We start from the raw sequence: 72,089 nt of genomic DNA, 5'->3' as shown, positions 1-72,089 counted from the left end.
AGCTACAATTAAGAAAGCTGAACTCTAGGTTATTAGTAGTATGTAATATGCATGTAACATTACATATGTGTGCAACATTACTATTTTGGAATATTTTTGTGTGTGTGTGTATATTTGTCCATGCAAATATCTGTACAGTAGAGTAACTGAATTGACTCATATAATGGTGATATTGCTCTTTCATCTTAATATGTTCTCTGGTTTATAAAATCATAGTACAATCTAAACATAACACATTATAATATAAATAAATATCTGAACTTCATTTCTCATTATGTGATAAAATACGAGATTTTATTTTTTTTCAGCTCACTGGTAGCTACTAGAAATTATATAGCTGTGAGTTTGCAAGAAGTGCTTACACTGCACGTTTTATGGTAAATATCTCTTTGTGAATTTATCCAAAGAAGAATGTCAAGGTCATGAAAGCTTTAGCAGTTTTGATATTCTAAATGGTGCTTGATTTATCATTCTGTTCCTGATTATAATACTTGTCATTCTTTTTGTCTTACTGAGATTTGTGATTTTTTCTCCTTTTGTCTGCCTTTAATGCTACTACTCTTCCATTGTGTGAAGTTTCACTGCAAATGTTGATTAGCTATAGCCTATAGTAAATAAGAACTAAATAAACCTTTGATAGAAGATTGGTAAAAAATTAAACTGTGTTGTCACATGAGGTACCCTAATAGAATTATCAAGTTAGAATCTAAGACTTCAATGATGTCCCCATATATTCCTTATTGAATCCTGTGTGGTATCCTTACATATTCAATTGTTCTGTGGGAGAACAGAACAAAACAATACAAAACAAAACAAAATCCAAGAAAACAATAACCAGACAAATAAACACACAGAGAAAAATAGAAGTAGCATGCTTTCCAGAAGATTGATCATATTTCCTTTATATACTCTACCAAAACAAATTCTGCTTCTGCTGTAACAATTTGAGTATCTAAAAACTTGTGTTAAAGATTTTTTTATTTTATTTTTATGCAGAATAATTATGTACCCTTACCCTTATACTATGGTTTGAATATATATATATATTCCTTCAAGTTTTTAGTAGATGGATCAATAGATGGATTAACTGTGTTCAAATTTATGTTCAGAGCACATACATGTGTAGAAATGAAAGAACTCACCAAGACATATTTCTTCAAGCTATTTAATGTTGTTATTGCTGCAAGATTACATATTAACTAGATCTAAATTAATAACAGCCGAATACAAGTTAAAAATAGATATAACTGTATCTGAAGAGTAGTTTTAATTGCACAATAGTCGACATATGAATTTGATCAGAGTGCCATAACAATTTTTAGTATATTATCAATTTTTTAAGTTTTAACTAACAACAATGAAAACTATTTTTTACAGTTATTCAAACTCTACTTTGAGAACACTGATTTTGAAATATCTCAGGGCAGTCATATATAGCACTTAACCTATGTTAAGAATGCTAACAGAAAAATTCATGGGCAAATAATCCAGAGGAAAATCCATATGATTTTTTTTTTAATTGAGGGGGATAATTGTATAGTTATATATTTTTGTATAAGAAAGCCTTTTCCTGGGACTGTATTAATTCTGTATAGTTAATCTACAGATTTTTAAAACTTTTTAGATCTAGAATAAAATAAGTCATGTTGCAGGTAAACCTGTTTCACTGAAGAATTACTTTCATGTTTGAGTATTACTAAGTTTTCTTTGAATTGTCTTTGACTATCATGCTATATTTTTGTTTCCCCTTTACATTAATATTAGGCTAATGTTAACTTCTATATACAAATTTGTTTGACAGTTACAATTTCTCATCAAGCCATGGGCTTTGTTTTGTCTTGAATATATTAACTACTGTATTAACTATATTAATATTTCGACTTCAATTGTATGGACAGTACAGAAAAAAAGTATGTATATTACAAGATGCTACTAATGAATTCTAAAATGCTATCTGGTGATTTAAGATGTGCAAAACTGATTAAAGAATCATCATGTGCATTGTTAGTCTCTGAATATACAGGGCTACTACCGAGACCAGGAGGCAGTCTGAAGCTGTTCTGTGAACAGAGAAATGCAGATCACTATTTTTATTATTTCTATTACTTTATTTTTATTTTTATAATTTTATTTTAAAAATCATTACTTCTTTTTTTTCAAAAATCCATTCTAGATGTATCTTTCTCTAAACAACATATGTGAAATATATATATTGCTATTTTGACAACTTATTTTCTGAATATAGTGGAACATGTTTAAATAATATTTTTTATTTTGTGAAACTGAACGACACTACTATGTTCGTTTTGAATAAAATATATATTACCAGCATACAGAGGGATGAAGAAAGATTCTTATGTCTGCCACTGTTTTGCAAGATAACATGAGAATCTATAATATGAACCAGTTCTAGGTCATAAGGAGCACCAAAGAACTAGGAATGGTCTACTCAGTACAGGAGACGTCCCACAGTGCAGTAAATTCCCAAACACATTTATGTTGACAGCACACACTTTCAAATCACTAAATAAGACTTTGTCATGGTAGTAGGATATTAAATGGCATTCTCTCTCCCTCCCCCTCTGTTTGCTAAAGGAAAATTTGAAAAGATTGTTTTCATCATACAAAGATGGGGGCATCTTCTCACCTAATCTATTTGTAATTTATATTGTCTATTCAAATCAGTGGAAGGTAAAAAGCTTCCAGAAGAAACTGCATCACATCTTTGGTGCTCTTGTTGGAATTTGGTATGGCATGACCCATAATGTCACCCACAAAAATGCCTTCACTCATGGTCCCCTAGTGGAACACACTAACAGGCTTATATTAACTCATACATTAAGTCTCTTTTTGATGAAAACTGGGATATATATGTTGATTAGAAGCATAAAGAAAGAACTTGGAAGTTAACCTGGGTGCTGGATCAACCAAGCACTCATGTAGCCCTGGTAATCTGAAAATATTTACATGTGCAATGTCACAAAAATATCTTCCAATACAGATGTTCCCCTATTCTTCACAGAAATGCAAAGTAACATTAAGCACAACCCAGTGATATCTTACTTTGTTTTTTTTTGCCAAAGCTCAGTGACATATAATGGAAATAACTGATATTCCCACAGGAAATTGTAGTTTAGAATGGGAAAAAGGAATAATCCATAAAACATTTTGATAAAATTCACTAGTTAAAAGTGAAATGATCTTTTGCTTCCTCCATCCAGTTGACACATGAACATGTGTCATACAATTGTCTCAGAATGATGGAAGTCACAAGGTTTCATAGAATCAAAGAACTATAGAATGGTTTGGATAGGGAGGGACCTTTATGTGGCAGACAGCAGCCGAGTAATCACATCTACTGATGCAGTTAATGGTGATCCACCTTTTATTTCTAATAGCAGCTTACATGTATACCATTCTAGATTACAGCATTCACTGAAAATAGGCGGTGCATAATCACAGCATCTGATTGGTTCACAGTCTTCTCAAAAATCCCCTAGACCTTTAAAATTGCCTAGTTATACACCTAGGTTGCTCAGAGCCCCATACAACCTGGCCTTAAATGCTTCCAGGGTGGGACCATCCATAACCTCTCTGGGCAACCTGTTCCAATGTCTCACTACCCTCACAGTAAAGAATTTCTTCTTAATATCTAGTCTAACGCTATCCTCTTCCAGTTTAAAGCCATTTCCCCTTGTTCTGTTCCTCCTCAGCTTCCCTGCAGGCTCCCTTCAGATACTGGAAGGCTGCTATTAGGTTCCCCCGAGAGCCTTTAATTTCTTTAGGCTGAAGATACCCAACTCTCAGCCTGTCCTCTCAGGGGAGGTGCTTCAGCCCTCTAATCATCTTTGTGGCTCTTTTCTGGACCCACTCCAACAGCTCAATGTCAGTCTTCAGTTCAGGACCCCATAACTGGATTCAGTACTTCAGATGGGGTCTTAAAAGAGCAGAGTTCAGATGGGGTCTCAAAAGAGCAGAGTAGAGTAAAATCACCTCCCTCAACCTGCTGATCACTCACCTCTTAATGCAGCTCAATATATGGTTGCCCTTCGAGGCTACAAGCGCACTTTGCTGCTCATGTTGACTTCTCAAATCCTCTTCAGAGATGCTTTCAAGCTATTCTCAGCCCAATCTGTATATCTGCTCGAGGTTTCCCCAACCCAGCTGCAGCACCCTGCATGTTCCCTTATTGAACTTCATGATGTTGGCATGGCCCCACATCTCAAACCTGCCCAGATCCCTCTGGATAGCATCCCTGCCCTCTAGCATGTCAACCATTCAGCTTCATGTCATCTGCAAACTTGCTGAGAGTATACTCAATCCCACTGTCCGTGTCACCTACAAGATGTATGATATCACTGGACCCTGCAACAATCCATTGGGAATGCCACTCTTCACTGGTGTCCACTTGAGCACCCAGCTGTTGACCACAATTCTCTAACTGTGACCATCCAGGCAATTCCTTATCTATGAAGTTATCTGTTTATCAAATCCATTTTTCTCCAATTTAGTGCCCAGGATGTCATAGATTCATAGATACATTAGGTTGGAAAGGACCTACAAGATCATCTAGTCCAACCATCCTCCTATCACTATCCCTACCCACTAAACTACTAAATCAAATCCCTTAGCACCTCATCTAAATGCTTCTTGAACAGCGCTAGGGACGGTGCCTCAACCACCTCCCTAGGCAGGCCATTCCAGTGCCTGACCACTCTTTCAGAGAAAAAATGTTTCCTCAGGTCTAATCTAAATCTTCCCCGGCGCAACTTGTGGCCATTCCCTCTCGTCCTGTCATTATTTATCAGGGAGAAGAGGCCCACCCCTTCCTCACCACAACCTTCCTTCAGGAAGTGGTAGAGTACAGTAAGGTCTCCTCTGAGCCTCCTCTTCTCCAGACTAAACAATCCCAGCTCTCTCAGCCACTCCTCATAAGACTTGTGCTCCAGACCCCTCACCAGTTTTGTTGCCCTTCTCTGAACACGCTCCAGGGCCTCAATGTCCTTCTTGTAGTGAGGGGCCCAAAACTGAACACAGTACTCGAGGTGCGGCCGTACCAGAGCTGAGTACAGGGGGATGATCACCTCCCTGCTCCTGCTGGCTACACTATTTCTAATACAGGCCAGGATGCTGTTGGCCTTCTTGGCCACCTGGGTACACTGCCGGCTCATGTTAAGCAGAGCATCAATCAACTCCCCCAGGTCCTTTTCCTCTCTACATTCTTCAATAGATTCCTAGATACATTAGGTTGGAAAGGACCTAAAAGATCACATGTCATGCGACAGTATGATATGCTTTTTACATATCCAGGTAGATTAAATCAGTTGCTCTTCTTGTATCCACTGATGCTGTAACTCCATCAAAAAAAGGCCACCAACGTTGTCAGACATGACTTGGTGAAGCCACACTGGATTCCATCAATGACCTTATCTTTACTTTCCATGTGTTTAGGGACTGTCATCTTGTTCCTTTACTTGTACAAGGTATGGTATTAGAACAGTCCAAAGTTGCCATATACAAATCAAAGAAGAAAAACTATCATTGCTAAGATGATTTATAGTCCTTTTGCAGCTTAATATTCCTCAGTGATGTGAAAAGGAGAGAGACCTTTGTTCCCTTAAATTGTATTTAGGAACCCCAAATGTGCAAGAAATTATAGTTCGGATATAAACACAGAAAGGGTTCTGCTGATCTTTCTGATTAGCTACAAATTGAACTTATACTATGTTCTCTTTGAAAAGTTTCACTGAAAAATGAGTATATATTAATTTTTCATTGTAAGGACTAAGGACAAATAAGAGCTATTGTTCATGATGCTTATTTTTATAGATTTTTTTTAAAGTTTTCCCCTCTTCTCTGACTTTTTTTTTCTTTTTCCCATTAAACTTGTGATATTATTAACACTTGAAACTAATTTTCCTGAAACTTATCTGTTAAATAATATATATAATTATAACTATTATGTATAATATAATTATATACAATATATTTAACTGGACTATTTTAATGTATCTAGAGACTTACTTGGTTGTCCAGGACACGCATTAAGTTTTTTCAGAGACAATCCATGTTTTCAACTTCTGCATCAGCTCACTGATCTTAAGTAATGCATGACACCAGTGAATTTCCAAATAATATGCTCTATTTCATTACTTTTGATATATATTTTTCCTTTTTTATGTGAGCTTTCAATTACATCATTGGTTATTTTACAGATAGCTAGCAGAAATAGACTATTGTCTCATCTTATTGTGCAGAAAGAGACAATATTTTATAAAAGTCATTGAGTCCCCTTACTAGAAAAGAAGGTATATTCATGTACTTGATAAGTAATGAAATGATAATTAATTTTTCAGGTCACCATCTGATACTCAGCAATTGTTGAACAACATATTTGTTATTCAAGACGTGTCATTGGAAGTGTCAGATTGCCCATAGCTTGTCATGTTTCAGCCTTAACCATAGAGATATCTAAACAACTTTGGAGCTGTTTTCTTTCCACTAATTTGCACATTATAAAAGAAAATCATGTTTGACACAATAGGAGAAAACTGCTAGCCTGGAACTTGAAGAAAATGGTTGCCCAATTTCTTTTTCCCACTCTCTACTTGTGCAGCCTTCTGTAAGAGCCTGGGAACACCAACAGTAACCCTTCTATATAATAATCTAGTTTCAGTCTAAACTTATTAGTATGGCAGCAGTGTGACTTTGAATATAATAACTTTAAATGTTACTGGAAAAAATGATAAATATTTCAGAAATCACAGAGGATTCTTTTTGTTTCTAAGTCTGCAAGTTTAAGTATAGAAGCAGACTCCAGATATTAAAATATAATGGGTTAGTAACATTTTGTAAACCTCTTACTAATTCAAAAATATTCTTGCAACAATTTTATTGTTATTAAGATAATATTTTTCCATTTGTTTTCGTTGTTAACTGCATTTCTGGTGTGTCTGCAAAAGCACAAAGTGTTAGAGTGAGAAGGAAACTACATTTTAATTTTATATCAATTCTGAGAATTTCTGATGTAAATGCAGTTCTTGACACTGATTTGAACAGTGGTGAGATACTCTTAAGTTTGAACAGCATCTATCAGTAATTGAAGTAAAACTAAGTACATAATCTTATTGGTTTTGGAAAGCTATCTTTGTGATGGCTTGTTTACTGTTTGTAAGGTGACCATGCTCATCAATGAACGAATCAATGATCCTGATCCTCTTTGTTTCTCTTTTTCATTTTAAAGAAGACTTTTTAATGTCTCCCACAGCTTCAACTCTGACTGAGCTTTTGCTGCACAATTTTTCTCCCTACAAAAGCAAATATCATCTGTGCAGTCTTTCCATGTTGCCTAACCTTGTTTCCAGTGACCATACACATTCTGCCTAAACTCTAGAAGAAGATATCTGTTCAGCCAAGCCTGCCTTCTACCCTTCTTGTCATTGATATTTTGGAGTTGTTAACTGGAATTTTCCTGTGCTCTCAGGAGGTGATACTTAAATTGTGACCAGCATTGATGGACACCAGTGTCTTCAAAAGCAGTTTCTCATGGGACCTTACTAACTAGTTCCACTGAGCAGCATGAAATCTGCTCTCCCCATATCCAGAGTTAAGATTTTGGTGGCGGTTTTCCTTGTATCAATGAAGACTAGGAACACACCTTTCCTCATGAGCCTCATTTGTACCAGTACCAGGAAGTTGTCATCAAGGTGTTTCAGGAATCTTCTGGATCTATTTTTATTAGTGTTCCCACTTACTATCTGGCAAATTGAAATCTCACATAAGGACAAGGGCAATTGATCTAGAGGTTTCTCTTAGTTTCTTAAAGAATAATTCATTCAATTATTCAGAACTAGGGTTCATGGATGGTCTGGGATGTTAGTCTCTAAAATGCACTTAGAATGTTTCTGGTCAATGCAATTTAAAATGGCTGTTAAACTATATGTAGTGCAGAAAATTGGATTCATAATGAAACCATGCAGAAATTCACTGCTATTTGGAATTGCTGGGCATAGTTATATGTAATGAAGTGCAGGTTATGTTAAAGTAATGGATTATTTAAGGTGAAAGGCAACAAACGTCTCAAAAAAGTAGACAAATAATGACTTCAGGGTTCTAAATTACTTCATATTATTGGATCCATTCTATATAAAAGATATAATCCACAGAACCTAATGTCTGATTTCACAGTGGAGATGAAAAGAGTATCATTTTCACAGTCTTTGTCTATACCTCATGCAACTACAGCTAGTTCTTATTACCTCAGTATATGTTTTCACTAGAATTCTTGACTATTATGAAACCATGACCAGTTCTGTACACAGACGCAGACTGGGCATAATCAACACATTCATACGGATGAGCTGTTTGGGACGCTTAAATTCATGGTGGGACAGCTGTGCTTGGTCATCTCTAAGGTGTCCTTCATGTCTCTGTCAACTGCTGAAATGCATCATCCACCACCTCATTGTGCTCACTTCCACTCTGCGGTTTACATAAATGTTCAGCAACTGTTGATGAATATCAATGGGTGTAATTTTTTGGGCATGGAGGAATTCAATGACACCCCTTTGCTTCATACTCACTTCCATGTCAGATGCCATTTTGTCAGACTACATTTCTGCTGCCATCTGTCTTAACGCAACAAAAACAGAGTATTGTCAGGAACACAACATCTACTGCAATACCTCCAACATCTACTGGTGACCATGTGGACTAAAATAAGATAGGAGCTCTGCTTTCAGAGCAGCCCTCATAATACAGAGTTATAGAAAATAGCTATTCAGACCTACACAAAGGACTAATTTGCCTAATGTCTGTGTCTCATAAGGTCACTGTTAAAAATTTAAAACAATTTAAGCAGAGAAGAAGGAGACAGGGAGAATTCCTAAACAGGCCTTTGCTGCTTCCAGAAATTCACAATTAGGATTTATTGAGAGAGAATCATATTCACCGCAGTTAACTACTAGGGCATTTATTCTTCCCTGTCGTCTTTCAATGTCAATGAATTCCATAACTTTATACATGGCATGAAAAAATTATATTATTTGGTCTGAATATAGAGTTTCAATGTTGTATTTAGTTTCCTTTTGTTCCTTTGTTATGCTAAGTTGTGATCAAATATTTTCTATTCACACTCTTGGATCTTTAATGATTCTATATTCCTATTTCATATTCCATCTTTGATCATCCTTGTCATGATTCTCTATTCCTTTTTTCTAGTTCTAAGTTAGAGAGAGGATGAGCAGGAGTGGAAATGGTATTAAAAAAAAATAAAAATCAAAACATAGTACATATAGTGACAGTTTGCTGATATTTTCCTTTTTTTTTCCCCCTAATCATTTGTATGATCTTTCTCCCATTTTTGACTGCTCTAAGCATGGAGCTGACATATTTGTGGACTCCACAGTAGCTCCAGAATCTCCTTTCTAAATGGTAAAACTTAATTTAGAACTCACTAACTGATTTTCTGATTTAGTCATGATTACAGTTAGTAAATTTAAGACTTTTTTCCTAGATTTTAATGAATAAACTAAAATGAATTATATACTGATTCTGAAGCTTACACAATATCTCAGGATGTCTACATGTATATATATACAGGTATGCCATAGATATGCAAAGTAAAAATAATTATTTTCTTATTATATAGTTAGCAGTTACATTTATATGGGGTTTTTTTTGTCAGTTAAGTAATCTGTAAGCAGATTAGAATGTGTAAAGGTAATGGGAAGCTAACTAAACTGTTAATGAACAGATAGAATTTACTTTAGTTGAAAATAGTCATTCAAATACCAACATTTCACTCAAATAAGACAACAACAAACTTTTCTTCTTTTATTTACTTATTTTTTAAAAGTGACTGAAATTTACCCTTACAAACATATCTTTTCGTTTGAGCAATATTCACAATAGTATTCATATGTTCCTTAAAATGAGCACTGGCAGAATTCTGACTTAGAACTTATTTGTGCACAGGTTCAGCAAATGGATCATACTTTTAAGTTATTAATGATCATAGAATCATAGAATCACTAAGATTGGAAAAGATCTCAAAAATCATCAAGTCCAACCATGGTCTAACCATACTACCCTAATAAGCCTCCTCTAAATCATGTTCCTGAATACCACATCCAAAGGGTATTTAAACATATCCAGGGATGGTGACTCAATAACCTCCCTGGGGAGCCTATTCCAGGGCCTAACAACCCCTTCTGTAAAGAAGTGTTTCCTGATATCCAACCTAAATTTACCCTAGCACAACTTAAGGACATTTCCCTTTGTCCTGTTACCTGTCACCAGTGAGAAGAGATCAACCCCGCTCTTGCTGTAAGCACTTTTCAGACAGTGGAAGAGAGCAATAAGGTCTCCCCTCAACCTCCTTTTCCCCAGACTAAACAGCCCCAGTTCCTTCAGTCTCTCCTCATAGGGCATATTCTCCAAGCCCTTCACAAGTCTTGTTGCCCTTCTTTGCACCTTCTCCAGCGCCTCAATGTCCTTTCTGTACTGAGGTACCTATTCCTTTCCCCATCCCTACCTACCAGTGAAGGGGTCTGTGTTCCCAGGGTCTTACTATTACAAGTCTTACTATTACAGACTGAGGCAAAGAAGGCACTAAGCACCTCAGCCTTATCCTGATCCTTGGTCACCAAGTTGCCCTTGTTGTCCAGCAAGGATGGAGATTCTCCCTAGCTCTCCTCTTGCTGTTGATACATTTATAGAAAGATTTATTGTTTTCCTTTACCCTAGTGGCTGAGTTCAGTTCTAGCTGAGCTTTGGCTCTTCTAATTTTCTCCCTGCACAGCTTCACTACATACCTGTAATCATCATAAGTAGTTTGCCCACTCTTCCAAGGGCCATAAGCTTCCCTTTTGTTCTTGAGTTCCAGCCAAAGGTCTCTGTTCAGCCAGTCAGCTCATCTTCCTTGACTTGGGGATGGTCAGCTCCTGCACATTTAGAATAACTTCCTTAAAGTATTCCCAACATTCCTGGGCTCCCATGCTCTCCAAAACTACATCCCAAGGGACCCCATCAAGCATGGTCCTAAAGACATTAAAGTCTGCACTCCAGAAGTCCAAGGTAGCAGTTCTGCTGACTCCCCTTCATGGTTCAACAAGGATTGAGAAATCTAGCATCTCATGATCACTATGCCCCAGACAGCCTCCAACCTTTACATCCCCAACAAGACCTCCTCTGTTAACAAACAGCATGTCCAGGATTTTGAGGGAAAAATCTTCCCCTCATTGGCTCCTTCATCATCTGTGTCAGGAAGTCATCTCCTACACATTCTAGGAGCCTACAGGACTGTTCCCTATCTGCTGTATTATAAATCCAGAAGATGTCTGGAAAGTTGAAGTCCTCCACAAGAACAAGGGGAAGAGACCTTGAGACCTCACCCAACTGTCTATGAAGTGTCTCGTCCCCTTCTCCATCCTGGTTGGGTGGCCTGTAGCAGACTCCCACAATAATATCAGCTTTATTGGCCTTCACTTTTATTCTGACCCATAAGCTCTCAACCTTATAATCTCCATCATTAATTTCCATATATTCACATTCTTTCTTAACATAGAGGGCTACACGACCACTTTTCCTGCCTTTCCTATCTTTTTTGAAAAGTTGTTAATCATCTATCACATCACTCTGTGTGAGTCATTCCACCATGTTTCTGTGATAGTGACTATATCATAGCTTTTCAACCACACAATGGCCTCCAGCTCCTCCTGTTTATTACCCATGTTGCATGCATTACTGTAAAGAGCTGTACATTACTGTACTACAAAAATAAGGTAATTCATATATTGTAGCTTTTGGAAAAGTCATTAAATATACAGAAGAAGATAAAATAGTTCAAAGCCTTTTTTTTTTTTCTTTTTTCTTTTTTTTTTTTTTTTTTTTTTTGTCCCAGAGCATAAATGTACTAGCATATATTGCACTTATGGTCAAAATCTTTCATCTTACTCCCCTTCAGAACAGTCTTTCTTGTACCCTCTGAACCATATCTGGGTATTACTGTGTGTCCATTTGAATAAGATGGATCCTATGGCACTGATCAGTTCAATTCACTGGTATAGAATAGGCTGCAATATCCTCATGAGGTGTCAGTATAACCATGATGAAGATGAAAATATTCAGCTGTCAAGGAAAATAAAAAAATGATGTCTCATTGCAAGTCCTGGAGAGGTTTGGTGAAGTCTCCACTTTAGACAGAATTTGCCTTAATCAGATACAAGAAATATTTTCTCTAGGGGAAAAGGGAGTGAATTCATAACCTCTTATCTAAAAGAAGTTGTGCACATTCATGTCCTTTCCTTCTTGGGTAACTGGGCATTCTGGGCACTTTATAAAATATAAATATTTAAAAAATATCTGATATCTAATGTCAAGGGAAGAGAAATGAGGCCCTACAAAAAGAAAAGGACACAGAACAGCACCTTGCATTTTGCTTCCACAAAATCTACATTTAAGTACGTAAATAAATAGTATCCATCATATAGATAACTCATTTAGGAAGGTGATTCTTATTTTAATTCAAGAACATTTGCTCTTACTTACTCAGACATTTAGCTTGAGTGTTTACTAAAGTTAATTAACATTAAGAATTCCATGATTCTGACTTTTGTTAGAATCTAATCTAATCTAATGTTGCTGGGTAAAAGAAATCAATTATAAATATTCTTCATGACTCTTCAATTTAAAAATTACTTAGTAAAAGAGAAATTGAGTTCAAGTAACTTGAAACAGGACTTCATTGTTATGATTAGTTTGAATTGCACATGGTAAGTCATGAGTTAGTTGAAATTTCCCTCTACCTGTCACCCATAATGGTAGGTAAGGAGGTTTTCGTTTAACCTGAGATCACCTTGCATCTCACACATAAGAGGCATTGTGTGGCTTCACAGCCAGACGACGCCAAAGCAACACACCCTGACATACTGATAACCACCTTTCAAACAGCCACACACACAGTAAGAGCTTAAAAGCTTTTCCCCCTCTTTGCTCAGACACGCAATTATTTCCTAAAAAGAATCCTGTAGCAACAGTAACTTTTGTCAATGTCTTTAATGTGAAAAAGGAAGAATGTAACACAAATTTTGACAGAGATACAACTTCCCCCCCCCCCCCCCCCCAAGTGTGCTGTTCAGGATTAACCACATATTGAACCTCTAAAAAAGGCATCAATTTTATTTAGCTTCACTATTAAAAATCATATATATTAATTGGTTTAGATTTTTTTCCCCTCTTTCCATTACTAATTTCCCATAGTGAAATGGAAGCTGGGTTGTGTTAAAATGAATTGCACTGCTTAATCTTTCCCATTATTGTAATGTTGTGACTCCAGCTTTTCTGATTCCTTTCACAAACCGATAACGATTGCTGCCTGAAGGGCTTGATGTATTTTGATTGTAACAAAAAGGTAGGTATAATGTTGCCAGAATCACTGTGACACATCACTTAGAAAGAATGCAGGAGTGAATTTCTTACAACAATGAAGTCCAAAGGAAGAAGATTGAGATAAAAGACAGGAAAGGATTTTGATGCAATGCTCTACTGAAAACATTTTATTTCTTTACGTATTACCTGAGAGGACAAAATACAGACTTTTGAAACTAAATCCACAGTACCAATCTATTAATATAGCTGCAGCATTAAACAGAGACCTTTCTTCAGCTACACAGAGAATCATACAACGCAATTTGTCACATTAACCATAAACTGTGCCTGGGAGTAAAAAACACAATGGAAAGGTAAGCATTCTGTGTCACATCTGATTCTGCCACTTCAATTTTGTTCTATGTCAGGGAGTTTTGCTGAGCCCTTTATCCACCCAAGACTCATTTATCAATGGTCAAGTATCACTGGGGATACAGGCCAAACCCCGAGCTTAGAGTCATATTACTTACTGGTGGCAACTCACCAGCTGTTCCTAACAGCCTGTCTACAGGAAGAGCAAAACATCTTTATTCTGGGGCTTTTGAGATTACTTTGACAGCTGTTTTACAAGTGTTCTGAGACAAATTGGGCATAACCATTCTATGGGTTGGATTCAGACAGTACATTGCCAGTTGGACCTGCTAAAATCCTACTTGTAAAAAGTAAAGGTAATATTAAATGAGTTACTGCTTCCAGTTTGAAAGTCTTCCATGTGCCACTGAAATCCACAAAGAATGCTAGGAAAAATTCACTATCTGGTTTGATATGAAAGCAATAAAATCTCATTTTTCAATCTTAATTGTAACATACCTGTGTATACTTGGAACTAAAGGTACCATGTAAAGCTAATGTTTAGATTACAAAGTCCATTTACATTATTAATAGTAATACAGACATTATCAGGGATAGCATAATCGTAACAATATTTAGTTGCTGTCTAGACATAAAGTAAATGTAGGTAAAGCAAATATATATATGCACGAGATATAAATATAAATGATTTATATTAAAAAGTTGTCATTCTTCTCTATAATTTTCTCTTCTCCTGTTCTATGGTGAGATCAAATTTCAGAAAACAAGAGAATGTTCCACGGGAAAAATAATTTCCTATATTACTTTTTCATCAACATTATATGAAAATTAATTAATTTTTGTAATTAGAAGTACTATTTTAGATTGTGAACGTTTCTATATCTCAGTCATCTGGAATGCTGGTCACTCTCATGGTTGATTTATAATACAATTTACAAATATACCTAAGATTTTACTTTTTCTGTTTTATAGGTTCATAGGTTCATGAGGTTGGAAAGGACCTATAAGATCATCTAGTCCAACCATCTTCCTATCATTATCCCTACCCAACTACTAAATCAAATCCCTTAGCACCTCATCTAAACGTTTCTTGAACAGCGCTAGGGATGGTGCCTCAACCACCTCCCTAGGCAGGCCATTCCAGTGCCTGACCACTCTTTCAGAAAAAAAATGTTTCCACAGGTCTAATCTAAATCTTTCCCGGCGCAACTTGTGGCCATTCCCTCTCGTCCTGTAATTATTTATCAGGGAGAAGAGGCCGACCCCTCCTCACCAAAACCTCCCTTCAGGAAGTGGTAGAGTGCAATAAGGTCTCCTCTGAGCCTCCTCTTCTCCAGACTAAACAATCCCAGCTCCCTCAGCCGCTCCTCATAAGACTTGTGCTCCAGACCCCTCACCAGTTTTGTTGCCCTTCTCTGAACACGCTCCAGGGCCTCAATGTCCTTCTTGTAGTGAGGGGCCCAAAACTGAACACAGTACTCGAGGTGCGGCCGTACCAGAGCTGAGTACAGGGGGAATTATTCTAAATATTTTAAATTATTATAATGAATTTTATTATAGAACAGGAGTTCTAAATGATTAGTATGATGTAGGTATGTTTTTCCACATCTTACTTTTTGGGTTTATGTCTTCATGTTTTCTTTCTCCTCTCTAGTCAAGTGCAATCTGTTAATAAGTCTTACTTTTCTTTAATTAGTGACTTAATACTGCTCTTTGAAGTAGCTATTATCTAAGCAGTGGAATATGGGAAGAGAGAATTTGATTCCTGTTGTGTATGCTTGCATTGAACAGTACAGTTTTGTGGCGATACCTGAGTTACTTTGACACAACTTGAGCAATGTACCAGTGTCAGTATGTTGTCGTGTCAAGGCTAATTATCTTCTCTATTTGTAAGAAGAGTACAACAGCTGTGTAGTGTTTGAAATGTTACAGCTCTTCATATTCTGAAGTGATTTTTAGAGATCAAACATTTTTGTCTCACTAAATACAGTGTTTATTTGTTTGGTTCTGCTCTTACAAGGTGAGAGAACAGGGGACAAATTTGGTCAATCCAAAGTAACATTCAGACTATCATTATGCAACCCTGAATTATTCAGTACACATGTAACCAGCAGTCAAGGACTAGCTGAATTATAATAGAATCATAGAACCTCGAAGATCATCTAGTTTCAAGGCCCCTGCCATGGGCAGGGTTGCAAGCTGCTAGACCAGGCAGCCCAAAGCCACATCCAGCCTTGCCTTGAATGCCTTCAGGGATGAGACATCCACAACTTCTCTGGGAAATCTGTTCCAGTGCATCACCACCTGCTAAATGGAAAACTTCCTCCCAAAATCTAACCTAAATCTCCCATCTTAGTTTAAAACCATTTGCCCTTGTTCTATCACTATCAACCCATGTACACATAGTCATTCCTTCTCCTTTTCATAAGTTCCCTTCAAGTACTGGAAGGCCACAATGTGGTCTCCCCATTGCCTTCTCTTCTCCAAGTTAAACAAGCCCTATTCCTTCAACATTCCTCACAGGAGAGGTTCTCCAGCCCTGTCCATTTTAGTGGCTCTTCTTTAGACCCATTCCAAGAGCTCAATATATTTCATGCGCTGGAGGCCCCAGGCCTGGACTCAGTGCCCCAGATGGGGCCTCACAGGATCTCCCTGCTGGCCACCCCTTTTTTTAATACAGTGAACCTCATTAGATTCACATGGGCTCATTTCTCCAATCTGTTCAGGTCCCTCTGGATGGCTTTCCTTCTCTCCAGTGTATCAACTGAATGGTTCCGTATGGTGTCATCTAGAAACTTGCTGTGGGTGCACTCAATTCCATCATCTATGTCACTGATGAAGATGCTGAAGAGCACCAGTCCCAAGACTGATCCTTGGGGACACCACTTGTGACCAGCCTCCACTCAGACATAGTACTGTTGATCACAACCCTTTGGCTGCAACCAGCCAACTACTCCTTAATCCATTGACTGAGCAGTCTATCCTTAAAATCCATACCTCTTCAATTTATAGAGAATGATGTAGTGAGGGACCATGTCAAAAGCTTTGCAGAAGTCCAGGTAGATGACATCTGTCACCCTTCCCTGGTCCACCTATGTCATCACTCCATCATACAAGGCCGCCAGATTAGTCAGGCAAGATTTGTCCTTGGTGAAGCCATGCTGGCTGTCTTGGATCACCTCTTTGTCTCATATATGACTTAGCAAGATAACCAGGAGGATCTGCTTCGTGAACTTCTCAGACACAGAGGTGAGGCTCACCAGCCTGTAGTTCCCCAGGTCCATCCCTAGCGCTGTTCAAGAAGCGTTTAGATGAGGTGCTAAGGGATTTGATTTAGTAGTTGGGTAGGGATAGTGATAGGAGGATGGTTGGACTAGATGATCTTATAGGACCTTTCCGACCTTATGAACTTATGAACTTATGAACTAGGTCATCCTTTCTCTCTTTCTTAAAAATGGGAGTCACATTTCTATTTTTCCAGTCAATGGGAATTTCACTCAACAGCCATGATTTTTCAGATATGATGGATAGCGGCTCAGCAGCCATATCAGCTATCTCTCTCAGAACCCTGGGACGTTGTCCCATGGACTTACATAAATTCAGTTTCATGAGGAGATCTCAGATTTGTTCCACTGTTACAGTGAGACAGAATCTGCTCCTCTCACGCGCACCTAGAGTCTCCTGAACTGATACTCAGATGGGAAGTACTAAATGGTTTTCAAAGACTTAGAACCATTATAAACATCCGTGGAAAAATAATATTATACTAATTTTAACTGGATGACTAAAGTATTCCTCTCTCCCTTATGATGTAAATTTCAGTCAGGTTAACACTCATTTTCATTAAAAAAATAAATTTTCATTCCTGGAAAGTCATTAGATAGTATGTACAGCAGGATTTTGAATTGATTTTGTATCACTGAGGATGGTATAATTTCCCATGTACTAAAAGAAAAATGTTAGTTTTACTCTTTCTTCTTTAAACATATTCATTCACTTTCTAGTCTGTCATCACTTGGTGTTTATTTGCTATTTGAACATACAGAAGGCTCATCTTGTTTTCCTTGATTCTAGTTTAAAATTTAAAATAATTTATAGTGTTTGACAGAATTTTATACAGGAATGTCAGAATGAATCATCATCAATTAATGTGAAAAGTGACTTTGTAACATAAATTTGTTTTAAGAATAAAGTATTCATTATCTTATTATGGAGCTGGACAGAAATAAAACGTTACGTTGCAAGCACTAAGTATCCTGAAAAATAGTCCAGTAATACTCTAAAATACCTTTAAAGCCATTGATTTTGTGATCCTTTCACATATTTAGCAGTTTTCTTACTCATTTAGTATTTATTCATAAATTGCATACGTCTATATGCTTTCAGAGAGATAAAAACTGTATTTGGTTTGCTTCAAAATGAAAGAACAAACTTAATAGTACAGCTGAACGTAAAAGCTTGATTGCCCTTGTGACCTCTGTAACCTCAGCAAGGATTGAATGCCATTTTTTTCTTCAGACAACTTCTTTCACTTTTGAGTGATTTGCTAGAGGCATAAATATTAGGAAGACAGAGGTACATCAGAAGTAGAGGGATATATATTTAGCTGACATACAGTGGCAAACAAGTTAATATTAAGTTCATAAGTTCATAAGTTCATAAGGTTGGAAAGGACCTATAAGATCATCTAGTCCAACCATCCTCCTATCACTATCTCTACCCAACTACTAAATTAAGTCCTTTAGCACCTCATCTAAACGCTTCTTGAACAGCGCTAGGGATGGTGCCTCAACCACCTCCCTAGGCAGGCCATTCCAGTGCCTGACCACTCTTTCAGAAAAGAAATGCTTCCTCAGGTCTAATCTAAATCTTCCCCGGCGCAACTTGTGGCCATTCCCTCTCGTCCTGTCATTACTTATCAGGGAGAAGAGGCCTACCCCCTCCTCACCACAACCCCCCTTCAGGAAGTGGTAGAGTGCAATAAGGTCTCCTCTGAGCCTCCTCTTCTCCAGACTAAACAATCCCAGCTCCCTCAGCCGCTCCTCATAAGACTTGTGCTCCAGGCCCCTCACCAGTTTTGTTGCCCTTCTCTGAACACGCTCCAGGGCCTCAATGTCCTTCTTGTAGTGAGGGGCCCAAAACTGAACACAGTACTCGAGGTGCGGCCGTACCAGAGCTGAGTACAGGGGGATGATCACCTCCCTGCTCCTGCTGGCTACACTATTTCTAAGATTAAGATTAGTCACTTTGCATAAGATTATTAAGATTATTAAGATTAAGATTAGTCACTTTGCATATAGAATCACAAAATGTCCGAAGCTGAAACGTATTCACAAGGATCATCGAGTCCAGCTCCTAGGAGTGTTTTCCAATTTCTTCTTGAACTCTGATAACTTGGGGCTATGATTGCTGCCCTGGGATTGCTGCCATCAGGCCTCCCCTTAGCTCCTCTCCTCTGAGATGAACATGCCAGGGGACCTCAGATACTCTTTTTACACCTTTCCTTCAGAACCTTCACCATCTTTGTAGCCCTCTTATGGGTGCTCTCTAAAGTTCTTATATTTTTCCAAATCTGCACACTGCTCTTGAAGTCAAGGCACAGTGGCACAGGACAATCCCTCCCTTTGACCAGCTATCCATTCAGAGGCAGATTAACTTCATGACATGGTAGGTCCTTTTGGTTGCCACGGAATACTGTTGGCTCATGTATTACTTATTGACAACCAGAACCCATTGCCAACCTTAGAAAATCTGGTTCATTAATTTATCCAATATTTCCATTCACTTACTCTTGCACCTACTCATCAGTACATTAAGAGAAGCAGCATACCTTTCACAACTATATTTCTCTCACCACTTTCATTAACTACTTAGATAAATAAAGTATTTTTGCTTTCATTTCTTCTCTAAACACTATGATTTGTATACTAAGAGACTGGAGACTGGTTTATATCAGCTCCTTACTGCACATAGAAATTAATTTTACCATTTAGGTTATGTAAAAAGCCTATACTATGAGTTTATGCAGAGTCCTAAAAAAAGGTAGTACCAAAAATATACTCTACGAACTATCTATGAGGATCCTTGTGTGATTTTGAGTCATATCTTCTCTTCATCCTACCACTTTCTTTAAAACAAATGTCACATTACTGTATCACTATATGTGTAATAGTTAATGATGATTTATTTTGGGCAACTAATTGAAGATGAAGAAACCCATACAAATAGTTCTTTGTCTGAATGTCAATCTATGCATTACCTACACAAATGGAACATGCAATTATATAATGTAAAGTTAGAAAATATCACATAATGAGTTCACATGGATATATCTTACATAGAAGATGTATGTAATCAGTTCAAACATCTCATAAGTTCTCAAGATGACTCAACAATATAATTTAGGTTTAGAAAAAGTTATTGCTTCATTTTTAATAGAAAAAAGTATTATTTAGAAATAGATTCTATAAAGATTATTTCAAATTGTTCTTTTTATTCATTACATTCTGCTTGTAGGCATAATGGCTACAGATAGGAGGATAAAGGAACTTGACCTAGCATGTTTAAGATTCATGCCATGGCAGGACTTTCTCTAATACCTGCTTTAATTATTCCTCTCTGTTACAGAGAGTTTTCAATTATTCTATTTATTGAATTCTTATGGGTCAGTTCGGAGATAAAAAATCCTGATTAATCTACTATATTTGATGTAGGATAATTTATTCTTAAAATGAGGAATAATCAGATGTAACAGATTTGAAATTTCATTTATTTTAAATTCTATTTCATTTATTTTAAATTTTAAAGAAAATTAAGGCATATTTTTCTTGTTTTCAGAATTTAAATCTTAAAATATTTTAAGTTAGAACTTTTTCCCACTATTATGGAAAACATTTGGAAGAGGATAAGAGAGGTGAAAATCATCTCAATTTATTTAGGAACACTAGATTATTTAGGAGCAACGGCAAATGTTATTCAAATATCTTTGCTACATATTTTCAGCTTTAGAGATAGTCACTAAGAGAGTATCACACATGAATCAGATTTTGGCATCAAGTAACGGTGTCTTAAAAGTAATCTAGGCAGAAATGGTATTATGTAACTTCTCAATGGCAATTCAGATGATTGATGTTTTTCTCTCTCTGGAAACAAACAGGTTATAAACTTCATCAGACAATTGATTCAGTTATCTCCTTATTACCTCCACTGATTGCAGCAGAGTATAAAGGTAGTCTGTGAAAATAAACATGATGATACATTAAGGGTAAATTAGTTCCTAGAGAAAAAGTTTTGAGCTACTTGAGCACAAACAATGAAGATATTTGTCTATACTTTTCCCGTTTTTCCAGAAAGTGGATGCCTAGTCTCCTTTAGACTTTCATGTGAAGTAATAATGAAGTCTAGCTGACAGTAAACCAGACTGATAGTAAAAGTAAAGTTGTAAAGAAATAGTCAAAAAGATATTTTTTATTGCTGCTATTTTATGTCAGTGCTTAGATCAAAGGCATAGGAAAGCCAGACTTAATCAGAATAAAACTTCAGAAGAGCTTCGGAGGAGGAAGACACCAAGCTAATGCAGAAAGAAAAAGGTAAAGAATGGTAATTGTAGTAATAATTGTAAAAAAAATTGAAGAATGAAAATACAAGAAAAGGAATGTATAAGAATTTAATTTCTCTAAACGCATTCTACAGGAAGCTTATCAAAATATTTCTGATATAAATTGTTTTGTCAATAGAATAGGAAAAGTCCTGTTCTCTGGACCAGAATGTGGGTGCCACGACATAGATCATATCTATATATAAATACCATTCTACACACCAAAACAAGAAGAGCTTATACACACTTCTGGTAGGAGCAACTCTTGACACCTGTATGCCATCAATCCTCAGATATTGCCTGAGAAAGTACATGATACAATATAATTCAGCAGTTATGGAAATAAATATTTAAGAAGATAGTTAAAATACGAATACATATATATATATATAATTAAAGAATAGTATAAATACATTCTACTACAATTAGATTTATTGTTAAATAAATGATCTTCATATACTGCTTGGGACTCTCAATATGGTATTTAGTGGTGTTGACATCTGTAGTCTGGAAAGTCGTGTTGGTCTATTTATTTATTTATTTTTATTTGGCTCCTCGTTTGATTTGACTGTTGTCTTTTTTTTTTTTCTCCTGAATTTACACACACACACAGACAAAATTGCAAAGATGGAAATGAATGAGGATTGTTTTTCAATGCTACCCTAATATCAGAGGTCATTTGCAGTGTTTTTCAAAGGAAACAATATGTCTTGTGGACTTCAGATGATAGACTGTTAAAGATAGCAAAGGCCAAGAATTAGTGTTAACACACTTCCCTGAAGGAAACATATATTAGCATTCTTCCCTGATGTTATATACATTTTTTAGATATGCTAATTTCTGTCTCTGCTGTGCCATTCTGGCATCTCACATCACAGAAATAAGAGCATCATCTACTGTAGGTTCCATATGGACACTCCTTTTATAAGATAGGAAGGAAAAATTCCTTGATAGAGTTCAGAAATAATAATCAATTTTATGTGTTTATTCATTATTGGAGTGCCAACACAAAAGGCATGAGAATTTATCCTTCAGCAAAATACTGGGTAACCTGAAAAAAAGGAACAAAAACCTTTGCTGAATAAGACAACAGCGTAGCTACCACTGAACACAAACACACACACATACATATTTATATATATATATATTTTTTTTAAAGATAGGTCACTGTGGCATACAAATCATAAAATTACCATACCAAACTTAAGAAATGGGTAAAATCTGGGTTAGATTACCCTCTTCCCAAGGCCAATTTACTCCTCAAAACGTAACTGAAGATACATTTATTTGAACCTCAAAGGCACAGAGGTTCACTTTCAGTTTTATAAAACATAAATTATTCTATCCAGCTTCATTTTTGTTACATATTGTGTAATATTTTAAGTTGCTTAGTACTAACAGAATGAACAATAATTCTTCATTTTAAAAATGTTTATTTTTTGCTGATAATTCTACTGATAGAGGGATTGATTTTAAAGTGGGAAATATTTTCATGTTCTTTCTTTCTTTCTGTGTCCTAGGTTTTTGAAATGGGCAGTTATAGAGATCTCTTTTTCTAGGTATTCAACTATTGCTTTTTTTAATATTATTATCTTTAGAGCTGAAATGCAGCTTGCTCTTGTACATAAATATTGATCAAAAATTTGTACTGAAAAAGGATTTGAACCGACTGAAAAGTCTACTTTTATTAACAAACACACAAGCAAATGATACACTATTTATAAAAGTTAGGAGAAAGGAATGTGATTTTTCATTTGAACCCATAAAAATATCAACTTCTTAAAAAATTCATTCCAATTCAATGGAATCTTAAAATATAACTGATCATTTATGTTTTGTAGCAATTTTGTGAGAAGACATTCTCAATAATAGCTCCTTACTTAAAAAAATAAATAAATAAATCATAACAAAGACAAAACCAACCAACCAAAAATATTCCCACACCTTTGCAGGAACTTTTAATATGGAAGTCACAAATCATTAATTTTTGGGAGAATACCATTTGTGAAGATTTGGAAAGGCACTTAATATATTGAATATATACTGAATATATTTCAAAATTAGTATTCTATTATTTGATTCAACTGACATGCATGTGTAATATAGTGTTTCTGTTCTAATTTGCTATTCATTGGGCATTCATCACACATTTTCTGCTTAAAATCTGCAATAATTTAAGAGATCAGCAATAATTATTTAAATAATTAATTGTAAATATGTGTGATATATTAGCATGTATATTCAAAGTCATCCTACAGGAATTTTTTTGTCAATGATTTCATTAAAATTTACAAAAATATCAATACATTCATTGAAATCAGTATCAGCTTGCAAACATCATTCATACATGAAAATATTTCATCACAAATTACAACTGATGATGAATATTTCTGTAAGCTATAAAACCAAAAAAATCTAATCTGTCTAGACTGTGGTATAAGCTTAATCAAAGAAAAAACTTCTCAGTCTGGTTATTTAAAAGGTTTACAAGAGTAGTAGAGCCTAATAAGAGGAAGATTTTTCTTTACTTTACTTCTTATAATTTTAGTGAGTTACAAATGCTCATTTTCCTGTTATCTCTGGGAGTTTATTGCAATTAATCTTGATATTTCCTGCTATTAACTTAGCTTCTCCTTGTACACCAAGCCATTTTTCTTTCTGTTAAACACTTTGTAAATGAAGGAAAAAAAGGTTTTATTATTTCTTTTTTCATCTAACCAGTGTTTAACCAAATGGACTCCAAAGAACCTAGGATTCTTGTCAAATGTTTATAGACCAATAAGGCACTAAGGCATGCTGCAGACCACCACAATCTGAAATGTATGTTTTCTACTTGGAGAATTTCCTAATTTAAGAGCAGTAAAGACTAAAAAATAACTTAGAAGGCTGTTTTGTCTAATTAAAATTTTAGTAGCACTGGGAAATCTTACAATCAAAAGAAAATGACTGTTCCATTAGCACATGTACATATATATGCATGTATATGTCCTGATGATTCAAACCTGAGATAGAAAATCAATAAATAGTCTTCCGGAGAAAAAAGTTCTGATTGCTTATAAACATGTAAGAATTCAGTTAATTTTGTTGTTTGAAAAGTGAAAAAATGTAAAAAGGAAAAAAAAATATTATACGGAGTATATTTTATCATGTTCCATACTTGATATTGCCTCCAAAATGTGCACTAGATAATAACAAGAAAGGAAAGAGGAATTAAGGGAGAGTAGATAGCACCATGTTTTCTTTTGAGAAGGTTGCAAATGTAGCTATTACATAAAATTTGATTGGAACTTCTTAATACTAACATGATCAACAAAATCATTTCGTTCTTGTTATTAAAAATAAATGGTTTAAATATTATTTTGTGGGAAAATATCATCATCTAAACATAAATCCGAACAGTATTTTTTGCAACCACTATGAAAAAAATGTAGTTCTGAGACAATTTTATCAATGTGCTATGAAGTGTTGAAATGTATCTTTTAGTACCTGTTAAATACAAAGTTACATATTCTGCATTTTATGACAGGTTAAAAATAATTTATATTTGATTCAGACTGAATATGCAAGCTCTTCTGAACTATTCAGAAACAGGAAGTACTGATTTGATTTGGTTTTAGAGCAGTGTGGAAGACAGTAGAAACTTATTGTAGTTTATAAAAATGTTCTTTTATATAGATTTGTAAATTTACTTCAGGTACTCCTTATCTATTTCAATAACTCTTAATTCATCGCTAGAGATAAACTAAGGTAATGAATTTATTAACAAGATTTAAATTCATTGATTGATTTTACTTTGTGATGATCACTAAGGTGATAATATTTAATGGCTATCATTTACCAATTCAGAAGTGCTAGCAGAAACAGAGTATACAATATACCAAATATTTATGACATTTAAATCTGCTATATTTTTTCACTGGTTGACAACTGAAAATGGAAACTATAGCTAGACAATCATATTGTATAAAATTCTTTAACTCATTAATTGAATATCATCATGAATTCTGCTCTTGAATCAGTTACCAGTTTTATGACATCACTGTGAATTATTTAGCTGCATGGCTGCACTCTTTTCTTTAACAACATTCTTATCTGACTTGCATAACAATTCAGAAATGACATCTGACAGGCTATCTTCTATTGTAGGAGTTACTTGAATATTAAATTCACAGTGACGTGTTAGAAAAAGAAAATATATTTGAGCTATAATTGCACACCCCTACAGAGGTTGTGCATTCTGAGAGTTCTGCTTCTGGCTTAGGTCCACATATGGACAACAAAGAGGGGAATCCCTGCTATTGGATGAAGTTCAGCTGATCTCCTAGCAATCATTTTCATCTGCTTGCTTCAAAATTTATCATCTAGCTGGAGCTGCATTTGACTGGTGTCTGCTCTCTAGTAGTGTTACCATAGATCTTGTTCTGTTCAGTATTTTCATCTATGATCTGGATGCAAAGTGAAATGCATCCTTAGTAAGTTTATTCGTAATACTAATCTGTGAGGTTCTGTTGACTCCTGAAGAGCAAGAGACCTTGCAGAGTGATCTAGGTACATTGGACATTGGATCTACAACACTGAACATCCATTGGCATGAAATTAAGCAAAGGTAAATGCTGGGTTCTGCATCTGGGATTGAGTACAGATGGGGAGATGGGTGGCTAGAGAGCAGCTCAATAGAAAGAGATCTGGAGGTGATGATCAGCAATGGGCTTAACATGGGCAAGAATTGTTCCCTGGTAGTGAAGAGGACGAACCCTGTTTGGACGTGCATTAAATACAGCATAGTCATCCAGCCAAAAGAGGAAATTCTCTTGCTATACTTAATGTTGGTGCAGCCTCATCTTAAGTATTGCATGTGATATAAAAAGTTTATTGGGTTACTTGAATGAATTCACAGAAAGGCTACAAAGCTGGTAAAAAGGCAGGAAGACAGAGAAAGAAAATGAGAAAGTAAAAAGAAAGAAAGGAAGGGAAAATGAGAAAGAAAAAAAGAAAGAAAAAGTGAAAAAAATAGAATAAAAGAAAGAAAAGGAAAAAGAAAAGGAAAAAAATAGGAAAAGGAAAAAAATAGGAAAAGAAAAAGAAAAAGATAAAAAAGAAGAAAAAAGAAGAAAAAAGAAACCAAGCCATGTTGTTTCTTTAATTTAAAAACTGCTTGAAGGCCCTATGGGGTATATTAAATCTGTCTCATTGCCATATATCTTAGTGTACATTTTGCTTGAAACCAGGTGTTTTGTAGATTGAACTTTTTAACACTGCAGGGAGGTAAGTATTCACAGCTGGACTTTTATGCTTCACACATTTTCATGTTTCAGAACAAGGAGCAACCCCTAGGAAAAACTCCTCTAGCATGAAAAGAGGCAGAACAAAGTGCTTCTGTATCTGGTGGCAGAGCATGGTTACGATGAAGTCACAGATCTAGGACTTGCATATAAAATAGATGCTGGTGTTACTGAGACAAAACGTTGCAAACCACTGTAGTGTATAGGTCCATAGCTCAGTCAGAACCTGTGAGGAATGTATAACAAATGCAAAGAAGAGTATATGTTTTTTTGGTTTTGTTTTTTTGTAATAGCAGTTAAGAACAATTGTACTTTTAAGCAGCTTTTGCTTTTGTAGTGTTTATTGCGTCACCAGTTGGTCTTTTGCAACTTGATATAGTATATATTGCTTCGTATAATATTAATATGTATAGAAACCTTTCAAATGAATTTATCTTCCAATGAGAATAATATATTTCGAGTTGCCAAACATTATCAAATAATTAATTTTAAAAAGTATCAGTTTCTGAGACAAACATTTTTTGTCATTCAGGCAGACAAGTTAATTTGCTTAAAGTAAGAGAATTAATTGTTCTTTGAGTAACTCAAGTTTATTAAAAATATAAAATAAAATCTCAAACTTATCAGCTTTTTTGTAATTTCTGTGAACTTAGTTTACAAAAATGAAATGGGTCTCAGAAAAAAAACCAAAACACTCCCACAAAAAAAAAAAAAAAAGGATATTTTTCTTCCGATCAACATCGAACAGTGATGCTATGCTGTTTGTTTGATAACTGTAATGGAATGGAGGATAATGTAATGGAAGTTTGTAATGGAATGGAGGATAATGTAAAAATACTCACTAACTCTCTCGGGAGAATTACAAATGAAAATTTCAGGATTTAGACAGAGCATGTGTCTTCTATCACACAAATTATCAAGTTTCCATATCTGTATTTTTATCAGTTAACAAATTTATCATCTTCTATAATATCAGCAAATACAGTGATAAATTTTCTGCAAACTTATGAAAGTATTTTTTTCTATGCCATCTTCAATAGTGGAAGCTTCCAGAAATACAAGAATCTTAAGCATTGCTCCAATCAATTAAAAGGTTATCATCACAGGATTGATAAGAAGACCCACTGAAGAGCCATTGAGTGAATATGTAGAACAGCTCGGCTGAACATCATACACCACACAGTTTTAACAATAATATCCAATCTGGTAAAAAAAAATGTAATTATGAATTCCTTAAGAAATTTAAAAGGTATAGCATAGAATGTACTTTTCAATTACCGAAATGACTAAAGTCATAGAATGTCTGTTCATCTGACTTCTTACTGAAGCCAGGACAGTTCACAATTTTAAGTGCAAAACTACTATTTAAAGCATTTGTTTTACTGATTTTGCCCTTTCACCTTTCCTTCAGACCTACACAGAAAACATCCAAAAGAGTTACACCAGGTCTTTTCTCTCAAGACAAACCAGCATTTTAATCTATATCTATTGTAGAAATCCTTCTGGTGATGGCACATAACTTTTATATTCTCCTTGAGTTTCACAGGCACATCAAGATGTTTGTACAGGGCAAGAGGAGAGGAAGTGCAATGGTGAATCCAATTATAGTTATTTGTGGTCATTATTCTTGTTACTTTTGCTACAAGTGATTTATCAGATTTTGAACATTCTCCTTTAAAATCTTCAAACATAAGAGATACTGTCAATCAGCTTCAACTGAGTAAACTCTTATCCAAGAAGAATTTTTGGAGTGCTAAATACTTTTTCATACATTTTCACACATGTAAAGATGACTCTAGATCTGTCTGCATAAATTTTGGATGTTTGCCATACTTATGAAGCTACTTTAACTGCCAACTTTTAGTTTTCTTTTAGTTTTACACAGAAAGTGAGAGGAAGAATAAGAGAGGGGTTCTATGGAGAATGAGAGATCTGATAGAAGATAAATCTATTAAAAAATCTAGAATAGTCCAAATTATAAAGAATTATAATCCATTTGGGAAACAGCATGCTTATTCCTGTAGCTGATTTTTGTAATTTCAATTGAAAATAATTTAATTTTTTTCTACAGCTTCTTTTTTCATCTGGAATTTTTATGCCAACTTCAGTTTCTGGAAATAAGTGGCAAGCATAGTTTACAGGGAGAGCATGATGCCTTTGTATCATTGTGCTCCTGGATTTTAGAATTTTCCATTCTGAATAAGGAATATTTCACCTCTGGTTAAACCACTGTAGCTGAATGACATTGCCTGATAAAGAACAGAAAGAATTTTAATAAGCACCGAACTGCAGTTCAAAAATAACATAGTATGAAGTTTTGCTTATGTTTATATTTTTCAATACACTACATCTAAATTTCAAAACAAGACAGACTGTTTACACTGTATGTAATCAGCTTGGGGTCTTGTAGCTGGAGTACTTCAAGGAATGAAACAATACAAGCAACCAACATAAGGGCTCTTCAACTTAATCTGTTAACAGTCTAAACCAGACTTCTATAGGAATAGGAGACTCATGGTTAATCTTTTGACTTGGATAAGTGGTTCTAGGCACAGAGCGGACAATAAGGCAATCAAAGCTCAGTGGGCCCTTCAAAACATCATATATTCAGTCCCAACATTACATTTGAATATTTTTCTGTTTGTATCCAAAGATTTTTATTATTCTTTTCATAGATTTGCCAATTAGGTGATTAGGATGATTATTTTGCCATTTTCTAATAATGTATTTCTTAAATAATTACAGATCCTGCATTTGTAAACATTGCCTACAGTGAAATTTTAGTATGAAAAAGACTTTAGATTAGGTGATTTTACAACTCCACACATAGGGAAGATCTCAATATTAATTATTTCTGAAGGTGAAGATTTTTTAACATTCTTTCTTATACAATCTATTGCATATTTTGAAGTCTTTTATCCCTCAGTGGTTGGAAATCTAGAATTCCAATTTAAAAAACTTTTATAGTCTTCTGAACTTTATAATAGATACCACATTTGTGTAATCTATGTAAAAAATGTGACTTACTTCAAATAAACTGCATGTCATATAGTCTGACTTAATAACAACAACAAGTTGATAATTCCCAATGGAAAAATACATAAAAAACTTTTCACTATGGTTGGAAAATGTTATCCATATTAGCAGACACACAGATATTGAATCATAGAATCACAGATTGGAAAAGACTACTATGATTATCTAATCTAAACATCGAACTATCACCACAATTTCCACCAAACTCAGTGCCACATCTGCCCTTTTATTGAAAATCTTGAGGGATGGTAACTTGAAGACATTTCCCTTGCCAGCTTATTCTAGTGCCTTCAACCTGAACCTCCTAAATGCAACATGGGGCCATTACCACTTGGAGAAAAGGTCTACACCGACCTTTCCATGATTTCCTTTCAGGTCACTCTAGAGAGCAGCAACATCTCTCTAAGCCTCTTCTTCTCCAGATGAAGAAATTCCAGTTCCCTCAGCTGTTCCCCATAAGACCTGGGCTTCAGACCATTCACCACCTTTGTTGCCCTTCTTTGGACATCCTCCAGGGCTTCGCTGTTTTTCTTGTAGTGATGGTGTCCAAAACCAAATATAGTATTCCATGTACAACCTCACTAGTGCTGAGTACAGTGGGAACATCACCTTCCTGCTCCTGTTGACTGTACAATCTCTGATAAAAGCAAGGATGCTATTGGCCTTGAGGGCCACGTGGACACACTTCTGTTTCATGTTTAGTCAGTTGTTAAATAACACACTCGGATCTTCTTCCTTGAAACTGCTCCCCAGACACTCTGCAACAAGCCTTTAGAGATAAATACAAGGTAATTGAGGCTTCACCTGGAGTACTGTGCCTAGAACTGAGCTCCTCGGTACAAAAAAAAAGACAGGGATCTTCTGGAAAGAGTCCAGTGGAGGGCTACAAAGATGATAAAGGGTGTGGAACACCTCATTTATGAAGAAATGCTGAGATACCTGGGTCTGTTCCTTTCAGCCTTGAATAAAGAAGATTCAGAGGGGATCTGATCCATGTCTATAAATATCTAAGGAGCAAGACCAAAGAACAAGGCTGAACTCTTCTCAGCAGTGTGTGGTGATAGGACAAGGGGAAATGGCCACAAACTGATACATAGGAGGTTCTGCACAAATATTTGTGGGAACCTCTTCACAGTGAGTGTGATGGAGCAATGGAACAGGCTGCCCAGAGAGGTTATGGAGTCTCCTTTTCTGGAGACATTCAAGACCTGACAGGATGCCTACCTGTGCAAACTGGTCTAGGGAGCCTGTTTTGGCAGGGGGGTTGGAATAGATGATCTCTTGAGGTCCCTTCCAACCCCTTGTAAGAGAATATTATTTTATACCATTGCCTCAAAGTTTGCTGATGAACATGTCCAAACATTTCCAAGCTAGTCCTGGGCAAGGGTTGTGAAATCTTTTGTCTAAGGGACAAGCAGATGGGCATGTCCTGAGGCAACGAAGGAGAGAGAAGCTGCCACTCAATGGCTGCTGAACACTTTTTTGTGTGGTACTCATCTCCATGGGGAGATAGCCATCTCAGGAGATGCTTGCCTGGCACGCTAGCATGGGATTTGCCACCTAGGCAAGAGGAATGGAGGATAAAAGAGGGATCGATCACCATGAGATTGGTTGTGTTGGTGTTCTTCCATCGGAAACCTCATGAGCTGATCCCTGCTGCTGAACTCCCTCCTGGGCCTGCTGCCTGAGACATGCTGCTTTCTCCTGGACCTCGCCGCTCCTTCGAGGTGTTCTACCATCTGAACACTCATGAGCTGATCACTGTTGGCTGCTGCTCCTTCTGGTGCTGACCCCTCGCTGCTTCTCTGGTGGTGGCTGACGCTGTTCCTGTGCTGACCCGGTGCCGCTTCTCCAGGACAGCTGCTTGCTGCTCAGGGCTGCTCATCGCTGCTGCTGTTCTCCCTGCTTCTGCTACCCCTGCTCTTCTGCCTCAGACCATCGGAGCCGCTTGCAACCGGACCGCCCCTAAGATCCTGGCTGGTGACTTTCCCTGCATTGTACAAATCCTTGCTTCTTTCCTATCTTTCCTATTGCTCACCTTTCCTTCCCCATCACCCTTATTGGTAACAGTGTCCACCTTCCTCCTCCCCATCTCCCTGGTCAATATTGGTAATAAATTGGTTGGACCAATATTTGAACCATTGTTTCTTAATCTCATGCTGAGTATACACATAATCTAAGAACCTCGTCTCCCTCCTCTATACTGGAGCATGACACCCCTACAATTCTGTGATTCTCTGCTTACTAGTAACCAGCAGGGATTCACAAAGGAGTCATCAAGCTTGATAGACTTGGTGTCCTTTCATGATGGATTTACAGAGTCAGTGAATAAAGGAAGAGTAACTGATGTCATCTGCCTGAACTAGTGCAAAGCTTTTGACACTGTCTCGCGTGATGTCCTGGTTTCCAAATTCAAGAAAAGTGGTTTTGATGGATGTGCCACACGCTGGATAAGGAATTGATGCTATGGTCACACTTAGAGAGTTGTAGTCAATGGCTTAATGTCCAAACAGAGACTGATGTAAGTGACATTCCTCAGGGATCATTTCTGGGACAGGTCCTATTAAACATTTTGTAGTTGACATGGACAGTGGGATTGCAAGTTTGCGCATGACACCAAGCTGAGTGATGCAGGTGACATGTTAAAGGTGTCATGGTTTTATGATTTTTTGGTACTGGTATTCCACATCATAACATCATGTAGTGCATTTAGAGTTAAAGAGTTAATGCTCCAGCTCCGTGGATCATCGATAGTTCCAGGTATACCTGTCTCAGAAGAGAAGAAGAACTCCATTCCCCAGAGGACTTTGCGATGCTTTGCGTTCTTACGTGTTTACGCTCAGAGGGAAAGATAAAAACTATCTGCGGTCACGGGACACTCTCTTTCCTTTTGGGATCGACTCAGCAGTGGGTGCTCGCTGCCGTCCGCCTTCAGCGTTAGCGTAAGGCCTTCGGTTTATCGGACACTCTCTCTTGCTCATTTTATTTGATTTATTAGCTTTAATTCCAATTATACTGTATTATATTGTGTTATTTTGCTTTCCGATATCTTATTTAGTAAATTAGCTTTCCTCCTCAGATCGTTGCCGCTGTTTTGTTCCTAGGCCCATCTCCCTTTTCCTTTTTCCCTTTCCCCCTTCCCCTTTCCTGGGACGTGGGTCCGTGGGTCCCCCGCACCAATCGTCACGGAACTGGGCCGAACCTGCCCGTAAACCGTTGACAAAAGGCAAGGGATGTCAACTAGAGAGACCTAGACAGGCTTGAGATGCGGGTCCATGCCAACCTCATGAAGTTCAGCAAGGTCCTGCACCTGGGCTGGGACAAGCAGAGATACAGGTTGGGCTGAGAATGGTTTGAGGGCAGCCTTCAGCAGAAGGATTTGGGAGTATCAGTTGATGAAGGATTCAACATGAGCCAACAGTGAGAACTTGCAGCCCAGATGGCTGATCATATCCTGGCTTGCATGAAGAAAAGTGTGACCAGCAAGTCTGAGGGAGGTAATTCTGCCCCTCTATTCTGTTATCATAGAACACCTCCTGGAGTATTGTTACAAGTTCTGGAACCCAGCATACAAGAAGGACATGAAGCTGTTGGAGCAGATCCAGATGTAGGCCAAGAAGATGATCAGAGGGGTGAGGCACATCCCTTATGAGGACAGGCTGAAAGAGCTGGGGATCTTCAGCCTGGAGAAAAGAAGGCTCCAAGGAGACCTTACAGCAGCCTTCCAGTACCTGAAGGGGGCCTACAGGAAAACGTTTTATAAAGGCAGGTAGTGACAGAATGGGGGATAATAGTTTTAAAGTGGAAGAGGATAGAGTTAGACTAGACATTAGGAAGAAATTCTTTACTGTGAGGATGATGAAACAGTGCAACAGGTTACCCAGTTAGGGTGTGAATGCCCCCGATTCCTGCAAAAATATGGGTTTGAAGGGTTTTTTTCTCCTCCCCATCCCTACCTTAAAGCTCAGGGGACTGGATGCCCTAAGGACAACTGGCTTGACTATTAAGAACAGAACTAAAGAAGGCATTGAATACCTCAGCCTTTTTCTCATCTTCAGTGATAACATTCCCCATTGCATCCAGTAAAGAATGGAGATTCTCCTCAGCCCTCCTCTTCCTGTTAATATATTTGTAAAAACATTTTTTATTATTTTTAACAATGACTAGGCTTTCTAATTTTCTTTCTGTATATCCTATATGATATAATGTCCTTTTATTTGTTTGTTTGTTTGTTTGTTTGTTTCCAGAGTCTCAGCAGAAGCTTCCTTTTCAGCCAGGCTTCTTCCCTGCCCAACCAGTTCAAAGTCAGTCCTACAGAAGTTCAAGGTAAGTGTTTTGTTGATCCTCCTCCTGACTTCACCATTAATAAAAAACTATCATTTTGTATTTGCTATCTATGCCCATGATGGCTTCTGACAACCATATGTTCCATCATTCATTTCCTGTACACAACAGATCTAGAAGGGCACTTCCCCTGGTAGTTCTTTTACCAGTATTGACAAAATTATTTAATCAATGACTTAAGTTATTTTATCTCCATATTGGAGAATATGAATGATTCATTTTAAATTCTGAGATTAACATCTGAAGCTAAGTAGCCAGATGTGGTAATATTAGTATGTATTCTAGTTAAACAAAGAAAATATTTGGTGACAATCTGCATCTATGTGGCTATAATAAATACATGAGACTTTCCAGTATGAAAAATATGTGGAGACAGTCTATTTTAAAGTAATTTTAAAAATTTCTTTTGTTTATCTGTCCCTCATTATAAGCCAGAAATTATAAGCCAAATCCTCTGCTTGTAAAAATAGGCTTGTATTTATGCTGATTGGTGATCTGTGCCAGTGTCTATTATAACTATAGTTCCAATATGCTTCACTGTAATCATGATAGCCAGTATTTGTTCAATTAAGCCAACATCTGGTACAATGAAATAAGTAAGAGTAGTATTTATTTATTTATTTATTTTGTGAAGAAATCTATGTTAGACTGCTTTGTGTCTTAAGAATACAGTAACAGGCATGATTATGCTATAGACATAACTTGTCTTTCACAGATTCTGGTTGGAGATGTTACTGTTTTCTGTATTTTATTACTTTGCTTTGTATTGTACCATTATACTCAGCTATTATACACCATTATACTCAGCTGCCTTGGGCAGGTAACCACAATGAGTTTCTCTTGTGAATTTGCATGGCAATTTGGTTACTGTGGCTCTACAATACCACTTAGGCTATTCTACTAGGTTTAAGATGAGTCAGCTTAGTTCAGAAAATAACTGGAGCATTTCCCCAAAGCTGGGGTGCAATTTCTTGTTCTCCTGCAGCTGAGATGCCAGGCTACTGGGAGAGTGCAACATCAAATCATCTTTCCTAGGAGAAATGTGATTCCTGGTACTAAATGTTGATGCCTGGTAAATGGGTGTAGAAGGGGAGTTTCAGAAGGTATATGAAGCCTAAAAATAATAATCAATAAATATATTCCAATGACATAAAAGGATCCCAAATTAAGTTTTCAAAATAGGAACATTATTTTGTTATTATATATTCTTTGATTTAACATAGCCAGGCAAAGTTATGAGAAGATCATCATGGTATTATGTGGCTGCATTGTATTGATCATAGATTAAAGAAACATAAAGGAAATACTAATGAAAAAAAAAATTGTGTCTTGAATACAGATTAGCATGTAGAATATAATATACATAGTTATTATCTGACATTCCGGTGTCCATAATGTATTTATTATTTGATGCTAGAAGTGAAACAAAATAAAAGATTAAAATGAATGATTTAGAGGTTGTCAATTTATTTCACTTTGTTGCTGTATATAAAGTATATTTTATTTAGGAAAAGGTGATCTTCATAAGTAAAAGGAAAATAGTAGGAAGTAACATCTCATTTGTGGGTAAAAATCAGGGACCAGATCAACAAAGAACATCTAGCTTTTGTGGTTTACTATATGCCACCTAGTAAAGGAAAGCTCTTGTCCTCATAGGGGATTTCAGCCACCCAGATGTCTGCTGAGAACAGAACACACTGGACTACAAGAAATCCAGGAGACTCCTTGAGTGAGCTGATGGTAAATTTCTGGTCCAGGTATTAGACAAACTGACCAGAGAAGCTTTACTGTGCCTGGTACTCATCAGTTCAGATGAGACTGTTAAAGAAATTAAGACTGGAGACAGTCTGTGATGTAGTGACCATGCCCTGGGGCTGAGTTTGTGATATCAAGGAATATGGGCCTGGCAAGAAGCAGTGTCAGGAACTTGAACTTAAGTAGGGTTAACGTCTGTTTAAGGAATCGCTGAATGAGATTCCCTGGGAGTCCATTTTTAGGGACAAACAAGCAGAGCCAAGTTGGCTGCTCTTAAAGGACAACTTTCTGAGAGCATAAAAGCTTGCCATCCCCTAGAGTAATAAATAAAAGAAGAGGCAGTCAACTGGCACAGAAGAACAAGTATCTACTGTCCAAAGTGAGGGAGAAGAGGGACACGTACAAGCACCGAGCACATGGATGTGTGTCCTGGAAGGAATACAGGGATGTCATCCAAACATGCAGAGATGGGATAAGGAAAGCCAAGGTGCATGTGGAACTGAGAGAGGGATATTAAAATTAACAAGGGATTCTACATGTACATTAGTCAAAAGAGACAGACAAAAGATTATTATCCCTCTAATATATGAGAAGTGAGAACTGGCTATGGTATGGCATATGGAAAAGTCTGAGGTGCTAAGTGAGTTTTTTGCCTCCATCTTCACTGGTGGTCAGGATTCACATGTTTGTTTCTCACCTCCCTGAACTTTTAGGTGGGAGCAAAATCCCTCCCACTGTAAGAGAACAGAAAACCTGAGGAAGTCTTATGGGTACCAGTCTATGAGGCCATATAACATTACATCCCTAGATTCTGAAAGAGTTGGTTGACATGGTTACCAAGCCACTCTCTATCGTATTAAAAAGTTGAGGCTGTAGGATGAAGTTCTTGGTGACTGAAGAAAGGGAAGCATCACTCCCATTTTTTTAAGACAGGGAGAAAGGAAGGCCCAAGGAACTACAACCAGGTGAGCCTCATGTCTGTAACTGGGAAGATCAAGGAATAGATCATTTTGGATGTCCAGGAGGTAATCCAAGGCAACCATAGTGGCTTCACCAAGGGCAGATCTTGCCTGACCTATCTGGTGGTGTGGTAGCATTAGTGGACAGAAGAAGGGCAAATGACATTCCGTCCAAAAATATACTTCAGTAAAGAAATCATCTATCCAGCGCTGACTGTAACATTGCTCACAAAATCAGAATAAAACTAAAGCATTTTAATTGAAAATACTTCTCAAGTAAATAAGATATACACTTCAGTACTGTTCCTCCAGTAACAACAAACATGGTACAGTTTTCAAATCTCCATAGAACACATCACAGAACTGCAATGGTACATACTACAACAGGGTTATAAAATCTAAATTCTCATACTATGTAAGATTATTCCAAAATTATTAGGCTGAAAGATTCACCAGGGAAGAGATACCAGGATAAACCACCCTTATGTAGAAGAAAATAAATCTCTTTCTGTAATGAAGTCTTTCTTTTCTTCATAAAGATGACAAACTATGAGCAGAAAATGATGAACAAGTAATTAAATGGTATATTTTTATGACTTCATAGTTTTGCTGCTGCAGACCAAGATTTCTTCAGTTCATCATGTTTTGCACCTTAGAATTAAAAAGAAAGCCATGGAATCCAATTGGAAATGAGTATGAATATTCTTTGGACATTTACATAATATTTGGAAATCTGATAAAGAATTCTTAAGAGATCTAACCTGATGTTTTATTTCCTGAAGGAGTATTAATGGCATCTAGAACTCCAATATTAAATTTAATCCTGGAAGTACTGTTTCAATGACTTTATTTCAAAAAATAGTTGTCTTTAACCTTTCCCATACACTGTAAAGATTAGTAACTTCCATTTTTGAGATGTACATTTGTCTTGACAAAAATGAAGTAGAAAGAAACATACAGATAATAGAATGTCCTGAGATATTCTTGTCTGTGATAGCATCTTTCTCACAAGGTGTTTCCAAGCGTATGTCAGTTAATGAATGAGAATATATATTTATACATATAGAAAAAGCAGTTCATAACATTCCAAGAAACTAAGTAAAAAATATCTGTAAGTTTACATGGTTTGTAAGGAACATTACAAGTTTCCACACAGAAACAAAATCCCGGAAGCCTCTGCAGGAATACATTTGATAAGATTCTTTGGTGTGAACAATGTATAAAATGGGTTCTATGAGGCTGATGTTGATAATGATGACTGAGGGAATGAGGTACTATGTGTTAGAGTCTACAGCACTCTCCAACTGGAAACCAATTGCCTTTAATGGATAATGCTTTTCCTTTAGAAGCATTCCACAGGGACCTTTTCTGCTGTTTTTCTTGCCCTAAAAGAAAGATAGAAGGATAGTAACGTAAACCACTTTTCAAAGGTTTGATAACATATTTTGAACTTCATAGACTGCTGTAGAGTTTCATTTAGACTTGTCTAGTAGAATAAACTACAGAAGGAAACAAATGATACACTTACGGGTGTATTTACTCATTTAGTCTCTGATTATTGGTCACTTAAGTCGTTTAAATTATCAATAAGATGACATTTATGGAATGACTTTTTTATAGGCTGGTCCAAATAGACTTGTTATTTAAGTTAACAGAGAGATTTTTCTGAAAAAATAAGATTTTAAGGAATTTGTTGCTTCCAATTTCACAACCTCTTAATTTGAATGTAAATGCAAGTTTCTTTGCAACAGTATTTCTTTCAGGTAGTAGAACTCATAGTTATTTCCTTTTACTATCAGAAAAAAAAAAAAGAAATTGATAATTTCAAATTCGAATGAAAAATTAATGGATAAGTTTAAATTATCTAAAAGAAACTAACATTTTAACAGGCCATACTGTCAATGTATGTATGTGACATCAATTTGTTTTAATCCTAATTTTAGAATTAAAATGGTTAAAAAAGAATTTTATTTTTCAAATACTATTATCTCATAGTTACTTAGTTTGAGTTTACAACCAGAAAATAATTCTGGAGTGAGAGCTGCTGTATTTATAATTATAAATCACTTTTCATATTATAAATTTTTTCAGTAGTTTTTGTGTTTAAAAACGGCATCGTTTACATTTGATTTGTTCTCTGCAAGAAGTACAAGTCTATTTTATCTTCTTGTCATTTCCAGTGGTGTGGCAAGGATGATACATCCAGAAAGATATAACTCATCTGTTCCACCCAAAAATCAAAATTTACCAGAAGAATTTTTGTTGATTTTGCAGTATTTTAGAAAAGTCTTACTATTTTAATAATGAGAACAAAAAAAATGTTAATATTAATCAAATCTAAGTTTCAAGAGCATTCTTTCTTTTATAGTAAATTTCTTTAGAGTGTTTTCAAGAGAAGAGTATCTGCTTGAACAATTTATTGAATATTGTTGAGAGGTTAGGGTTTAAATTGATAAATAGATAGCAAAATTCAATGTATTAAGAAATAGCAGAGTATGCACATCCATATTTTTATTTCTGGATTTGAGAAACTGATTGCGTTTCATGAGACGCTAACTTTCCTTTGGGATGGACCCAGCAGAAGGTGCTGTCTGCTGTCTCGCCTTCAGTGTTTAATGTGAGGCCTTCAATTTATCAGACACTCTCTCTTGCTCATTTTCTTTATTGGCTTCAATTCCAATTATACTGTATTATATTGTGTTATTTTCCTTTGTGATATTTTACTTAGTAAGTTAGCTTTTCTCCTCAGATTGTTGCTGCTGTTTTGTTTTTAGGCCCATCTCCCTCTTCCATTTTCCTTTTCCCCCTTCGCCTTTCCTGGGGTGTGGGTCCGTGTGTCCCCTGCACCAATTTTCATGGAACCAGGCTAAACTAGCCTGTAAACCGTTGACATGTAGAAAAATATAAAAATGTATTTCGTATATTTCTTAATCTTATGTTACTCATGGGGCATTTCCTTATTCAGAGAACTCAATCAAGGATTAAACTTCATGTAGAAGAAGTGAAATGTACCCACAAGATTGTGGGAAAAAGTAAGGGAGGGGAGAGGAAGAAGGAAAGGAAAAAGAGTACACACAGAACTAAAAGGGAATTTATAGAATATAATGTTCATCCCCTATAATGTCAGGCAATTATATACTACATCACTCAAATAACAAGTAATACTACATCGCTCAAAACTTGGTGAAATTCTATCTATTTTGAAATTACTTGAAGTAGTGGAAGAACAGTTTCATCTGTCCATACTTCTTTAACAAAAGATCTGCTGATAGATAAATGCTGTATGCTTTTTTCATGGTTTTATGATTTTTGTTACTGGCATTCCACATCATAACATCATGTAGTGCAGTGGGAGTTAAAGAGTTAATGCTCCAGCCCCATGGATCGTCGATAGCTCAGGGTACATTTGTCTTAGAAGAAGAATTACATACCCCATATACTGTCATGGTTTTGATTTTTTTGCTATTGATATTCCACCTCATAACATCATGTAGGGCACTGGGAGTTAAAGAATTAATACTTCAGTTCCATGGATTGTTGATATCTCCAGATACACCTGTATCAGAAGAGGACTACATACCACAGAAGGTTTTCCATTTCCATTTTCCGTTCAGATAGAAAGATAAAACTGCAAGTCATGAGGTGTTTTCCTCCTTTTTCCTTTTCTCTTCATCTCTGTAGTGTGTGTGCTCCTTATCCATCTCACCTCCAGCAGTAAGTCCTTCAGTTTTTGGACTCTCATTTTGTTTGATTTATTAACGCTATTTCCAATTACATTGAAGTATTTTTTGTGTCTTGCATTCTGATATCATATTTAGTAGGCTAATTTGTTTCTCCATAGATTGCTGCTGCTGTTCTCTTTTTAGTCCCATCTCCCTACTGTTTCCCCTTTTTCCATTTCCCTATCCTGGGCCATGAGTCCATGTGTCCTACTGGCCCATTTGTCATTGTACTAGACCATACTAGCCCATAAACCACTGACAGATACAAAGATCACAATAACACTATTTGATGAAGATGATTATTAGCTACAAAAAACACTTTTTCAACATAGTCACCATTACCTACGCGTTTTTTCTGGTGTTAAACATGAGTTTGCATGCCATGACTTAAAAATTTGCATAGCAGTCTGGAAAATGTCTCATCTTTCATGTCTTTGTGACCACTGCTGAAACGCATCACCCACCACCTCACTGCATTCACATCCACTGTTTGATCTCTATATACATCCAGCAAATGTGGATAAATATCAGTGGGTGCAACTTGTTCCATGTGGGAATTACACACTTTTACATCATATGCATTTTCATGTCAGATACTTGTCATGGTTTTATGATTTTTGGTACTGGTATTCCACATCATAACATCATGTAGTGCATTTAGAGTTAAAGAGTTAATGCTCCAGCTCCGTGGATCATCGATAGTTCCAGGTATACCTGTCTCAGAAGAGAAGAAGAACTCCATTCCCCAGAGGACTTTGCGATGCTTTGCGTTCTTACGTGTTTACGCTCAGAGGGAAAGATAAAAACTATCTGCAGTCACGGGACATTCTCTTTCCTTTGGGATCGACTCAGCAGTGGGTGCTCGCTGCCATCCGCCTTCAGCGTTAGCGTAAGGCCTTCGGTTTATCGGACACTCTTTCTTGCTCATTTTACTTGATTTATTAGCTTTAATTCCAATTATACTGTATTATATTGTGTTATTTTGCTTTCTGATATCTTATTTAGTAAATTAGCTTTCCTCCTCAGATCGTTGCCGCTGTTTTGTTCCTAGGCCCATCTCCCTTTTCCTTTTTCCCTTTCTCCCTTCCCCTTTCCTGGGACGTGGGTCCGTGGGTCCCCCGCACCAATCGTCACGGAACCGGGCCGAACCTGCCCATAAACCGTTGACATTTGTTAGACTACTCCTGCATCAGTTGAATGGCAACAAATCATTACCGAATAGTGGCAGGAAGGTTCAACCTCTCTTCCCATACCAGCAGCATCTGACACTATGGATCAACATAATAAAATTGGAGGTGTTACATTTGTAATTCTGCACCTAGCCTTACACTTTACACAACAGTTTGTTGTTAAAGCCTTACACTTTACACAACAACAACTCCATCTGCAATCTTAAAGATATGTTAAGTAGGGCTTGCTTTCTGCAGTGATATGAGGGTCTCAGTTTTCACCTCACCTTGACATCATTTTTCTCTATTGGACTGTTATATCTTGAGATAAGATGATGAATTTTCTGTTTTCTTTCTTATAAAATGCAACAGAAAATAGACAGATTAACTATGGTTTGAATTTCTAAGTTTCAAGTAGGTAAATTACACTATATGTATTCTATTTCCTAAGAACGTTTGTAGCCTAGATTGGTTTGCAGTCAAAAGAGCAATCCAGAACAAAGCAAGAGAGAACTAAAACTAATTTTCATCTAGTCACCATCAGTAGTCAGATAAGGGTTCTCAATATTTTCCTCTATATTTTGGTTGTATGGCAGTAGAGGTTGAATCTTCCTGACAATATTTCTTTAAATTTTGTGGACCCTTTATAATGGTTTAATGTAAATTTGTTATAAAATTCTAAGTTAATAATATCTGATTTTTTACACTCATTTTCATATGATGCCACTGAAATTTCTGGCTGCATGACCTTAACTTACAATGCTATACATGTATCCAATTTGTGAATATGGAGTTCCTGTAGTATGTATCCACTCCATCAAATTCAGTGCTCAGTAGAGACAAAAAAAAAAAAATGATTTGCAGGAAAAGAGAAGTTCAGTAGTGAATTGTGGGAATACAAAAAGTATATTTAGAGCTGCAGCTGTGGAACAGGATAAACAGCATGAGAAAGGAAGGCTGAGAACCAAGGACACTTCCAGAAGAAGAGGAAAACAAGTTCAAGTAAGATGCACAATGGCAGACCCTAATTGGAGGAAGAGTGCATGGTTTGGGAAGACTCACAGCCCTGATTGGATAATCGCCTGTATGCATGGTTAAGGACTGTTTTGGGAAGTTATACTGTTGATATGTAAAGGTATGTGGGAAAGTTACAAGAGAGAACTTGTGAAAGTATATAAGGGATGTTAAAACCTGTAATAAAAGATTTGGATCGTTCACATCTGAGTCCGTGCCCAAGACACTGCAGTGAACTGCCTTTTTTCTCTTAGAGAAATCTTCAATCTTCAAACACAATCTTGAGGATTGTGTTTTGAGCATAAGCACTAGAAAATTGATGAAATATACGCTGTTATCTGCTAAACTAACTTTCTTTATAAGGATATTTTTAACTTTGTTATTGGTTCTTTCCCAGTCCTTATCCACCTTTTTAGAAAGAAAAGAGAACATTCTTCTTCATTCCTCCCTTGGTCCCCTTCGGTTAGTATTATGGCCTCACACATGACACAGTAAATACTTTTTGTGGGAAGGAATGTGCTTCTTAATACAAGAATTCTTCATCTTGCTTTAAACTGGTTTGATGATTATTTAGCTCAGCTGTGACAATAAACTTACCACAATGTCTTATAAAAACCTTTTCTGAAGTTGCTTGTAGTTGTTTTGCAGTGATTAATATTTGTTATTTTATAAATAATTAATCGTAACTAAAACAACAAAAAGTAGTGCTAAAGACGAGCATTAATTGATATCTGAATATATTGTCTTATTTTTTTATAGAGAGGGAAATTTAACTTTACTGAAACAATAACTGACGTAGCTTTTATATGAATTATTGAAAATGTGATTATTTCTTGTGTTGTGGTTTCATGTGAGATTCCTTATTGTCCGCTGATATGAATCTGAGCAGACTTTGTTCACGTGTTACCTATATTCATATCTATAAACAACAACAACAACAATACACTCTTGTTGCTTTTATTTCCATTAGAAGAACTTTTAGTTACACATTAAGGAAGATAGGTAGAATAATCTTCAGTCTTGAAGTCCCTGGAACATAATGTACAGCATACTTGCTTCAGTGTTGAGTTAAGGCCAAGAAATAGACCTAGTTCTTGGATCAGAGGGGCAAGTAAAACTCAAAAGTTTCAGAGTTAGTTATGATGATTCTTGTTTGATTTAAATATAATATGAATAGGCTTCAGAAAGAAGAATTTTTCTCTCTTCCAGTGACTGGTAGACCTTGATATTTTATCAAAAAGTTTTCTCTAAAGTTTCTTATTTGACTCTTAAATTAATACTCCTTTTTTGTATGATAACATATACACTATGGTAATTTTAATAGCTTGTAAGGAGTAATAAAGCTCTGAGTGAGAACTACTGGGAAAAAAAAAACAAGCAGAAAAGACAGCTACATACTTAGCATTTCAATAAATTGATATTTTCTTCAAAAATAGTATTTTGTTATTTATCTATATGCCCTCAATTTCTCAGTATTTGAAAATATGCAGGAGGTGTTTCTGTACAAACACAAGAAACTATTTAACATTTGGTCATCTGGGACATGTTTGATAAAAATTGCTGTTAATTTGCATACCTCTAAATATGTGTTTTAGTATTACTTTTGTTGATGATATTCTTGATACTGACACAAGAATAATTTAACATCCTTTTTCTTAAAAAAAAAAGTGATTAATTGCCTTAGTTTTCTTTCTTTCTTTGTTCATTTAAATCTGATCCATTTTTGTTCTCCAATTAATGAACAGTGTCTAAAAGTGTTCCTGTCTCTCTTTTTTTCTAATTTTATTAGTATTACAGGAAAGAACATTGAAATATAATGTTTTTTGCATCCCAGGGGAGAAGATAAACAACATTGAAAAGCTAAATTTCTTTTTTTCAGTCATTTTTCTTTAGGTGCTAATTTGTCAAAATATTTCTCAATTACATCATATAGTTTGACTATTGTATTCAGGTATTGGATAAGATTTTATGAAGAGCTTTAAAAATACCGTCAGTAAATGTTTACTCAGTGTTTTGTGTTTGATCTTTTTGGTACAATCCTTATACTAAAGCTGGAACTTATTTTCAATGGCTACATACAAATGCAGCACACGCTCTGCATCCTAACAGATGCCATCTGTAAAAGCATTTACTTTAAATTAGTGGTATAAGTAATCAAAAGGGCTTTGTACTTAATGCAGAACTTTTGGTGACTATTAAATGCTCATTAGAGGGTGTTTCTGCTGTATGACTGTCAAAATCAGCAGGACGTTTATGTTAGATTTCCTGAGTGGGTCAAGATTGAATATGATTTTACAACTTAAATAACATAAATGAATGCAGGTTATTTCAGAATCTCCAGATGTTCCTTAAACTCCCTGCCCCTAAGCAAAATTTACAGCCAATTTAAATTTTGCTGCAATAGTACAGAGTGGATTTTTGCTTTAAAAACTTTACAACCTTCTTATTGCATTTTACTTGCTTTTGTCCTAACAATCACAAGTGAAAAAGAACAATATTGTTTTGGAGGACCCTTTCTTTAAGTCATATGTTAATAGATGGCATAAATAAGTCTATCATAAAAATGTCTTCTGGTAGATCAATATACCTACAGAAGATTCCTTAAATAGGAAGGCTGTGTAGCTGTATTTTAGGTGATCTTCGTTATCTTACCTGGAATTAATTTAATTTTAATTTTAAAATTAGGTAGGTATTGAACTGTAGTTCTAGAAGCGAAGAGTGGTCTTAGAATTAGCACTATATTGAGATTTTTATGTCTTAAAGGTTTCTGAATTCTTTTTTTCAAAATTTGATAGAATAATGTTTCAATATTAAGTATATTCATTGTACCTTGTTTTTATTTTTGTTGCTATTGCTGTTGTTTGTTTAAAATTGCAAATACTTATGCTAATTCTAACCTTTAAGAGGTAATGTCTGTTATAAACAGTGAAAGTATATTTAAAGACAATATTAAAAGTTAAGTAAAAATTGCCTAAAACTTATCTGTAAGCAAGATACTTTCCTTTGAAAACTTTCATCTGATAATAGTCATTCTGTGTTTTTGCAGTTACATAGGTAAAATAATATGTTAAGAAATATGTTTAATTAAGTCCAGTTCCAAAACATCAATATGTTAGAGCTTTCTGTAATAAGCAATAATTTTGCATAGTTTGACTCCAGAACAAGATGAAGAATTGATGATGCTCAAGGCAAAGACAAGTCAAGAAAGAGAGAAGATTCTTTAGATAGCACTAGCTCATCCAGCAACTGCATGTTTTGGGAGTCAGATCAGGAACTGTATAGATGGCTTTTACAGATTCCATTAAAGACCTACAGCTTAAGGTATGAAGATTCTTACAAGAAGAAATTCAAGGAAAGTAATCGCTGTAATATGAATTCCTTTTAACTAGTGAATAGAAGAAGTAATTGAAATTATAGAAAAATGATAAAGACAGTACAGCTCAATCTACAGATTGTCTATGCATTCTAGGAGAGTCAATGCCCACATCTGTACTCTTTTCATTAACAGCATAAGTTAATATTTGAAGGTCACTCCAAAAGTAATGCTTCCTATTTATTTCCAAGGGAACTTCAATAGATAGAAAGAGGACAATAACACTAATTGGTAGAGCAAATTCTTATCTACATAAAACATTTTCAACATGGTCATCGTTAGCTGATTTGCGCAGATCAGCTGATGAAGAAATTTTTCATTTTGTGGTTCACTTGTGCATGGCCATCTAGAATGTAGCTTGTCTTTCATGTTACTGTTGCTAGAGCTGAAATACATCTCCCATTGCCCCACTGTGCTCACATCCACTGTTTAATCTCCAGAAACATTCAGAAAGCATCAGTGAATGGCAACATGTGCAATTTTTTCTGCATGGAGGAATTAATTGACACACTTTTGCTGCATATTTACTTCCATGCCAGACATCACTTTGTTAGGCTGCTCCTCTGCTGCCATCTGTTGTAAAGCAACAAAACATAATTGAATAATGGCATGAAGGTTCAGCCTTACTGCCGTACCACCAATATCTGCCTCCAACTTTGTGAACCAACAAAATAAAATAGGAGGCATTACTTTCAGAGCAGACCTCTAGTAGATTGGACACAACTTTTTGCTTACAGCAGTGTCAGTCGAGATCCTAAGGGTTTTATCCATCTGAGTATTTAAAATCTCCAAGGATGCATGACCTCTTTAGACAATGCATCTCGTTGCCTGACTGTACTTGCAAGACAATTTGCTAATTGCATTCAGTTGGAACTTCTTTCATTTTATTGAAAATGTGGTGAGGGACTCTTACCTCTGCCATAGTGCACTACCATGAAGACAAAAACTGTGTTCTCACAGTCACCTCCCCACAAATGGAGGAGGGAATGAGGTGCCCATAAAATTATTTGTTCCTGCTTGTACATGTCATTGTCCCCCAGCCTCTTCTCATGGTGTAGCTACTCCAACTCTAGATGCTGCTGTCTATCTCTTCTAGACAGGGCTCACTTTTCACTCTTGCCCAGCTCATGGCCTGGATGGCTCCAGGGCTGTTCACTACTCAGTTCATCCCCAGTATGATTTATTTTTAAACTGTGTGCTCTGACTGAAACAAACATAAAAACAAATAAATCGAAGTAACGCTGCAGACATAACCATTGACTATTCTTCCACTGCAGCTGAGTGTTAACTCAGTGTTATCTAGCTAGCTAGAAATAGAGAATAAACCACTAATGATAAAGAAACTCAGATTTATCTCTATTACTGTAAAATGATCCCTAAAGACACTGGGCTATTTTTCTTTCAATAAGTAGCCTGTAGCCTGAGATAACTTGAGTAGCAAAACATTATTCTTATGTTTCAAGAAAAAATAGGTAATAAAAGATGTAAAAAGCTCAAAACAGAAGACAAAAATTATTCTCAGTAACATCTAATATCTAGGGGTATAAGAGATATATATAATTTTATACCATTGCCCCAGAGTTTGCTGATGAACATGTCCGAACATGTTCATCAAGTCCTGTTCAGCAAGTCCTGGGCAAGGGTTATGAAATCTTTTGTCTAAGGGACAAGCAGATGGGCATGTCCTGGGGCAACAAAAGAGATAAGCTGCAGCTCAATGGCAGCTGAACACTCCTTTGTGTGGTACTCATCTCCGTGGGGAGATAGCCATCACAGGAGATGCTTGCCTGGCACACTAGCATGGGATCTGCCACCTAGGCAAGAGAAATTGAGGATAAAAGATCGACCACCATGAGATTGGTTGGGTTGGTGTTCTTCCATGGGAAACCTCATGAGCTGATCCCTGCTGCTGAACTCCCTCCTGGGCCTGCTGCCTGAGACATGCTGCTTTCTCCTGGACCTCGCCGCTCCTTCGAGGTGTTCTGCCACCTGAACCCTCACGAGCTGATCACTGTTCGCTGCTTCTCCGGTGCTGGCTGACGCTGTTCCTGGACTTTCCCCATGCTGCTTCTCCTGTGCTGACCCGGTGCCGCTTCTCCAGGACAGCTGCTTGCTGCTCAGGGCTGCCCATCGCTGCTGCTGTTCTCCCCGCTTCTGCCGCCCCTGCTCTTCTGCCTCAGACCGCCGGAGCCGCTTGCAACCGGACCGCCCCTGGGATCCTGGCTGGTGACTTTCCCTGCGTTGTACAAATCCTTGCTTCTTTCCTATCTTTCCTATTGCTCGCCTTCCTTCCCCATCACCCTTATTGGTAACCGTGTCCACCTTCCTCCTCCCCATCTCCCTGGTCAATATTGGTAATAAACTGGTCGGACCAACATTTGAACTGTTGCTTCTTAATCTCATGCCAGGTATACACATAATCTAAGAACCTCGTCTCCCTCTTTATATTGGAGCGTGACAAGGGCTTTTTTTGTTTGGGTTTTTTTTTCATTTCTGCTTCTCAGATAAATTAATTTGTGAAATTTAATCTAGTATCTTTAAGTATAGTACTATTTCATGTTTGTAAACAATTTCTTCTGAATAAATGTTGATACTTTCATTATTCTAAGTAGTATTTGCCCCTATAAGTATTTACATTTATTTCAGAAAAATACTTGCAGAGGATATCAGAATCTTATCTAATTGAGAAATGTTTACATGTTAAGTTCTTAATTTAGAAACAGAAATGTCTTTAGGAATGTTTGATAGAAGACCTTTTTGATTTTTTTTTTTTGCTTATTTGATTTTTTTTTTTTTTTTGCCCTGGACCTAGATTAAAGCAGAAAATACAGAAATAACCTCCAAAAAGTACCCAAAACTATGTTAGTGGTTTAAAAAAAACAAAGACTGATGATAAAAATGTTAGTAAACATGATGATTATATGTAATAATTGATAATATAATTTAATTTATGGATTTATTACTTACTGGAATAATAAAGATATTTGTAGCAGATTAATCCTTAGGGGAAAAAAATCATGTTCTCTTTTAAAGAAAATTTAAGTGAAAAAGGAAGAAAATGATATATTTTAAGTTTTAGCTGGTCAGCCCTGGATGTTGATTCTATGGAAGAAAGTGAATAAAGAGGATAAATAAATATTTGAAAATAAATAAATGAAAGCTTTTATTTTCTTACGATAACTAATGAAAATAAATGCCTGCTTATCTACCCTAACACTATAAAAAGCTTTTTTTTTTTTTAATATAGATGCTTCTAATTTTTTTTTCTGGAAGTGAGATTTAAAAGTATAGTCAGCTAGTTGTTAAACCGATCATTTCCAAAAAAACAAAATTCAAAAACTTATATCTGGTTTATCAAGGTCCCTCTCAATGACATACCTTCCTTCTGCTGCATCAACTACAATGTTCAGCTTGGTGTCATCAGTAAACTTGCTGAGGGTGCACTCGATCCCATCATCTATGGCACTGATAATGATGTTAAAGAGCAGCAGATCCAAGGCAGGCCCCTGTGGGACTCATTTTGTTACTGCACTGCACCTGCACATTCAGCCATTGACAACTCTCTGACTGTCTAACCAATTCATTGACCACTGAATAGTCTACCCTTCAAATCCATGTATCTCCTATTTAAAGATAAGGATGTGGTGTGGGACCATGCCAAAGGCTTTGCAGAAGTCCAGACATCATTTGCCTTTCCTTAGTCCATGAAGTTGTCACTCCATCACAGAAGGAAGGCCACCAGACTGGTCAGGCATGACCTTCCCTTGGTGAAGTCATGCTGACTGTTTCAGATCACCCACTCATTCCTCATGTGCTTTAGCATGTCTTCCAGGAAGATCTGTTCCATGATCTTCCCAAACACAGACATGAGGCTCACCAGCCTGTAGTTTCCAAGTATCTAAGTTTCTTAGTATCTTCGAATACCTTCTGGAGGAGATGTCACAGAATACCTGGCTCCATCTTCTGACATCTACCCTTAAGATATTTTAAGTGTTAATAAGATCTCCTCTCAGCCTTCTCCTAAACAGTCCCAGCCTCTCAGTCTTTTCCAATATGAAAGATGCTTCAGGTCCCTAATCAACATTGTGACTCTTTCCTGGAATCTTACTAGAAGTTCCTTTATTGTTGTTTTTGAACTGAGGATCTCAGAACTGAACAAAGCATTCCAGACATGGCCTCAACAGGGCAGACTACAGGGAGAAGATCAGCTCTCTTAATCTGCTGGTCACGCTCTTTAAATGCACCCAAGGATATACCATTGGCCTTACTGTCCACAAGGACACACTTCCAGCTCACTGCAATGTCTTGTTTAAACAAATTTGAATTTGAATTTCTTAAATTATATTGACAGGTCCCTGATATTTGAAGTCAACAAGAAAGTTTCAGTATAAAAATAGCAGCTGTCAGAGAAAAATAAATGTCAGATTTATAAAGACTTATTTAAAATGAATGATGAATAGACTTAAAACTTTAGGTCCAAAACTGAAGACTAGATAGTAACTATTAATCTAATTGGTTAGTCCTCAGTAAAATATTTCATGCCTCTAACATAAACAGATACATATATGTTATACTTCTTTTTCTATATTTTTTTTCTTTGGGGAGTGGAAAACATCGATTTCTTGTCATAGTAAATAATATACATAAGTACCAAAAGTCAGTAATTGGAACTATAAAAGCATTCCTGATAAGCATTGACAGATGTATAATTATTTCTTCATTCAAATCTATTTCATTCAGGAAATATGAGTTACCACTTTTTAAGGTAATAGCTGCTGTCTCATAAGAAAAATTAACCTTAGGTAAAGTGTAGAGTGTAACCTTAGGTAAAGTGCAAAGGTAAAGTGTGATGGAACAGATATGTAAAATAATCAAAAAAAAAAAAAAAGCACAGTAAAAAGTCACGGCCCCCTTTATTTATTTATTTCTAATAAACTCTCTGATTGTATTATTAATGCCTATTTGAGGTGTTCATTTTAAATTCATTGAGAATAAAACAAAAAACAAACAAACAAACAAAAAGACGAGCCTATCATTCAATTCTGCTTTTTTCTTATAGTCATTTAGCTGTTGATCCACCCCATAAAGTGAAAAGCGAACACTTCCTTACAATTGACCATGTAGCACATTTAGTCATCAAGGACTGTATCTTCATTTAGAATTTCTTTCTAAAGAAAGATTTCTAAATGTGTTTCAGCAAATGTCATGTCAGATTTCTAAAAAGAAAAATTAAAGCTCTACTATATTTATTCCAAGGCTTCACAATGACTGATTAAATATGAGAGTTAATTTTATTTTCTGTTTATTAGGAATAAGGCTTATCAAAGACTCTATATGTGAGTAATTATAAGGAGCTATCACACAGATGGTGGATAATAATGTGTAGCAGCGGAGGATAATTTCTTCCTTTTGAAGAGTAAAGCAAAATGGCATTTGACTTCTCTTCAGAAATGATAAGAGTCAACGTTTGACATAGTCTGCTTCCAGTTTTCCTAAGGAAAGGATATATAATGTAGATAATCAACTTATCTTTCAGAGAACTGTTTATTTCCCTTCAATGTAGCATTTTATTAGCTTTCAAATTCCTAAGCAGTTACTCTACTTTTGGGAAGTTTATTTGTGTAGCTAAGCCTCACAGGGAGGAAATGGGCACTAACATGTGTTTCCATTTTTTTTTACTAAGACAAAAAACATCTAACTTTATCTTCACTACTGTTCAGAATCTTTTCTTATATGCAGTACATTATGGAACATCTGCAAATTTGCAGGCTGAGCATATTGTTATTTCCTGGCCTTTACTGCTTTTAAATGTAAGTAAGATAAATTGCAGTATTGCATGTATGACCACGTCTAAATAAATTTGTATGATGAGTAGTGTGTGTTGAGGAATACCTAGTAAGGCTAGAATGACATTAATTTCTTCCAAACTGAAGGCTGAGACAGGCCTTTAACTGACACAGATCAAAAGGAGACTGTTATTGCCAAAATAAAAACAAATATCCAGAAAATCAAAGTACAGATTTGATGACAGGCAGAAATTTTCTGTGAATTTTACTGTCAATCAAAAAAAAAAAAAAGAATGTATAGAGGGACTGAGATTCTAGAAGAATCTGTAATTTGTATTGAAAAATCATTTTTTTTTTCTTAAATAACACTAGGTAGCCTTATGTTCCATATATTATCTGCTTATTACAGTTTTTTCAAATTCAGCTTCACTCTGATACTTGAGGCTGATATTGCAAGATCCTTCTGACCCACAGTTTGACTCTGCAGACACGAAATAGTTTACTCAAATTGCTATATGTCCAGCATAATTTAATTTTTCACAGTTTCAATTTGCAAGACAGACATTAGCATATACGTAGTCTGTCATATTTCTGATTATAAAGAAAAGAAAGTACAGAAAGAAAAAAAAAACAAAACACTAAAAGGTAGCTATACTGACCTTTCAGGTCTGATTTAATTCTGAAGGAAAGAATACAAATCTAATTTAAGTCTACGGAAAGAATACAAATTCTACACCTGTAACTTTGACACTACTCCTTCACAATTTTTAACCAATAATGACAGTTATAAAGACACAGTGGTTTTGTGAGACATCTTGAAGCACCTAGTTTTCTAAACTCATTTTCAGTAGTTACCTCATCCCATTCTGAAAGGATCTGGTGTTCAGAAGTAGAAGAGATATCTGACAGAAAAAGCAAATTGGATTATTTCAACTCACTAGATCTGAGTTTATATTTTATCATATCTATGGTATTCACATTAAAATGGTTGTGACAAAATTATTAATGAGAGAAAAATATAACATTTGCAAAAGTTTTAAAGGTTTGTGTAAATCAATTTTTTTTCTTGTGATGAATGCTTATTCAAAAGTGGCGAATCAAATGCAAGAGTGGAAGAAATAAAAAAAATTGGGAAATTGGGTATAGAAGTATTGCATGTAGTCTTATACAGTACCTGTAGTTTCATTATCAAGCAGAAACTGATAAATAACAGGAGTAGCTAGTGGGAAGAAAAGGATATCTAGAGTGTATGGTGATCATTACAGATTTAAGCATTAGCCGTGGCTCCCTTAGAACTCAGGAAGAGGGATGACAAATTCTTGAAGTTTGTTGCTATGAACACTAGATTGGATGTTGGTAGCAAGAAAAAACTAAGTACAAGTCTTAAATGGAAGTTAAAAGGGAGCATATAAGTGATTTTATTTTTCAAAAAAGAAGTCAGTCATTCCATATGATCTTGAATTTATTTATATTATTTATCTACTTCCTTTCTCCAAGAAATTTTCATATTTTGCTATGCCACTTCATTTACCTCTCAGAGCACAGTCAGTATACTATTTGCTCAGGTGTCCTGGTAAAAGCTCAAAGCACTGTTTATTGCGGTCCTCAAAAACTTCATATGGTGTAGAAATGCATCTTAGCACAGTTCATTTTGAAGCTTGCCCTTGAACCACATCATCGTGGCAATGGCTCTTCTGAAAATGCTCTGCCTAGCTCGGCCCCAAGGATGCACTCATCAGTCAGCAATAACCAAACAATTAGTGTGTGATTAGCACTGTCTGGGCTAAAACTGAGACAAAGGGAGGGCACAGTGAAGTATTAACTCAGTATACAGCAAATGATGTTATGCATTTTGGTTTGTTGGCTAAAGATGGTCCTGAAAAGAGCAAAAAATATGCAACCTTGCTTTCAATTCTGATAAAAGAATTCAAGAATAGATTTCAAGATTTCTAAAAAAAAATAAAAATCTGTATTTGCATCTCCATTTTCAATTAATAAATACATTAACCTGCACATTTTCAACTGGAATGTAGAGTTCCAGTCAGACATTCAGTTCAAAGAAATATTTGATCATTACTCTCTACTAGACTTTTATAAGACTTATTTTACCAGAGAAAAATAACCCTCACTTCACAATCATACGTTATTCCTCTCATCGCTTTTTGGCAGTATGTATTTGTGAATTGCTGTTTTCAAGGATGAAGTACAAGAAGATTAAAATTTCATCAAAAATTTCTGAGAAGCACTGTGAAGACTTATTAAGAATTTTAACATCTTCCATCAAACAATACACTGATGTTTCACAACAGTAAGGTCAAATACCCCGCTAGTTTTATGTTTTGTTGCTCTCTTTTTTATTATTTTTAATAAAAATAATATTTTGATTCTTATATACATTAACTATGTTATGTATTTTTTACTCAGCCTGTTCACTCAGTGCAGCCCAGGCAAGCCAAAATGTGATCCAAACCTTGTAGCTGCTTCCAGAGGAATAATGGAAGCCCTTCATGATTTACAATATATACTGTAACATCAAATTCTAGAGTGCTGTGAATAGACATCATTATTTGTGGATTTGCCCTGTGGCAAGTGAATTGCCTAGAAATTATCATAATGTAATTTAGAGGAAGACTATTGCAGAAGAGAGGAATTATATATACAATTAGATATTAGTACTAAGCTACAATAAGTTAAAACAGGGTGGCATGTACCACGGCTGCAAATATCATGCAGATGTATTTCTGGAAATGTTTTCTATGTTCATCTTTGGCTTAAACAACTGATTTTAGTGCAAGGATCTCATAACCAATTATTATAATCACAGCTGAGGCAACTTTTCAATAAAAGTTAATGCTCAAAAGGTATAAAAACTAGATGATTTTATGTGAAGTCTGGATCCCACAAAATATTAAAGGATTTGTTTTCTTCCTAATTAAAATGCTTTGTAATAAATTTGTGTATATATACATATATATATATATATATATATGTATGTTTGTTACAAAGGAACAGAACAAAACATCTAGTATAGCAAAACTTGACCCAAAGACTCACAAGATATCACTATCAAAAATGTTAATAGAATAATCTGAAAATAAGCAATTTTAGTCATAAGAACAAACTTGATATGTGATTCTGTGACACATTCCTTACTGAAACTAGTTGGGCATTCCTGAAAAAGGGCTAATTGGTTCCTTTGTGTACTTTGTTATTTAGGCTGAAACGGTACTAAAATCTCATCAGGAAACAGTGAGAATGGATTTAAGTAAAATGGATGAGGTGCTGTCTACTAAAGCAAAAAGTATTTATAAAATAAGTAAATTACCCAAGCAAAATTAACAGCTTCACAATGAATTGTAAGGGCAACTCTACACGGAAGTGAAAAGGAGTTTCATTGAATTTACAGCAAAAATAAAATTGCTGAACATGTGTCTTGTTACTTGTTACATTCAGAATTGAATGAATAATTAGGAGAGAAAAGGTAATGAATAATTTATTAAATGAATTTCATTTAGCTTTTTCTTTTTTTTGCCACATCCTTGTGATCACAGCTTTCTTAAATGTATTCATTATGCAAATTAATTCTACAAATATTCATGTACATTCTCAAAATGACTGGATTGTATTATCCCAAGGATATATTGCTTATAATATTTGTGACTCTTCAAAAAAGTCAGACACAATTGCTTTTATCACCTGATTGGATAGACAACCAGCCAAAGTTAGTGGTAATATACAGCAGTATAATTATTGTAATGTATAGCTGAGTACAAGCGTTTAAATGCACGTTTTAAATTCTTATCTGAAGTGTAAATACTCAGGCATTTGCTTCCAGGAAACAGAGCCAAAGGGATTTTGTTGAAAACTTGGAATGAGCTGTAGTATTCTAGCTCTAATAAAGTTTCTATCTACTTTCTACAAGCTGAAGTAGTTTACTAGGAAATGAGCCCTGTCACTTTACTAAGAAACTATTGATGACTACTTTTAGGAAAGTAACTGTAAGCCAGAAGGGACATGGGTGTGGCTCAGGACAAATACTCCAAGACTTTTGGTTCTTAGAAACCAATAACATGAAATAGCGATCATTTATAACTGTTGTGTAATAAGAACAGTCCTTCATAGTTATTGCAGTGCATGGAAGGAACTGGACCATTTTTTAATGAAAATAATCCAAGGTTTATATTTCAGTGGTTTTCCTTCAGAGCAACATCAGCTTAAGTTTCCATCTTGGTTCATCTCCTGTGAACAATCAAATATGCTGTTTTTTATGACTATCAATGAACAGATTAAATGAATATCTTGTAAAGGTCTATTACATTCTCTTGCTGAAATGTTCAGTTTGTGTAGTAACAGCCTTATCACAGCAACTAAAATTTTGCTCTCTTCTGCTCACCTGTTACCGCATTACTTTATCATCTCCTATGTTGAATGTAAGTGGCAAATATCTTCTCTGCTCTACACATGGGCTTCTCTGTTTTTATTGATAACAAAATGCTGATTAATAATCTGCTTATTTTTACTCCTTTGGAAGTACACATGATCAAGACTCAATGGTATCAGAGACACTACATTTCTGAAGGTCTATGTAATTGAACAATGTGAGATAAAGCATCTGAAAAGACGTGTGAAGGAACTTCAGCTACTAAAGTCTTTTTGATATGGGCATTTCCATCAAACCTCTATAATAAACAGGTAACAATTTAATAACTGTATCTCATTAGCTGAGAACATTAGCAAATGATGTAAACTATCCAAAGCACATGAGCATTCATAGCAGAAGTCTAGGAAGTTTAGCTGATAATGGATTACTTAACTGTCATGTCAATAAAATCCTCGAAGGGGTTGAAAAATATACAACAGATTATTCCTTTGGCAACTCAGTTGCTCTCCTTTTCAAATTTATGGAGTGTAACTCAGATCATTAATAAGAATGATTTTACTTGGAATCCATAACTCAACAGTTAGTTAAGATCTCATTTACATATAAATATATATGTATATAAAAATGTATAATATACATATATTGCATGAGTATGTATTTGTACATACATGCATATGCATTTTAAAATATGATCTTTCTATTTTTTTAAATAAAAAGTGATAAAAATTTATAGATGGCAAGTTTTTATTCAAGATTTGTACTCAAGGAATGGTTTCTGTCACAATTACTGGTATATTTTAATTATGAGGGCCAAAATCCTTGCAAGAATGTGATTTAGAAGCCCATGCTGTAGCTTTTATTAAAACTCTCATTTGAGCCTCATTGTCGCTTATGACATTGAAACTTTGTCCTCTGGAAAATCTTGTCAGAAAATATTCTAAATTTTCTAATTTCAAACCCAGTAAATTCTATCAAGTGCAAAGTGAGGAAAAGTATTTCTAATATATTTACCTCTACGTTGAACAAAACTTCTCCAGTATAAAACACACTGAAGTGAACTTTACACTTCAAGGTCTTTAAGTACAGAGTTACCAATGGCTTTGTTTTATGATCAACATTCTATTTTATTTTATTCCTGAAAGAAAGTAGAGCAGCTGAGAGAGCTGGGATTGTTTAGTCTGGAGAAAAGGAGGCTCCAGGGAGACCTCACTGTACTCTACAACTTCCTGAAGTGAGGTTGCGATGAGTAGGGGTTGGGCCTCTTCTCCCAGACAAAAATAGGACCCGAGGAAATGGCCACAGGTTGTAACAGAGGAGGTTTAGATTGGACTTAAGGAAAAACCTTTTCTCTCAGAGAGTGGTCAGGCCCTGGAATGGCCTGCCCAGGGAGGTGGTGGAGTTGCCGTCTCTGGCAGTGTTCAAGAGGCATTTGGATGAGGAGCTATGAGATCTGGTTTAGTAGATTGTGGTAGCAATGGTGATGGGTTGGAGTAGATGATCTCTTAGGTCCTTTCCAATCTTGTGATTCTACGATTCTATGAAATAAGAGGCATTACTTTTGGAGCAACTTATGTGTGTAATCTTTTTGTGCATACATATAGAAAATTTAATTAAGGATCCAGTTTTGTTAAAAAGGAAAACATATTTGAAATTTGATATATATATCTATATATATCAATCAAATTTTATTATTTCCTTTTATTATTTCCTTTATACAAGCCCATCACAAATACATAGTGTTGCAATTATGAGCAGAAAATGACCCAGTTTTGAGTAGATAATGATATCAGAATCTCAGAACAGGATCTCAGACACTGGTCCCCAAAATCCAAAGAGCCAGTCAGACTTCACATGCCTTTTTGCATCCTGGTAGAGGATGAAAGAAATGTAGACTTTAAAACACATTTAAGTACAAGGATCTATTCATTATGGCTTTTATGTTATTTTTAAATTATATGAGAAATAGACTAATCAATAACTTATGGACTTACCTGTTTGATTCTTTGGCAAACAGTCTCCTGTTTCTCAGGAGATTTTTATGGAAATATATGTGAATGTCTTTCAGATGTGCAGTTTACTATTTTAATATACAATTTATGAGATTTATTATTTCAGTTTCCAGAAGCAGTTTGTAAGACATAAGGCAGCATTTCTTATTCAAGATGCATTTCATTATCCACAATAAATTCTATAAAAATAATGAAATATTTTGTTCATTTCTTACACTTCAACTATATTTTTTCTGTAATAAGTGTAAGATATTTAGAGAGCAAGAAAGTATCATTCCATGCTACTGGAAAGTATTTCTGAAGAAAGCAGGTGAATGGGTGGGTTGATTCAGATTATCTGTAATTATTCTTAAAAAGGCACTTAATTCAATGAATTTTCCTCATATTAACAGAATGCATTTTAAAAAACGGCTATGGAGTGTCACATTTTGTAAATATATGATTTTTCTTGATGGAGAATAGAGCAATGTCTAATTGAAAACACTGCTATTCAATGAATGGAACAACATTCTGGAAGGCAGGAAACAAAGTCTTTTGGGGGTTTCTGCTAACAGACAGCTGTGTGATACTTAGCAAGTAATATCTCTCCTGTGTTCTTCTTTTGATCCTTTACATTTATCATTACGTCATAAGTTTCTTTTAAAAGAGATATGGTATTCTGATACTGCATTCAAAAAGTAGTCAAATAGATCAGATTCAGCTTTGCTAAAAAATAGAAATATGTGAGAAAAAAAAAACAGTTGAATTTCTTTTTTTCTTTCATTTTTTTTCTTCACCTTTATTTTTTTGTTCCCTCCAAAATCTATCAGCACTATCAATAGCATTGTGCATTATGGTAGAGTTTAATATGCCAAATATGAACAGTATGAAGAAGAATTGTAGGAGTGTCACGCTCCAATATAAAGGAGGGAGATGAGGTTCTTTGATTATGTGTATACCCGGCGTGAGATTAAGACACAATGGTTCAAATGTTGGTCCGACCAGTTTATTACCAATATTGACCAGGGAGATGGGGAAGGCAGACACTGTTAGGGTGATGGGGAAGGGAAGGCAAGCAATAGGAAAGATAGGAAAGAAGCAAGGATTTGTACAACGCGGGGAAAGTCACCAGCCAGGATCCCAGGGGCGGTCCGGTTGCAAGCGGCTCCGACAGTCCGAGGCAGAAGAGCAGGGGCGGCAGAAGCGGGGAGAACAGCAGCAGCGACGGGCAGCCCTGAGCAGCAAGCAGCTGTCCTGGAGAAGCGGCACCGGGTCAGCACAGGAGAAGCAGCATGGGGAAAGTCCAGGAACAGCGTCAGTCAGCACCGGAGAAGCAGCGAACAGTGATCAGCTCGTGAGGGTTCAGATGGCAGAACACCTCGAAGGAGCGGCGAGGTCCGGGAGAAAGCAGCATGTCTCTGTCAGCAGGCCCAGGAGAGAGCTCAGCAGCAGGGCAGGGATCAGCTCATGAGGTTTCTGATGGAAGAACACCAACCCAACCAATCTCATGGTGGTCGATCCCTCTTTTATCCTCCATTTCTCTTGCCTATGTGGCAAATCCCACGCTAGTATGCCAGGCAAGCATCTCCTGTGATGGCTATCTCCCCACGGAGATGAGTACCACACAAAGGAGTGTTCAGCTGCCATTGAGCTGCAGCTTATCTCTTTTGTTGCCCCAGGACATGCCCATCTGCTTGTCCCTTAGACAAAAGATTTCACAACCCTTGCCCAGGACTTGCTTGGACATGTTCGGACATGTTCATCAGCAAACTCTGGGGCAATGATATAAAATATTAGTCTCTTACAAGGAGGTGGAAGGGACCTCAAGAGATAATCTAGTCCAACCCCCTGCCAAAGCAGCTCCCTAGCCCAGGTTGCACAGGTATGCATCCAGGCGGGTCTTGAATGTCTCCAGAGAAGCATACTCCACCACCTCTCTGTGCAGCCTGTGTCAGAGCTCCATCACCCTCACTGTGGGGAACATCTCACATGCATTTATGCAAAACTTTCCATGCCTCAGTTTGTGACCATTTCCTCTTGTCCTACTGCCACACACTGCTGAGAAGAGTTCAGCCTCATCCCTCAGCCTCCCACTTCTTAGATATTTATAGACATGGATAAGATTCCCTCTTAATCCTGCTTTTTCAAGGCTGAACAGATCCAAGTGTCTCAGCCTTTCCACATAAGGGAGCTCTTCCACACCCTTTATCATCTTTGTGGCCCTCTGATGGACTCTTTCCAGGCTTTCCCTCTTTTTTTGTCCCAGGCTGCCCAGAACTGGACACAATAATCCAAGTGAGGCTTCACCAGGATAAAGGAGATAGGGAGGATCACCTCCCTTGACCTGAGAACACAAGAATATCTTCAATCTTGAAAGCATCAAGGATGTTGTAAATCTGTAGAACTTGGCCCTTCTTCCTCTCAAAACCATACTATATTAGAGGAAAGGCTGGATGACTCTAAATTACATTGCTTCTGCTAAGGATTCAGTATCAGACATTTCATTTTCTGATCTGAATAACTACACAAGATCTAAAATGCTTTTGTAATCAGAGAGACAACAGGAATATCAGGGCTACCTCTAGCTCTAGAAAATCACAACACATGGAAAATAAGCCAAAATAAATACAAATCACAGTGTATGCACAATAAGGAGCAAGAGAATGTTACTTGTCGCACATGTATTATGAAAGTAGTTTGAAAAAATAAGGCAAAGTAAAATAAAAAGCAAAACCAGTAACAGTTAGAAACAAATACTGATTTCAGAACAAAAATTTTATAAGAACAAGAAGACTTTTATTTTATTTAGTAATCATTGCACTGTTACTCTTTTGTTTTTTACAACTAGGTCTTTTAACCACAGATGCCATATATTATGAATAATTTGTAATTTTATTATATTAATTCATAATTCATTCTGAAATTTAGATGGCTTGTATTTTTAATTAGTGTAGTTTAATTAATTAATCAATGAAGTTAATATTTTTGTCTTGCTCATGACCTGCAGGCAATATGGTATTTTCACATTGAATAGATATATCTAAGATGCTTTAATTTATGTAAAAGATCGTAAGAAAATGTGTTTTCCTGAGGAGAAATCATTATGAATGTGATTAGTACATGAAATGTACTCACCAGGCCATTTGATGAATGAAAGCAGCATTACAGAAGATATTGACAGGTGAAAATGGGCGGCTGCTTCTTGTATGAAAGAGCAGCAGAAATTACTGAAGCTCTGCATGGAGATTGGTTATTACACAACTGAAATCAGGCAGACTAACATGGATGGCAATATAATAAGTTTCTGATCAGAAAAACGTATATAATGCATTTTTTAGACAACTGCATGAACCTCAGAAGCAATTCAAGATGTTGCTGGAGTGCACTGTTGAAAACTTGCTAATGGAACTGACTGAGAAACAAGTGAGAAGTGATGTTTTGGAATCCATATTTACAAACAAGAAAGGACCAGGAAGGAATATGAAGACTGGGAGCACCTTTGTCAGCATTGACTGGTCATGTTATAAAGGCTCTGCAAGGAGAAAGCTGGACAAATACAAGACTACAACTCTACTTTTCAGAAGGGAATGATTTGATTGTAATAATCACACGGTATATGGCCTCAAGCAAAGAAAGATGATTGATTTTCAGGAGTCTCCTTCGTGAAGCTCAAGGGTGATCAATCCCATGAATGGTTTATGGGCCAGTTTGGCCCAGTTTCGCAACTAATGGGGTGCAGAGAACTGCAGATCCACACCTTGGGAAAGAGGAAGAGGGAAAAGGGATAACATAGGGAGATGGGCCAAAAAGCAAAACAGTGGCAATGACCTGAGGAGGAAAGCTAATTTACTAAATAATATATTGGAATACAAAATAACATAATGTAACACAATATAATTGGAAGTGAGGTTAATAAAGCAAATGAGATGAGAGAGAGTGCCTGAAAACCGAAGGTCTTATTTTGATGCTGAAGGCAAGACAGTTAGGAAGCACACATACTGCCAGAATGATCTGAAAGGGAAAGAGAGAGATCTCGTGACTTGCCAATAGTTTTATATTTCCCTCTGAATTGAAAATGGAAAACCTCAAAGTAATGCAAAGACCTCTGGTCTTCTACCTTCTTTTCATAGTCGGACATACCCAGGATTACCAATGATCTATGGAGCTGGAGCATTAACCCCAGTGTACAACATGATGTTATGATGTGGAATACTGATAACAAACAAACAAAACAAAACAAACAAACAAACAAAAAACCCATGACATATCTCAATCAAATTACAACAAAGGCATCAGGAAACCTGCATGCATGAAGAAGGAACTCCTCACTAAATTCAAACATAAAAAAGAAGTGCACAAGATGTGGAAACATGAATAGAGAGACAGTGTTGAATTATGTAGGAAAAGGTTTAGAAGAGTCAAAATCTACCTGGAGTTGGATATGGAAAGGAATGTGAAGGCCAACAGAAAAGACGTACAGGTATTTGCACTGATATCAAAAAGAAACTTAGGGAAAAAAATGTAGGTTTGCAGATAAACTGGGCAGGGGACATTTGCACCAGGGAAAATTGCACTGAAAAGTCCAAGATACTTGATATCGTATTTTCCTCTGCTTTTACTAGTTAATTTTCGAGAATAATAATCATCATAGAATAATCATAGAATGGCCTGGGTTGAAAAGGACCTCAAAGATCACCTAGTTTCAATCCCCCTGCCACGGGCAGGATTGCCAACCACTAGACCAGGCTGCCCTGAGCCACATCCTGCCTTGCCTCAAATTCCTTCAGGGATGGGGTATCCACAACATATCTAGGTAATGTATTCCAGTGCGTCACCACTCACCAAGTGAAAAGCTTCCTCCCAGCATCTAACCTAAGTCTTCCCTGGCTTAGTTTAAAACCATACTCCCTTGTCCTATCACAATCAACCTGTGTAAATAGTCATTCCCCCTCCTGATTATTCTCCCTTCAAGTACTGGAAGACCTCAGTGGGGTCTCCCTGAAGCTTTTTCTTCTTCAAGCTAAACAAACCCAGTCCCCTCAATCTTTCCTCCTTGTAGAGGGTTGTGTTGCTTCTTTGAGATACCTCAACAACCTAGATAAGGTCCTTGATAGGGCTTACAGGGCTTATAAATTTCAGCAAGGGGAATTCTGAATTCCTGGACATGAGGAGGAATAATAATTTAATAGCAGGTGTTCCCAAATGAATGGAAATCAGTTTTTCAGAGAAAGACCTCTTGTCCTAGTGGACAAAAAGTAGACTATAAAGCAGCAATGTGTCTTTGAGGCAATGAAAGCTTATAGCATCCTAGGCTGCACTAGGAGCTTTAGCAGGAGGTTAAGGAGATGATTCTAATCTCCTTACTTATTCAGCGTTGTTGAGATCACATCTGGACTGTTCTATATGATTTGGGTCTTTTCAGTGCAATAAATATGGAGCTACAGACAGACTCCAAAGGAGGGATGCAAAAGTGATGAAGGAACTGGAGCACCTGTCATATGAGGAGAAACTGAGAGAGCTGGGAGACTGGAGAAGGGGTGATTCATGGGATTTTATGAATGCATATACCTGATAAGGGATTAAAGAAATTTGAATTAGTCTCTTTTCAGCAGTTCTTAGTGATAGGTCAAGAATTAATGAACACAAACAAGAAAATGAGAGGTTCCCCCTGAACATCAGGAAACACTTCTGTATCGTATGTGTGACAGAGCCCTGTCAAAGGTTGCCTGGAGAGGGTTTGGAGTTCCCCTTCTTGGTAGACTTCAAAAGCCTCCAAAACCCATATCTGAACAACCTGTTGTACCTGAGATTGTTGAGACAGCCGTTGGACTATATGGTCTCTAAAGGTTCCTTCTAACCATTTTTTAATTTCATTCTATACAAATTACTTAACTATAAGATGTAAAAATATAATTCCATGGACTTATTTGTTTGTTTGAAAGGTGAATATATATAGCCTGCAGAAAATAGCTGCATCAATAAAATGTGAATATAGAATAAAATGAATGACTACATGAAACAACAAACTCTTCTAAGAAGCTAGTTGATATTTCAATGAAGTAACCATTACTTTTTATCTTATCAAAGAACATTTTTCTGTTTTAATGATAATTTAAAGTATAATATTAAAGATGTGTCATGATATAGTATAAAAAAAGCTGTGATATTTTACACTCTGTTCTCTTCCCAGACTTCCCCTGATGGTAAGTTAAGCTAAAAATTTGCATTTTATGAGAAAGAGGTACTGCACCTATAAAACTCTCCTATGGACATGTATTGCAATTTCTTATACATATTAACATTTTCTGTAATAAATAAGTAAATTATTTATACCCTGGAAAAGAGCATCATTGTAAATACTATTTACTAGATATTTTAAAGACAGATCTTTTAAGTTCTTTATTTCCTAGCTGGTTGGAACTTCACATTTAAATTTGAAAACAATTTGGATCACACGTTGGAAATGTTCTGCTGTCTACTACCATTTGATAAATCATGCCAGAAGTGAATAATTGTCTTCCTTTTCCAACATGAATACCGTTTATAAACAAAGAAGTATAAAATAACTCAATACATAAAAATCGGACTGTTAAAACACTGTGTTATATGTACCTGGTTAGTTATGCAATATATTCAAGCTGGTTTAGGATATGGTGTAGCACTACTCCTATTACGTTGCTTGCTCTGTTCTTTGGCAGCAGTTTCACTCATTTATTTTTGGTTCTGTACTACTTTCTACATGGTTCTTACATCCTCTTTTAAGTTGTCAACTATAGCAATGATGGACAGTTTTGTTCAATGGAAAGGACACAAGAATGTGCATAAAACTACTGGACTAAATTTTTTGCCAGCTTGTATGGATTTATTGGTCTATGTAGAGAGGAGAAATATGTACCCAAGGAATTTTCCAGAAGTTTATCAAGCTAAACTCGGGGGAATTGCTAAATATTTGTGGTTAAGTAATTATAGGGCACTCACCAAGTGGCAACTTAAAACATAGTAAAAATATTAACACATCTTGTTCAGATAGTGATAAGGCATGGCAAAATAAATCTAAATTAAATGTTAGACAATGATGTCCAGCTCATGTGGTAGACAACATCCACTCTAAGGGCTAAGTGTTTGACAGATAAAAGCCGTATAAGAAGATTTGATTAATATTTATTTAAAAGGGGTAAGCATAGAAATGGAAAAAATGAAGAAGTAAAATATGTTGATTAAATTATAAAGCAGATAAATCTCTTTTCAAAATAGCAATAAAAACTGACAACATTGTTGCTGAACATGTATTGATTTCACAAGAGTACTTCATCTGTTACGGTACAAAATATCAGTAGTTTCATTGACTGGATAATAGAGTGTAAAAAAGAGTTAAGGATACATTTCAGAAATTATTAAAGAAGTCCTAGCTTCTAAATTATTTGTCTCCAAAGCATTTGTATTATCCTTTCACGGTGATGCTCCTTTCCCTACAGAATCTATAATTTCTTTCCATGACCATTTTCTTTGCCATTGTAAAGATATCTCCTCTTTGGGTAAGCAAGCCTGACAAGGTAATTAACTGAAGAATATAGATACTAATCATTATTGTTATAGATTTTATTATAACATATACATACATCTTTTTTACAAAACACTTGTCTGCATAGAATATTTGTAATCTGAATAAGAAAATAGCAATTGATATGGGGAGACTGAATAAGAAATAATTATTTAAAACAAGTATAAACATAAGAAAATATTAATAAATTTTCCAGTGAATTTCAGTTTTTTAATCATGAGCTATGAATTATTTTAACAAAAAAAAATTTTTTTCTGATCTTGCTACTGAACAGAAATTTCAGACTGATAATGAGCTAAACAAAGTAGATTTTTATATTTAGTAGGAGCACATTATATGTAGTTTGCTATGAAAATAACACCTTCTATTTATTTCCATGGAAAGTACAACAGATGCAAAGAGTAAAGTAACATTATTTCATAGAGTAAGTTTTCAGCTACGAAACACTCTTCTTCAACGTAGACACCACTGTGAAGTAAAGAAAGATGATGACAGAGCCTTATTTGAGATACAGGCACTATAGAACAAGATTCCAGAGAACGAGGAATTAACTCACCTCTCCCAGCAACAGTTTGTGTTAAGGTATGCAGCTGCCACTTGTTTGAACTCAGATGCACTGGAAGGAAGGGAGCAAGAGGGGGCGGGGGTGGGGCAACCCTCGCGACCTCTGAGTGTATATGCACTCCCAGAAGCACAGCTGGAAGAACCATCAAGTGGGAGTGAGGACAGTTGGTCCTGGGCTCTTCTGCTCTGGTCACTCAGATGCTAATTTACTGGTTCAGGCTGTGACCAGGCAGTTCCATTGCATAACACCATTAGGCAACTTCTGCAAATGGGCCGATGGAGGTGCTCTTCATTTTGTGGTGTAATAGTTGTGCATGTCCATAGTGTCAGAGGTGGATGGTGGTATGGTAGTAGAGGCTGAACCTACCCATTAATATTCTATTACATTTTGTTGCCATGAGACAGGTGGCAGAAGGGGCATTTTACATCTCTGAAGAGCCCTAACACAACAAAGAGCACAACCAGCGCATCCTGAATATTCTAGCCAGATTTCTAATGGACTCCTAACAAGACACATACAAAAATATATGAATTATTGGAAGGGATGAGACCGAAATATGTCTTTTATACACCTTCTTAGTGATGAGAAGTTCTAGCAAGTATTAGTCTGAATGGATAACATGTGGCTTAAATTATCTTTTCTAAAAGGAAGTTAAAATTCCGCTCTTCATTCTCCTAAGTAGACATTGTATTTATTGAGCATTCATGCTGCCTCACCAACTCTCCAGACCATGAGTATCTAACCTTTTGGCTTGCCTGAGTTGCACTGGGTGAAGAGAAACCACTTATAAGTGGCCATACATAAGATACAGAATATAGTTAATACATATATAAGTAGCAAAACTTATTTTTTAATATATACTTACAAAAATATGGACAACAAAAACATAAAACCAGTGGGATATTTGACCTTGTTTCTGTGAAATTTCAATGGTGGATACAAGAGTCAGAGAGAGAGGAGTGGGCCCTCATGCTATGTAAAAATGGCACCTTAAAAATATTGCTGAAAATTACATAGTAATATCAAAAGTTTATAATCTTGTGGGTTATTCTCTGCCCAGGGCTGTATGTGGAACACACTCTGTGGCTTGGACCTCTTGCTCTAGAATAATTTGTAATTTCTGGTGTTATGTTCATTGTCGTAGGTCTTATTTTGAACATTTGCAGACAAGGAAATATATGCTTACATTTGTCCCAGTCACTGAATGACTTATCTAACTTATTTCTTTGTCATTAAGCTTTTATCTCAGTATCTAATATTAGTTGTGGGCTTTCAATCATTGACAGTAAAATCCTTGGCTTTAATAATGTGAGCTTTTTTTTTTTTAACAACTAATATGTCTTGCTATTTATGCCTCCCTTCTTTCTTCCCATCTTCCTCCAAAAAGGCAAGCAAACAAAATGAACCTGAACCCTCTTCAGATTATCTTTTACAGCTTACTTAGAGAATCATTTAGTCGTAGATATAACTGACTGCTTGATGACTGACACTCTAAATCCACACTGTTAACAGCTTGTAATCATAAACATTGTAACAAATAAACGTTAAGTCCTATTTACTCAAGATTAATTTCCTAATGTCTGAAATTCAGAATATTTTTTTCTGAAATTTCCTTCAATATTAAATATGTTTTTTATTGTTGCTGTTTTATGTGCAGTTTTTTATTGTTGCTTTAGGGTTTTTTTTTTATTATTGTTGTTGTTTCCCTCTGGTTTAATTATAAATTAATCAGCAGCTAGTTTTCTCTGTATGAGCTAAAAGTTTGGTAAACTACTTCAACAGTCAACTGACTTCTTAGTCAAAACTGGGAAGTATTATAGAATAACAGAATCATAGAATCCTTAGAATAGGAAGGGACCACTGAAGGACATATAGTTCAACTTTCCTGCAATGAACAGGAACATCCACAGCAAGATCAAGATGCCATGGACCTTATTTAGCCTTATCTTGAAAGTGTCCAGGGACAGGGCATCAAACACAACACTAGGCAACCTGTTCCAGTATATACATATATAATTGATCTTAAATTGAGAAATTAAATTAAAACCTATACAATGACACTTTTTACGTTTCAGTTCAAAAGAAGTGGGAAAAAAAAAACAACACAACATTTTACTTTATTGTTTGTCATTTTCTTGAGGATATCAAAATATTTTCCAGATATATCTTACAAAATATTTTATTTATTTGAAATTGTATAAATATAAATACTGTCACTAGTTTTCAAATGTAAAGAATCTGATGAAAATCAATAGTGCTCATGTCTATCTTCATTATTCTAACTACATCAAAACAGCTGTTTTTATAACTAGTTTTGGAAGAACAGTTTGACTTATTGTTGGAGATTATTAATGGTCAGTTCTTGAAGGTATACAATTTTCTATATTACAATATATATCATGGAAATGCATATGAAGAAGAGGTGTGTCACTGAATTCTGTCACGAGGAAAAAGAATATACCCATTGACATTCACTGATGCTTACTGAACATTTATGGAGCCCAAACAGTGGATGTGAGCACAGTGAGGTGGTGGGTAGTGCATTTCAGCAGTGGTAACAGAGATGTGAAAGACAAGTCAAGTTCTACATGGCCATACAAGTTTTTATGAGTACATCTTACTGTACTCCATGCAGCTCTTTTTCATGGCTGAGAAAAATGCATAAGTAATGGTAGTGACAATGTGGGAAAATAATGATTTGTAGCTCAGATTTGCTCTATCAAAGAGTGTTATTTTGCTCTTGATATCTGTTGTAATTTCCATGGAATTAAATGACTGTGAAGAGGAAAGGGACCTGGGGGTGTTGGTTGATGCTCAGCTGAACATGAGCCAACAGTGTGCCTAGAGGCCCAACAGTATCCCAGCCTGTATTAGAAATAGTGTGGTCAGCAGGAGCAGGGAGGTGATCATCCCCCTGTACTCACCACTGATGGGCTGCATCTCAACTATTGTGTTCACTTTTAGGCCCCTCACTACAAGAAAGACTACAAGAAAGCCCTGGAACATGTCCAGAGAAGGGCAATAGAACTGATAAAGGATCTGGACCACATGTCATATGAGAAACGGCTGAGGGAGCTAGGATTATTTAGTCTGGAGAACAGGAGGCTCAGGGGAGACCTCATTGTACTCTACAACTTCCTGAAGTGAAATTGCGATGAGTAGGGGTTGGGCCTCTTCTTCCAGACAACAAACAGGACCCAGGTTGTAACAGGGGAGGTTTAGATTGGACTTAAGGAAAAACCTTTTCTCTCAGAGAGTGGTCAGGCCCTGGAATGGCCTGCCCAGGGAGGTGGTGGAGTTGCCATCTCTGGCAGTGTTCAAGAGGCATTTGGATGAGGAGCTATGAGATCTGGTTTAGTAGCTTGTGGTAGCAATGGTGATGGGTTGCACTAGATGATCTCTTAGGTCCTTTCCAACCTTGTGATTCTACAATTCTATGAAATAAGAGACATTACTTTCAGAGCAACTTATGTGTGTAATCTTTTTGTGCATATATATAGAAAATTAAATTAAGGACCTAGTTTCATTAAAAAAGAAAAAAATGAAATTTTATATATATATATATATACACATATATATATTTGTCATCTTAAATAGAACTGTTTCTGTCCAGATGTACGTTGCAACTGCTGTCTAAAGATAACATGGATATACAGTGTCATGCCTAAGGCTGCTACTAGTTGCAATGTCCACAACTTTTATTGCAACATAACATTAACACAACATATTACGCTGGACCAGGTTGCACAGAGAAGCTGTGGATGTGTTCCAGGCTAGGCTGCATGGGGCCCTGGGCAGACTGATCTAGTGGAAGGTAATCCTGTCCATATCAGCATTTGGAACTAGATAATCTTTAAGGTCCCTTCTAACCCAAGCTATCATGTGGTTCTATGAATAAATGATGGCCAGTCTGTTGATGTTATGTACCTTAATTTTATCAAATTTTGCTACTGTTTTCCACAGTAGTCTCTTCTGGAGAATCTACTTGCTCATGGCTCAGGTAGTTTGCCAGCTGAAGAGGTTGCTAGAAAGCTGGGCATAAAGCATCACACTGAATGGAGTTAAATACAGTTGATGGCCAGTTACCAGTGGCATCCCCCAGGTCTTGATCTTAGAGACAATTTTATTTCACATATCAGTTGTCTGGACAAGGAGATCAAATGCACTCTCAGTGAGCTTGTGGACTATTCATTTAACTTGGTATTTTCTTTTTATTTTCTTGAGACTAGAGAGGCTTTACTGAGAAATCTGGAAGATCAGTGGGCCAAAACTAATTGTATAATATTCAGTAAGGGTTAATGTCAGGTCCTGCTCTTTACTCATAGCAACCTCATCCAATGGTATAAGATTGTGGAATAGTCATTGGAAAAGGACTTGGGGTGTTGCTTGACAGCCAGCTGAACACTAGACAGCAGTGTACCCAAGTGGATAAGAATGCCATGCTGCCCTCCACCACTATCATGGTTTCATCTGGGTCAGAGCAGTTTTACCAGCAAAATGGTAGAGTCACTATCTCTGTGGATATATTTAAGATATGTGTGGATGTGACACCAAGGGACATGGTTTAGTGACGGAATTTTGTAGGTAATATTGTTGGTTGGACTTGATCTTAAAGGTCTATTCCAACCTAGATAATTCTACTAATATATGACTTTAAATGTTAGAAAATATGCATTGGTCCAAAGTACTATGGTTAGAAAAATATGGGCAGACAGTAGAAGGAAATTTTTTGCAACAGTAAGTTAAATCTTCTAGTATGTATGTATGCTAGGGATTAAATACAAGTTTTGTTTTTATTCATCTTTCTTTAAACTAGTTACTAACTGTAGTGTATGTTTGTATGTATCAGAAGTTTAGTATGTGCTTCTGATCATGTCCCATCTAAGAGAATAAATTGTTTATTTTGCATCTGTTTAGCTTCTGTAGACTGAATGGGAAAGGGTTATGAGGGCGGAGGGACAGGTGCATGAAATTACCCAGAGTGTAAAATATCATTTTCTTAAATAAAGTTATCTCAAGCAAATAAAGTTGCATACAATTTGTATGGGGCTCTTTGACTTGATATTTCATATAAATCGATCAAGTGTTTACTTATTTAATGTGCCAATCTTACATAGCAAACATTAATGTTTTTTAACACGTTTACGTTCTTTAAGCATTTTTAAGTTAGTCTAATTGCCCTCCTACATTTTCAGAAGAAAGTCTTCCATTGTTTGATTCTTATAATCAGGAACACAAGTCTACATTATTACTTCCTCCAAAGATTATTTAAGGAAGAGTGTCATCTGATGCTAGGGTCAGTATTTTTAAATTCTTTTTATCTCTCAAATGTGTTTTTGACTGTCACTTATCCATGAAAACCTTCCTCTTAATATGTCCAAACCAAATATTGTTCAGGTCATTTAATCTTATAGATAGTTCTAATCAGATAAATGTAGTAAATGTCATGGTATACCAGGTTAGCTTGATTACAGAAGATAGGTAATTCTTTGTACATTATTTGTATTCTATTCAAAATCTGTAGAGGTAGAATGGATTTATCAGTGTTCCTTGAATATAAATTATAAAACTGTAAATCCCTAAGTATTCTCTCACTAACAAATTCTTTGAATACTAAAAATAATATATTGACAAATCAGCATATATAAAGCACTGTCATAAATTTTGCTATTTGAATTATGTAGTATTCTTGTATTCCTTATTTCTTCCCTCAGAACATACCTGTCTTTCATTTTAAGATACTAAATTCCACTTTCATTCTGACTTTTCCCTCAGAGCACCTTTGCTTTTGTTGTGATTTCACTCTTCTGCTTCCTC

The 72,089-nt window shown here is 36.0% G+C and overlaps 1 protein-coding gene across 1 annotated transcript; it reads right to left on the bottom strand.

Moving 5' to 3' along the window:
• Positions 1–18,467: 18,467 nt before the first annotated feature.
• On the bottom strand, positions 18,468–31,540 carry LOC136051363 (uncharacterized). Its single transcript, XM_065740771.1, is given in 4 exon segments — positions 18,468–18,844; positions 18,847–18,885; positions 18,888–18,960; positions 31,418–31,540. Coding segments are annotated over 4 exon segments (612 nt in total).
• Positions 31,541–72,089: the final 40,549 nt, after the last annotated feature.

The sequence above is a fragment of the Cyrtonyx montezumae genome, unplaced genomic scaffold (genome assembly GCF_038088225.1).
Source record: "Cyrtonyx montezumae isolate F1298 unplaced genomic scaffold, pur_monq_1.0 scaffold_3, whole genome shotgun sequence".
Taxonomy (NCBI): domain Eukaryota; kingdom Metazoa; phylum Chordata; class Aves; order Galliformes; family Odontophoridae; genus Cyrtonyx; species Cyrtonyx montezumae.
This window is presented reverse-complemented; position numbering and strand designations above follow the sequence as displayed.